This window comes from Neophocaena asiaeorientalis, unplaced genomic scaffold (genome assembly GCF_003031525.2).
Source record: "Neophocaena asiaeorientalis asiaeorientalis breed wild unplaced genomic scaffold, Neophocaena_asiaeorientalis_V1.1 scaffold532, whole genome shotgun sequence".
In the NCBI taxonomy this organism is placed as follows: domain Eukaryota; kingdom Metazoa; phylum Chordata; class Mammalia; order Artiodactyla; family Phocoenidae; genus Neophocaena; species Neophocaena asiaeorientalis.
Genome location: NW_020171693.1, coordinates 1 through 64,444, shown reverse-complemented (window position 1 = coordinate 64,444; position 64,444 = coordinate 1). Strand labels below are relative to the sequence as shown.

Sequence of the window (64,444 nt, the reverse complement as noted above, 5' to 3'; positions counted from 1 at the left end):
GGGTTTAGATTCTAAATCAAATAGGTTTCTGTTTTTCATTAGAAAAAACGAACACAGGATTTCACTTGTAAATTTGTTAACTCTTTTTTTTCTGTCTAGCAACAAGCAGTGACTATTGTTGGGTTGGGGGACATAGTAGAGATGGCCATTCAGAAAATCACACATTTTAGGAACTCTAGCATTCATGTAGCTCAGAACTGTAAGAAGAGACCAGAGGAAGATCAACATGCTTTAAAGTATATTATAAATCAGTATTGAAATAGAGCTTAACATATAATTCATCTGGAAAGAAGCTCAGAACATGATTGCCAGTTATTTAATATTCTGGTCAAAGACAATGGAAGCACTATTAAAGTATGGCATTTTGACTGCCATTGGAAAGGTCAGGTTTCAAACAGCAGTGCACTAGTTGTGCTCACAATGACTAAAGAATGATGAATAATTAAGTGAAGAGGAAATGGGAGACCTGCATTCTAATCTTGTTTTGGCCACTGATGGGAATCATGTGGACTTTAATCCCATCACACAGTCATTTACCACCTTGGTTTTCTCACCTGTAAAATGAGGGAGTGACTATAGTTCTTTAATAATCCTTGATGATCTTTAGCGCTATGATTCTAGAAACATCTTGATTTAATACAGTTTGAGGATTTATGTCTAAACTCTAGCAAGCAGAAAAATGTTCTTTTATTTCTAAAATGGACTTGACGTTGCGTTAACAGAGCAAATGAAATCTCTTGAGGATTGTTCAAAGAATCACCAACTTAAAATTCATCTCCATTGGTTTTTATTGTCTGTTTAACTCTTACTAGATCTATAATAGTTTTATTTATTTTCCTTTGCACCTGGACTGGCAGCCTGTGTGGTTGGAGAAACACATCACCACTTATTTTAGATACTTTGTTATCAGAGCCAACTCTGTAATCTTTGCTCTGCCTGTGAATTATTTATTTAATTTGATGTGTTTTTTCCTGGATTCATAGAATTTCCTTTTGTCATGATGCTTCTTTCCATTTATGGGACTGTAAATACAGCTGACTAAACCTCTCTAGTGGCCGAATACATATCAGGTCTTTTGTGTGAAGGATGCTAGCTAATCTTCCCGTTCTTAGGCGGACTACATTTTTATTCATTTGCTTTTATTCTACTCACCCCTGACAGTAGTATCTGTGGAATAAATAAAATAATGATACCTACTACTTATTTAACTCGGATCAGAAAACTTGACCTTTTCCTAATTTTTTACATTTGCTAGCTTTGTGGCAATATGCACCCCTATTTTTCTCTGAATCTCAGTTCACCCTCTACATGGGAATAATTATGCCTACCATACAACGCGGTGATCATAAAAGAAATTCTACCCGTCTACTACCATATTGGGGAAAAATATTTGGATTGACTTTTACCAGACTTGGAGGCACATGTTTGCAGTGGCCTGTTTGAAAATACTGACTACATGGGGTACAGTGGGATACTCTGAAGGCACCTTACAGAGGTAGATAATATCTCTCCCAGGGCATCAATGCTAAAAGTGAGAAGCATTTTGATTTCTCATCAAGGAAGAAATGTTCTATGATGTTAATGGTTCTTAACTTTTGGTGATTCACTGAAATCTCCTGGGGAGCTTTTGATAATCTTAAAGCCCAGCCTGTAATTTATACCAATTAAATATGAATTTCTGGGGGTTGGACTGAGGCATTGGTATATTTTAAGGTTTGCAGAATGAAATGGTTAATTTTTAAGTGTCAACTCAACTATATCCTGAGATACACAGATATTTTGCTAAACATTATTTCTGGGTGGGTCTGTGAGGATGTTCCCAGATGAGAGTAGCATTTGAATTGGTAATGACCCGGAGCGGGTGTGGGGCGGAGGAGGGATTTGGGGGCGGCCAGGGCCGTAGGGGTTGGGCCGCGTGCCCGGTTACCTGGCGAACAAAGTCGGTTCACTTTTGCATAAATAAATAAATAATCGCCTATCAATGTGTTTCCTCTGAGGCTCTGATTGAATCGGGCCCCCTCTTCGCCAGGGGGTGGGGTGCTGAGTGATAGCTGTCAGCCCCCTGCGCCGGTAGCCGGGGGTGAATTGCAGAATCCCTCTGCTTTCTGGCTAAGGGCGCATTCCCCTGCTGGGTCCTGGTCCCCAGGCAGAGCCAGTGGGGCAGAGGGCTGGCTCTGAGTCTAGGAAATAACCTTGTTTCCTGTTCTACAGGAAAAGGGACAGCAACCCAGAGTTTGGGGGCTGGGGATGAAGACTGATGGGAGCTGGAGGGGTTCCCCAGCAGCCTGACCCCCCAGCCTCCTGCCAGGCGAAGGGGCCAGCTGAGGGAGGAAGGATGTGGGCCTTGCTGGCCTGAGGCGGGAGCTGAGGCCGTCAGTCCCTAAGATGGGCAGCGGGCACTGAGAGGGAGGAGGGAGAGAGAGAGAAGCGGGGGTGGGAATTCTCTACCGCAGACCCTGGGGGCCAGGGCCAGATGTGGAGGGGTGGGGAGTCCCCCCTCCCTCCTAGCTTGGGGGCCCTGGGGCTGGGCTGGGAGGGGCTGAGCCTGGTGCCCTCCGTTCCGCACCAGTGCCTGACTGGCAGGGCCAGCTGAATTTGGGCCCGGGTGTCACCCTGGGAGGTAGGGCCAGGCTGCACCAGCCTGGCCCCTGAGCACAAGGAGGGACCCTTGGGGGGCCTGTGCCTGTCTGGCTGGGCAGGCGTTTCCCGCCGGACCAGCTGGTGTCAGGAGGGACTTGGCCCCAGTTCCCTGGGCAGAGCTCAGGGTGTGAGGACAAGCTTTGCCTCCGGGTCAGGGTGGCCACATTTCGTCCGCTGCTGCTGCCGCCGGTGGGGCGGGGGCATGCGCTCGGGCCTGGGCAGAGTCCTGCCAGGAGCATTTGGGGTGTTTCTATTGTTGGCTTGTTCCTGTTCCGTGTGGCCCGGTGTGTGTAGCTGTGTGAGCTGGGGCTGTAGGTGACAGATTACCAGTTGGTCGTCCCCCCCACACACACACAGCCCCCACCCCTGCCGCCTGGAGGGGCAGGCTGGGTTGTGGTGGTGAGCTGCAGGGGGACCCCCTAGGTGGCATGTGCCTGCAGCTTGCCATCTCCCTCCTTTGAGCAGATGTATATTTTTATAGTAATGGAAAATCAAACTGGATAGTAAGTTGAATTCATTTTCTTTTGCTGCTGTGTCAATAGTTGGGATAACCCCTAGAGACTAGTGAACTTCTTGCCCCAGAGCTCCTACCCTCCAGAGGTTGCAAAGATCAGTGAGGGCATGAGCTTTGGGGGACCAGTTCAAACCAGTGACTCTTGTCCCTCTTGGTCTGGCATTGGGGCAGGTGCCCAGGTGGGCGGGCATTGCCCCCTCCCCAGGCATTCCCCCCACACCACACCCCACCCCACCCCAGGTGTAGTCTGTCCTCTCAGCCACCTCCTTGGTCAGTGCCTAAGCTGTGCCCAAGCCCTCAGGGACCTTCTCCTGGTGGGCTGTCTCCCCCTGCCTGGGCTCTCGGCCCACGTGTTGTTATTTATTTTCTGTAGTAAAATCCATTTTTAATGCCGTTACTTTTGAAATAATATAGAGAGAAACAAATGTGATGTGTTTAAGTTGCCCTCTGTGAGTTTTTAATGTGATGTATAGCTGAGGTAGTGATGGAAGGAGCTGTTCGGCTTGGAGGAATTTGGTGTCATAAAGAAAAAGAGCTTGCTGTTTATTATGGTTGCTGGGCTGGGGGGTCTGGAACAGGGTCGTGGGGGCAGGGAGCCCCAGCACCCCCAGGTGCTGTGGATGGACAGGGTTGCTTCTCAGTTGGAAGGTGTATGGGTTCCAGGATTGTTTTGCATTGCTCCCCAGCCCTTGATGGGGCCTTTGGTGAGGGGGCTTGGGAGCTGGAGGGCTTTGTCCCCTCCCATTCCACCTGGTTAGATTGGGCAGGGAGGCTTATGGAACGCCCTGCTGAGCTAAGTGGAGGTGTACTGTAGGGAGGATGGATTTGGATTCTAAAGGAGATTAAGAGACAGAGACGGGATCTTTACCTGCTTGGTGTGGCTGTGCTGGAGGCTTGCGGGGCAAACTGTCCCTGGCAGAAGACCTTTTTTTTAGGGGGGGGGTGCTGATCTGGACCGGCAGAGCCCCAGAGGGACACTGCTTGTTCTCAATCAGCCTGGAGCGCTGGCTCGAGCCACTACCTCCTCTTGCCTCTGTTCCCCATTGGACAGGGGCTTCCTCCAGGCAAACCTGATCCGCCTCACTTCCCCTCTTCTCTGCTCTGCCCCACCCCAAGTCAACTTCTTTGTTTTTTTTTGGTTTGTGGAATACAGAGCTCTGTGCCTCAGGCCAGCCACCCAAGACCACAGGGTGCCATGCCTTCATACCAGATGCCCAGGCACTTCTGGTGTGATTAGTGAGGTCAAGCAGACTCACCATTATGGGATGGAGCCCAGCTCTGCCTCTGGGTCTCTTGGGACAGAGCCTGGGAGGGGGAAGCCAGGATGGGGTGGAGCTGGGAACTGAAGGGGAGGAGCAACGGTAACATTGTTGCTAATGTCAGCAGATGGGCCCCCCAGGGAGAGAGCTGGGGGAGGTGGGGAGGAAAGAGACCCAGAGAGCCCGACGTGAGGTGGAAAGAGGAAAAGATGGTGACAGAAGCCAGTGATGAGGGGGTGAGAGAGAAAACGGTCAAGGAGAAGAGCCAGGATCACAGCCCCTGGAGATGGCATCCAGGGGACCAAGAAGGCCTAGGCATGTGCCTTCTTGCCCAGGAAGGCCTAGGCATGTGCCTTCTTGCCCCAGAGCCCCACCCCACAGCCCAAAATGAGCGGGCACTGAGAGCCTCTCACCCAAGATCAATTGCTGCTAGGATAGTATCTGAAGGAGAGACAAGCAAACGTCTCTGGGAAAAGGGAGGAGGACAGGTGGGAGAGAGAGAGAAGGAAGCTCTCCCACAGGAGGAGAGAGAAAGGGGAGACAGGGGGATTCCAGGGGTCACTTGACTAATGTTCCTGCCCCAGGGCAGCGTCTCCCCACTCCCCAAATGTCTGGGAACAGAGCCGACCTCTTCTTTGGACCTGGGGGCGGAGCCTGAGGCAGGTACAGCACCCCACAGGTTGTGGGCGCTCTGTCAGGAGGCACCGGGCTTTTAAAAGCGGGGAACATTAGGACTGTTAGAGACACCAGGGGTGTCATCCGGTTGGATCCCCCCACCTTGTTTGACAGGAGGAAATCCAGTCTAGAGGGGCCCCCTCCCCTTGCTTGCCTGGGACCTAGGCTCTTTCAGTCCACCTCTCTGTAGTTAGAGAGCTGGAACAGCTGCAGGGGGCCTCCTGGGTGCGGAGGGGGCCAGAGCCTGGGGAGAGGAGCAGGCGGGCACCCTTGTGGCCAGAGCCCCCCCAGGGGAGGGGGAGGCGCCGCTGCTGGGAGAGAGGGAGGGAGGGGAGAGAGGAGGGGAAACAGTGAGTCAGGCTTCCAAGAGCTGAGGATGAGAGAGCCAGAGCTGGGAGGGAGAGGGCAGGGAGGGCTGCTCAGAAGCGAGGAGAGGGAGGGGGCCCAGCCAGGGGCAAGGAGAGCTCTAGAGGGAGGGAGCCAGCCCCTGGCCCTGGCCCAGCGGTAGGCCTGTGCAGGGCTGTGCAGCCAACATGGACTTTGCCCGTGGCAGGTCAGGAAGGAACCAGATTCTGCCCCTGCGGTGTCCTTTTCATTCCCGGCGTCCTTTTCATTCCCTATTCCTCATTTATGATCCCACCCCAGGGTCTCAGGAAGAATGACTGACTGTGTCATCCCATCCCTTCCTCAGTTTCCCCATCTATTGTGGGATTTGGACTGTGAGCTCTTCTTAGAGAGGGAGGAACAGAGCCTCCTGGGAAGTGTTGGGGGGTACCTCCTCCAGCTGCTGGCTTTGTGCCGGGGGCCCTGCTGGAGGCTGCCACCAGTCAGTGTAGGGTGCAGGCCTCCACGGTAGGGCTCCTCTTGAACCCTCCGAGTTGCTGGGCCAGGGAGTGGCGGTGACGAGTGCTGGGGTGCAGTGTGTGTGTGTGGTGCTGGGCTGGCAATGGTAGGTGGACTGCCTGGGGCCTCTCAGGATGGCCAGGGCATAGACAGGGCCACGAACTCCAGATGTCCAGAGCCAACCTCCATTTGGGGAGGGAGGAGACACCCTTGTGATCCACCCCCCTCCACCTTATCCCTGTGGGTCAGAGGCTCTGGGGCAGCTGGGAGGTAGGAATGGTCCCTGTGGGAGCTGGTGAGAACTGCCTATGGGGCCCCTCGTGTCCGGAGCTGGGACCAGCACTGGAGGGATCCCCAGGGACTGCTTGGGAGGGAGGAGGGAAGGAGCCCCCCTCCCACCCATCTGACAGGAAGCTATGGCTTCGTCCAAGGCCTTGCATCCCCCAGCCCTACCCTCCTGGATCCCCAGCGTCTCTTCCATTGGTGAGGGGATGAGGGAGGTGGGCACTGAAGCTTCCTCTCCTACAGGGCCTGGATTTGGGGGGAATGGTGAAGTGAAGGCAAAGTGAGGCCCCCTGCCTCCCCCGACATGCACGCACACAGACTCAGCTGCAGTGAGGCCCTGTTTTCTCCTCTCTCTGCTCTGGGGTCCTTGGCTTGGGAACCCAGGGGAGGGGCCACTTCTGCAGCTGGCTGGCCTCGAACTCCCAGCTCAGCCAGCTGCTACTGAAGCTTCCAGAAGCTGCAGCTCTGCACCCCCTCCCCGCCCCCTGAGCCAGGAGAGGCCTTTGCTGACCTGGGGGAGGGTGTCTTGGTGAGCGAGTGGGCACCCTTAGAAGGACTAGCACAGACAACCAGACAGATGGGTGGCGGAGCAGATGGACAGAGACACCCACGCACAGGCAGACGGAGAGAGACAGACAGATGGACCAGGACTGGGAGAGACGGACATACAGAGGTGCTGGCAGAGACAGGAGTCAGAAAAATGGAAGGGCCTGGGGAGAGAGTAACAGACAGAGAGACAGAGACTTGGAGACAGGGAGATCCAAGGGGGGAGACAAGGTGACTGAGATGGGAGAAGGAGAGATATGGGGGAGAGAGGGAGGGGCAGGAAGAGATAAAGAAAGGGGGAAACCCAGACCGAGAGAAAGCGGAGAGACTGAAGGCTACAAACCACAAACAAGGATTTGATGAGAATCTGGAAGGTGTTTTCTCCTGCTTCCTCCCCAAACCCCCAGGCCAGCCAAGTCTCCATTCCTTCCACCCCTGGCTCAGTTTCCAGCTGCTAAAGAGGTCAGGGAGAAAGAGAGAGAGGAAGACACACACACACACACACACACACACACACACACACACACACACACACACTCCCCCCAGATCCCAGAGACCCCTTTCCCCTGATCTCTTTGTAGGGGGAGGGAGTTGCGGAGGGTGCCTCTCCTAGCCCTGACCCCTACTCACAAATGTACATACCCCTTGTCTCAGAAAATATCCCAGAATACTTCCCACTCACTCCCCACTCACACTCACTGTGTGTCTCCTTGTGTAAGTGCAACCCCCCATACTCACGCCTGTCCACAGGGGCCTGGCCTCACACACACTCACAAATACACATTTTGTGGCATACATGTCTCTGCTCTCACACTCATCTTGAATCTCACAAACATAACCGGTGAGCCTGTCCCTATGCTTTCTTACCCATACAGGCAGTGACACACAGGCCTCATCGTGGCTTCTCAAAACATGTTGATACACACACATACACAGTCACACTCTCACACAACAGTGGCAGTCACCCCAGAGCAGAGAGAGGACTCTTTCTTTCTGGAGGGGAAGATCAGGGTTCCTAGGGAGCCATGGTGTGATGGTGGGGGGCTATGCCCCCCACTCTGACCTAGCTGGCAGGGCAGGGAGGCAGGAGACACTTTCAGCCGGTGGCAGCCTTCCTGCAGGGCCTGGCCTGGACACAGAGAAACTGGCTGGTGTAAAAGAGCTGAGAGCTGGTGAGAGTGTGTATGCACGTGTACAAACATGTGCACGTATGTACAGGTATAAGGGATGGTGAGTGTCTGTTACAATGTGTATGAGAGAGACTGAGTGCATATGAGGTGGGATATGGGTGTGACAGGGAGATCCACTCCCCAAGGTGTGTGGAGTGTGTGGGTGTGGGTGTGACAGCTACTTGTCGGGCATGTCTGTGTGGAGGCATGCATATGTGACAGGTGCATGTGGCTGTACCTGGCTTTGCAGTGTGCGGGTGTGTGTCAGGGGCGTACACATGTGAAGGACTGGGACTCTGGGGCTGAGGGGCATGTGTACCAGGGTGCAGTGTTCTGCAGATGTGAAGGTGTGGGGGATGTTTGCGTGTGAGTGTAGTGTAGGCAGGGTGCACGGATGAGGGGGTAGCTGCCTGTGTGAGGCTGTGAGCTCGTAACCTGGGTTGGAGGGCTGTTTTCCAAGGCAAGGATGCTGCTTGAACAGAGGCCACCGGCATGAGCACATGTGAAGGGGCTCCAAGGCACACAGTTGGGCGCTGACCCGCACAGACGTACAAGGACAGACATACCCGCCCCTGTCCTCCCTCTTCGTCTCTCGTGGCGTCAGTGGTTTTCAAAGGAGCCTCCACGAGGACTGTTTGCTGTGCAGTTCCCCCCACCCCCCACCCCCCAGCCCGTGCCTCTTCAAACGCAGGGATGCCCTCCAGGCAGCTTTGTGGAGGCTCCTGCCTCGGCCATCTGAAGGCAGATGGGTGGGCTGGGATCTGCTGCCGCCCCCCCAGGGAGCGAGGAGGCGGCACTGCTCCTTCTGCCTGGGCACAGGAAGAGAAAGATGGACTGCCTGTCTCGACACCCGGACGTGGGGTCTGGGGGTAGGCGGGCACCACCGGCAGAGGGGCTCTAGCGGGCAGCCCCCAGGTGGGCCCCTGAGCAAAGGCCAGGACTCTGCCCTTCACCTCCTCAGAGGGGCACCTGCCCTCACCCGGCAGCCCCATCACCTGTCTGGGCAGAGGGGCCCAACTCCAGCCCCTTGTACCTCCTAAATGCACAACCACTTCCCCACTCACAGCTCCAGCACGCCTACCCACCCAAACACATATTACAGCCCTAGTACTTAACCAAAACCCAGATGTTTATGACCCCCAATATACCCCCAGACACCCCAACACACACACAAGGCTTCTGCCACATCCTGAAACAGATCAACTCTTCCTCCAATCCCAGCACCTCCCCAGATACACCCAGGACCCTACTGTAGCCCTAATACCTTCCACACACACAGGTTCTCAGAGTCCCAGCACCTAACCAGACACCCACAGACTCTCCCGACGGCCCCAGCGTTTCCCTCCGCTGCAGCTCATCACGTCCCCAGACACACCGATACAGCCCCCTACACCTTTCCAAACTCTCCCCGCGACATACACGTACACACACCGCCTCAACACCCACGCAGAGGAGGACACCCCTGTAGCCCCACCATTTACCTCAAACACACAGACACGGTGCATCTTTGAACAGTAACGTCCCCTCAGCTTCTCGTACCTTCCAGGCCGTGCACGTGCATGCGCACCCCGCACACGCGCACACACACCCCAGATCCCAGCACCTCCGCACACAAGCCGTCCTCCGTGTTTTCCCCAGCAAGCTCCAGCTCCAGTACTTTCCTCAGCCATCCAAGGGCCCAGGGACAGCCCCCACCCCTCTCCAAACATGCTGCTTCTGCCCGCCTTAGGGCTGGGGAGACTGGGGGGGCCTCTGGGTATTGCTCACAGCCCCCCAATCCCATCTCTTTCCCAGGGGCCTCTCGTGCCTCTTCTCTTGCTGGGGGAAAGGCTCCTAGAAATGTGCCCCGACCCCCTAGACCTGAAAGAGGAAGCAACTGCAGTGCTGAGGGAGGGTCCCTGAGAAATCGCCTGTGTCCCAGGACCCAAGGCTGGGGAGGCAGGCTCCATTAAAGCCTTAAAAAATTCAGTGGATCGATCTCTTGCCTACTTCTTGTGCCCTGGGGAGCCACAGGCGCTGGCCTGGCCCAGCTGTCTGCCCACCCCAGGGTAGCAAGGATTAGTGAGGTTAGGGAGGGGGCGGTTAGAGCAGAGGTGGGGACATCCAGGTTTTGGCAGCAGAGGATGTGGGCAGGCACGCCAGGACCCACCAGGTGTGTTTGCACGTATGTGCCGGTCCTCCTTGGCACAGCTGGCAGGCCCGACCCCAGCTTGAGCCTTGCCCTGTGGGGCTGGACGGGCACCAGGGGCCGGAGGGGATGGGCCAGGGCCTGGGCCTCAGAGGGTTCCGAGGGACACGCCGAGGATGGGTCTACCTTTGCCCGTGGCTCCGGGGACCTGGGGCCCCGGCCAGCTCACTAGTGGTGGTGGCGGCCGCGGGCACACTGTGGTAGAAGCTGGAGCATTCACTGTGGGGAGAAAGGGAGAGAGGCCGGGCTACAGGAATTTTAGATTGCTGCAGGCAGGAGGGGCTCTGGAACCCTGTGGAGCGGGCAGTCATGCAGAAGTAATCCTATCGCCGCCTGCCTGGAGGAGAGGAGAGGAGAGGGGGCTGGGAGGGGAAGGATGGCGCAGCCGCCCCTTTCCCACCTCGGCCCCTGCGCCAGCCAGCTGTGGAGGGAGCCCGGGACCCCAGGGGGCTCCCCCAGGGAGGCACCACCCTTCCACCGCTGCCTGTGCCCCCTGGAGGGGCGGCACCGCAGCTCTTGCTCGGCTAGGAGCTCTGGGTTTTATAAATAATGCAGCTTGGAGGTGGGGGCCAGCTCAGCTTTGGGTCACTCACTGTGGCATCGTCTCCAGCTGGCAGTCCTGTGGCAGAGCCCCTCTGCCTTCCAGCCTGCTCCTCCTCTTTTGCTATGTGAGTTTGGGCCAGAGGCCCAGCCTGTGTGAGCTGGGCCAGGGCAAAGGAGTGTAGAAGAACCCAGAACCCCCGCCCCCACCAGCCTTCACAGGTTAACTGGCCACTGGCTCAGCAAATCCAGGCTGGGAAGGGATGACCCGCTGTACAGGGGCCTCCCCAGTTCCAGCCCCTCCATTTTGCAGATGGAGTAACCAAGTCCAGAGAGGGCAGGGATGGCCAAGGCCAGACACCTGATGAGCACCTCCTTCCTGTCCCATTCTGCTGTCAGTCAAGGCTCTTCTCAGCCTCAGCTCAGCTAAGAGCAGGGCCTGGGGGTCGGGGGGGATGTTTGGGAAAGTGGTTGCGGCTGAGACGTTGCCATGGCGATGCTGCAGGATGCAGAGCTGAAGTGGGGGCCTTCAGGGTCTCTGGGGCCCCCAGCTCCACACCCCTGTGGTCTTCTCCTCCCCATCTCCTGTCCCCCACCCAGAGGCCTGTCAGGCAGCTCCGGTGACAGGCTGGGTGGGTGACAGGTGGTGCAGGTGATGGGCTGGGTGGGTGACGAGCTGGGTGGGTGACAGGTGGTGCGAGTGACGGGCTGGGTGGGTGACGGGCTGGGTGGGTGACAGGTGGTGCGGGTGCGAGGCAGGCAGGTGACAAGCTGGGTGGTGACGGGCCCTGCTGATGACAGGCAGGGGGTGTGGTTGGCGGGGATGCTGTCTCCTGGCTGGTGGCCTGTCGCAGCCCCCCACCCTCACGCGTGTGCACATGCACAGACTCTGGGCTCAGAGCTTGGGGCTAAGATACTAATGAGGCTTATTACGTGTGGGGGGGCAGGTGCCCAGGCTCACTAATGAGAGGCCTTTAACGAAGAGGGGAGACAGCTGGGGGGCTTTGAGGAATTTGGCTGGCCCTCCTGGTCTGGAGGATGAGCCAGGTCGGGACCCCACCTACCCTTCCCCCCGGCCACTTGGCTTTGTGTTACTACTACCCACAGTCATGATAGTTACCATTGTCCAGGCGTTTGCTACAGTGGCCGAGCCCTTTACATGCATTTTCTTATTTCAACTCAGCAGTCATAGGAGGGAGGCACTATTGCCCATTTTATGGATGAGGAATCTGAGGCTGAGAAGGCAAGGGACTTCACATAACGAGTTTCTGTTGCAGCTGACATTTTAATCTTAAGTCTTTCTGTCCCCAGAGCCCGTGCTCTTAATCATCACACCAGTAACACTCAGGTCTTGGCGCAGACCCCGACCTTCTCTCAGGGCCTCAGTTTCACTCTTCTGGAAAACGGGTGTGCGGTGGAGGAGTGAGCACCATACGCTCTTCAGCTCTGACTTGGGTGGCTTCAGGGGCTCCTCCAGTTAACTGCCAAAGCCTCACCCCATCTGGCCCAGATTCTAGGTGACACCCCTGGACTGGAGAGAGGGCAGGGCTTAGCACTGAGGGAGCGGAGCTGAAGCGGGGATGCCTGGGGTATCCAGACCACTTCCTGCATTGCGTGGTGGGGAGGCTGAGGCCTGGAGAGGAGCAGCAAGGGCCCAAGGCCGCACACCCTGTAAGCTGTAAGGCCCCGTGGGATCCCAGGTCTCCTGGCCTGTTGGAAGGGCGGGGCTGGGAGTGGTGCCAGAGCTGGGAGGTCACCTTCTCCTGGACCCCACCCACCAGCCTAGCTTCTGTCCTGGAGGTTGTGACCCCCTACATCCTGGGAGGGTGCAGGGTGCTGTTGGCCACCTCTTTAGGGCCATGCCCCTTCCCCGTCAGTCTGGGCCCGTAGTGTCAGTTGATCTCCTCCCTTGGGGACCCATTGGGGTGGAAACTCCCTGGCAACAGCTGATGGATGGGTTAAGGCCTTGACATTGGCCTGGGGCCACAGCATGACCCTGGAGGGACCAGGCTAGGGCTGGGGGGCTTGGAGGGGAATTTAAGGGAGAAGAATTAGGGTCATAAATCTTGGAGCATCTGGGTTCTCTTCTCCTCGACCTTAATCTCCTACCAAACCTGCTCTCCGGCTGCTCATCCAAGTCTGAGGGTTGAGGGGGGTCCACCTGCCCATTCCCCTCTCCCTCCAACTGAGGCCTCCCCCCCGAAATTGCACCCCCTATGGGGAAGAACAAGTTGCAGCCACTGCCGCTGGACAGAATTAAGAACTTGTGTGTCTAGACTACTGGATTTGGCCTCTGATTCATAACGGTAGGCAGGGCAGAGAGCTTCACTGCCTCAGTTTCCCCAGCCTTGGGTTTGAAATCCTCTCCTGGTGCCTGACTGCTCAGTCAGGAAGGAGTGCTAAGACCAAGAGGGATTTCACAGCTGTGGAACACATGGCCCTGTCCTCAGAAGCCCCATTCTGAGACAAGCAGCACAGTGCTGGCCTTGAGAGCCCTCAAACCCAGAGGTGAGGTCTTGAACTCAGGCTGGGTGTGCGCTGAGGCTCAGGTAGGGAGTGGGTGGTGCTGGGTGGCTGATCTGCTTTCTGAAGCAAAGGCCGAGGCTGGGGAGAGGCCAGAAGAAGGGTGGTGGTTTGCATGGGGGGCTGAGGAGCCGTCTGTGATTGGGGGTGGGAGCCTGGAAGGGTCTGGCTTTCCCATAGTCCCGGGCAGCTGTAGCCTGAAGTTCTGGGGCCCTCCTAGCTCCCCAGAGAACCCGCTGCTGCCCAGCCCTGGGGACCCAGGCGTACTGGCGGGTGAGGGTGGGTCTCCAGCAGGCGCCCTGCCAAGGCTCGCAGCCTGCTCACCAGGAATCTTGTTGCTGAGAGATGTAAGATCCAGGTCGGGCCTGCAGCTCATCCCTCTCTTCCGGGAGGAGGAGGGGCCCAAAGATTCCTTCCTGCACCCGCCCTCCCATCTGGGGCAGGGCCCTCCTCAGCAGTGGGTGGGGCTGGGGGGCCCAGGACAGGCCTCTAAGACTCCGTCACTTGTTCTGGAGCCTAGCCCAGCCAGCAGTGGGCACCGGGGCACTCTGGAGGCAGAATGAGCCTGGTGTGGCAGAGGAGAGGTGGGGGTAGGGTGCTGAGGCCACAGGGGGCCCTGCATAGGGGCCTAAGCCTGGCCCTGGCCCCCACTGGCTCCCCCAGGGCGGAGGGTGAAGAGTTGGTTCTCTCCCATTATGGGAGTGTGATTTTATTCCACGTGTCACGGAGTCTGAGATTAACTTGCTCACCAGTCTGTGACAAACCCCTCACACCCAACACACACATGCACACACAGAGGCACAGAGACACACGGAGATCCTTAGTCTCACAAACGCACCTTCCACAGACACACATAAGCATTTCCATACTACAACGCATGGCAGACTCTCACATGCAGATACACAAGCACACACTCGCACTTAAAGATACACCGAGATCTAGACCCACAGTCTCCAAAGCACAACGTTCTCCCACTCACACTAAGGTCACACAGACAGAGATACAAACAGGCGGTCCAGGGGGATGCTCGCAGCCCTACTTAGACATGCACAGATCAAGGACGCCCGGTGCCCCACAGGCACAGATACACGTAGACACACACAACCCCAGACACAGTCTTGTGGGCAAGCCTAGACCAACCGCCACACACACTGAGACAAAGGCCCAGAAACATACAGAGACAAAGACAGGCACAGACACACAGCCGGCAGCACGCACACAAGCACAGGCGTGCACACCCGGACACAGACAAAGACAAATAAATGCCCAGAGGTTTTGCTGTGGACAAAATGTGAGGCGCACACACACATCTGGGCCTCCTGCTCGACCTCTCTACCTGGGGACGTGGTGATCTGGCGCCCGTGGCTCCAGGGAGAACTCTGAGGAACCTTCTGCTCGGTCAGAGCCCCCCACCCTGGGCCCAGGGCCAGCCCCCACCTCTGGCTCCCGGCCCGTGGCCGAGGCCATGCAGCCACACCCTCAGCAGCGCCCTGACATCCTACCTCACCCTCCGCGTCATGCACACTCACGGTCACACCGTCTCCTCCTGCACGTGCTCACGACACCCTCCACGCCCACACACTTACGGTTTCTCCCTCACACCCCCCTCAGGTGTCCCCTCCTTGTTGTCTTTCTCAATCACTGTCCCCACCCCCTCGCCCCGCAGACATGCACAACCTCCGGCACAGCCTTTGTGGCCCACGCCCTCGCCTTCTCACACATACCCCCATGCACAAATAGAACGCACGGGCTCTCCGCCACAGACCCACAAGCCACGTACACGCGCTCCTTCACATACTTCCTCAGCACCACTCTCACAGACTCATTCACAAATGCAGCACACTCACACACGCACACTCCCCCGCATACATCCCCACCGCCTTCTCACATGCGCGTGTGCGTGCACACACACACACTTTCAGAGCCTCCCTCACACCATCACTTTCCTTCCTCTGTCTCTCACAAACACTCCCTCTGCCAAGAGCGTGGCTCTGCTGCAGAGCAGCCCCTGAAGTACTAGTCACTGGACTCCACCACGTCCTTGGCCTTACTGGCCTCAGTCTCTTCCCTTCCACCTCCAGCCCTGCATACTGTGGCCTTGTATTCTTTTGCCATTTCTCCGTTTAGTCAACAAGAATATATAGAGTATTCATTTATTCATTCAACAGATGTTGACTGAGCACTGATTATGGGTTAAGCATTGGGGATACTATGACGACACAGGTCCTTCCCTCGTAGAGCTCTCAATTTTGTGTCCAATTCGTTTGCTGCTTGTCTCATCTGACTAGAATGGAAGGTAACCCTTGATCTTGGATGTTGAGAGATGTGTAGGAGTTCACAGGAGGAAAAGTAGGGGAAGGGTGTTCTAGGCAGAGGGCAAAGCATGTGCAGAGCCTACAAGTAAATCAAGGTACAGTAGGCTGGAAACTGAGGTGATGCTCAGAGACTAGAGGAGAAGCACAAAGAGGGAAGAAGCCAGATGTCACAGAGTTTAGATGCCATGCTTAGGGGGTTAGATTTTGTCTAGTGGGCCACAAGGAGTCATGGGAAGTATTTAGTGACAGGACAGGGTGAGGAAATGGTGGTGGTCTGACCTAGAAGAGGTGAGTGGGAAGGAAAGGAGACTCTTTTAGGCACAAGAACCAGTGGGGTTCCAGTTCCAGAGCTGTGACCTGAGGAAAATCACACAACCTCTGTGACCTGGGTCCATCACATGAGGATGGGAGACAGTACCAGAGCCGGGCTTATGGTATATGCTCGATAAACAATGGCCATTATTGTCAGTTATCGGTAGGACATGGCAGGGCATCAGATGAGGAGGAGATTTTACTGAGCACCTACTGAGTGCTGGGTACTGCGCCAGGTGCTGGGGCCCAGATGGGAGGTGGTCTGCGGCTTCAGGAAGCTCACACACCGTAACCACAGCTCACGTGGACAACAGAGCGCGGGGTGTGAGGGTGGAGGCAAAGCACCTCGGAAGCTTAGAGGAGCATGAGGGCTCTGGGTGGCTCACGAAGGAGCTGGCATTGAGCCGAACCCTAAAGAGGCTGGTTGAACTTGGGCAGTTCAGGCAGAGGTGGGAGAAGGAGCTTCTGGGAGAAGGAGCCCTAGGAACGACAGCCTGAGGGCAAGGGGTCTAATCCGGCTGTTGTGTGGGACACAGGAAGGGGGTGTCGTGGGATGGGATTATGGAGGCGAGACCTTGGTGGCCAGGCTAAGGGGGGGGTCAGCACGGGGTGAGCTGCACTCTAGAAATCCCATGTTTTGGTGGTAACATGGAATGTGTCCATTAGAGACTCTGCTCCAGGCTCCGCCAGTAAGCCGTTGCCCTCTTTGACCTCAGTTTCCCCATCTGTGTGATGAGTTCAGTCTTGTTTAGGAGGGAGTTCCAGTATCATGTCCTGGGGCTGGCCTAGCCTACTTTGTTGGGCATCTTCTGGCCTGGGATTCTGGGTCTCAGCAGTGCTTCCTTCCTGAGCACCCTCAGCCAAAGAAAGGAGCAAAATGAGGGGTTCCCCAGAGGCAGGTTTTGGGCGCTGCAAATGAGGGGCCAGGAGCTCCACACGGAAGGGAGGGGTCTTTGCCTGGATCTGACTCCAAGCCCCAGAGGGAAACCAGAAGAGAATGTCAAGGTCCCTCTTCCCTCTCGCCCTGACCCGTGTGGTGGCAGATGTGGGCCATGTGCCCAGTCCCTGGTCCAGGGGGTATCAGGACTATTCTGCCCACTGACAGAGGAGCAGGGCTTGGGTTCAAGAATGTGGCCCAGGGCCTAGAGTCCCCTGGGGTTAAGGAGCCAGGAGGCCAATCTTAGGGTGGCAGAGCCAAGTAAACGCCCATGGGTAACAGGGTTCATTTATATTTGGTGTTGCCAGGAGTTGTGGTCTAAGGCAAGTCCTGGTGACACCCAAAAACATTAAGAAAAAAATGCTGATTTTATAAAGACTGCTTTCTTCCATAGTTGACAAACTTATGATGGTACCGATGGTTGGATACTACTCTTAGAGATGAAAAAGGTCTTAAGGATCTTCCATATTCCATTCACCAATCTGTGTTCTTGTTCAAAGCAAAATTAATTCCTTTCAAAATTAACGTATTAGCTTAATAATAATTTTTAATCTATCTGTGAGAATGGGAATTTGGGGTAGGAAAAAGTGACAGAAGATGGGACAAAAAGAGAATTCACAGAAAGACAAAACAGAATTTTTTAAATGGTGGGTACGAACTTCTGTTTCCAACTCTATCAGTTTACCTTAGGAAAACATACTAGAAAGGCCAGATAAATCATAAGCAACATTTGACTGTGAGCGTTAGAAAGCTACTGAGGTAGCCATGACCTAGAAAAGTAAACTAGAGAAAGAAACTCACTGAAGTGAGAACAATAGTCTGCACATGCGTTTCCAGCCCAGTCATTTAGAAACTACTGATGAAGAGCAAAAGTCTGAGAAACCGAATGTGGCTCCTAAGAGGTAGAAAAGCCAGTAGATCTTCGGACAATGTCATAGGACTAAGGAAACCAGAGTTGGAATTGAGAAATAACAAGGCAGCTAGAATTCTAAGGACCAAAATCACAGAGAGAGTAAAGATTCAGAGAACGGAGCTGGATTCAGCAACAGTGTTCCCTTGCAGTATTTTCCATGTGTAAAAGGTAGACAAGATGCTAAGAAGTCAAACAAAAGCTAACTGAAGTTAAGCAAAGACTTAGTTGGCTCATAATGGTGAAGAGACACAATTGGGGTTCAGAACCTATGAAAGATTTGTGGCCCAATGCAAAACTAATGATATGAATTAGGACATTGGAAGTCTCTACATGTGTGTGTGTGTGTCTGTGTGTGTGTCTGTGTGTGTCTGTGTGTGTTAGGAAGGTTGATGCAACATCTACATTGAACCTTATAAAGAAGGAAAATGAGTATGAAGTTGGTCCAGTGACTGAGGTGATCTTCCCCTCTGCTCCCTACCTAAGAATAGGAAATTCTCTCCTCAAGAAAATACAGTTGACCCTGGAACAATGTAGGGGTTAGAGACGCTGACTCCCTGTGCAGTCAAAACTCCACATATAACTTTATGGTCGGCCCTTCTTATCTGTGGTTCTGAATCTGAGGATTCAACCAACCACAGATCGTGTAGTACTGTATTACTTATTGAAAACAATCCATGTATAAATGGATCTGTGCAGTTCAAACCCAGGTTGTCCAAAGGACAACTGTAATGTCATTCAGATTCTCTACAGCTTGTCATATCCCAAGTCTGGTATTCACTGAAGAACCACCAAGACTACCAAGAAAAGGAGAATTAGAATAAAAAACAAAACAGAATCAGAATCATAGGTGACCTAAACATTAAAGTTCATATATATTTTGGTAAATATTATCAAGTTCAAGAAAATAGATGACAAGGTGAAGAATTTAACTTGACAACTAGAAACTATAAACTGATTGAAGTTGAACTGATAGAATTAAAAATTATACGAAATTTAAAACTCGGTAGTGGATTGGACACAGGTAAAGAGAGGTAAGTGAACTGGAAGACAGAGTAGTAACAATATTAAGACTAAAGCAAGGGGAACAAAAAGAATAAAAAGTACACAAAAGCGCATTTGAGACATATGGGCCACAGTAAACGTTTTTATCATATGTGTAAACTGGAGTCCAAAGAAAACAGGAGAGATTGGGATGAAAACAATATTTCAGAAATATTAACAGCTGAGAGTTCTCTAAAACTAAAAGGAATATATGGAGCCATAAATCAATAAGCACTAAAAAAATGTAACAAGAACAAATACAAAGAAAACCACACCTAAGATCACCACAGTACAATTCATGAATACCAAAGAAAAGTATGACATCTTAAAAGCAGCCCGACTAAAAAGAGATTACTTTCAAAGGAACAATAGGGTTAAGATTACAGCTTACCTCTCAGCGAAACTGAATGGATACTAGAAAATAATGGAATAACATTTTTAAGTGCTAAAGAAAAGAACTGCCCAATGGGAATTCTAGAGGCAGAGAAAATGTTGTTTGGAAGGAAAGATGAAATAAGGAAATTTGCAGACAAACAAAATTTAAAAAATATGTTCTCATCAGAACTGACTGAATTAAATTATAAAGGGAGACCTGCAGGCAGAAGGAAGATTATCACAGATGAAAATAAGGACTTTATAATTATGTATAACAGAAAGGATAAATAAGTGGATAAACCTAAATAAAATCTAACAACACAAAAGGGTAATAATAAAATATATCAAAAATTAGAATGCATTAAAACAAATGGAAGAGGAAAATATAGTAAAAGAAATTTAAGATCTCAGCATTGATTGAGAAGCAGTAAAAGAGCTAATATGTCATGGTACTGCTACTTATGTAAAAATAACAAGCTAATACAGGGAAAATGGAATTTGAAGAAATCTCAAAGGAAGAAAGAAGAGCAAAAGGAACATAACAAGGTGGGACAAATAGTAAACAAGGAGTAAACGATCTGTAAGAAAATACATTAACTGTAAATACTCAAATTAAAGGACAAGGATTATTGAAACAAACAAAAAACCTAATTCTATGCCACCTACAAGAGACAAGAGTCAGATTGAAAATGAAAGGATTCAACAATTATGTCATAACAACAATAAGCAAAATTGAAGAAGATTTTTTTAATGTTAACATAGATTTGAAAGCAAAAAGCATCACTGGCGATAAGGCAGGATAATAAAACCCACTGTTACTTTACAAGGAATATATTATAAATCTAAACTTCAATGCAATATATGAAGGGAAATTCCAAAAATCTAAGTAGAAATAGAAAAATCTGAATTACCTAGATCAGTAACATAGAACCACAACAATAAATCAGATTATAGAAGATCTGAATACCATCATTAAAAACTTTGACTTAAATTTACATAAAACACTGTACCAACAATGATGGAATATATATATCACGCAGAAATTTTTAGGTGCACGTGGCACATTTATAAAATTGACTATATTCTGGTTATAAAACAAGACTCCGAATAAGCAAGAAATTTAAACCTATATAACCAATATTTTACCAAATAGTTGGATATTAAAAACATACTTCTGATCATTATGTAGGTCAAAGATAAAGTTGCAATGGGAATTAGAATTTTATTAATTGAATGATAATGAAAATATGCCATAACAAAACCTGTGGGTTGCAAATAAAGCTGTGGTCACAGAGAAGTTTATGTATTCAAATTATACTCTCTAAATGTAAAAGGGAAAGGAATAAAGCAACTAGAAGAGAACTTATCACCCTGAGGTAGGCAGCTCCTGAACTGTACCTGGTGGGGAAGGCAGGGCAGAACTTCAGGTGGCCAGCTGGGAGCACAGTGAACACCATGTCAGGAGCAGTCTCCAAGAAAGAGAATTTAATGTACAAAGGGATGACTAAAATATATTTAAGAGCTAGCACCCTGACCCTTCTTAAGGATGACTTACGTTGCTGGGGAAAAAATAAGAAGTGCTCGATGTAGAAGGTGAATAGCTTTATAATTCCTAGGAGAATCTTGGTACCAGGACCACACGATGAAGAACTTGGAGTCCCCGAGGCTAATCCAGCAGAGAGAAAAGGAGAAACAGAGATGCGAGAGAAAATAAAGGGAACACTTGGTGCAATTTGGTGCTGCTGCAGGCCCAAGTCCAGGTATGTGCTCTCTATCTCCACATCTTAAATAAAAGCCACCATGTTCCTCAGTCTTTCAGGTACTTAGAATTTCTCTTTAGAACCTGAAAATGGGGTCAGGTTTGCTCTCTGCATCGCTACAGTACAAAATAGAGGCAGGATGTTTGAAATAGTTCTCCATCTGGCAGAGGAGGCCTTGAAGCTGTGAGCCACTCGCTGCAAACCAGCAGGACATGAAGGATTCTTGAGAAGATCTGAAGCTACTGGGAGGCCTTTGAGGAGTTAAATCCCATAGTAAATACTGTACCTTCAATGGCCCCTTCTCCCTCTCTGTCCAGTCTTCCTCCACTCCCGTGGGGGCCCAAAGGGGTTAAATGAGCACTCTTTGACTTCTACTTGGTGGTCCCAGAACTTGACTTGGGCTTGGAGACTTCCATGAAAAGTCTGCCTTCCATCTCCTGGCTTGGGTTTCTTGGGCTCTCTGCTCCAGGCTAATCCCTTCAACCTGCTTTTTCCATTTCTGCCAATAATCTCCCTCTCCAGACCTTCCTAATGCTCTTCTGGGGCAGGGGGGAGACTTACTGAGTTATCACCCTGAGGTAGGCAGCTCCTGAACTGTACCTGGTGGGGAAGGCAGGGCAGAACTTCAGGAGGCCAGCTGAGAGCACGGTGAACACCATGTCAGGAGCAGTCTCCAAGAAAGAGAATTTAATGTACAAAGGGATGACTAAAATATATTTAAGAGCTAGCACCCTGACCCCTCTTAAGGATGACTTACGTTGCTGGGGAAAAAATAAGAAGTGCTCGATGTAGAAGGTGAATAGCTTTATAATTCCTAGGAGAATCTTGGTACCAGGACCACACGATGAAGAACTTGGAGTCCCCGAGGCTAATCCAGCAGAGAGAAAAGGAGAAACAGAGATGCGAGAGAAAATAAAGGGAACACTTGGTGCAATTTGGTGCTGCTGCAGGCCCAAGTCCAGGTATGTGCTCTCTATCTCCACATCTTAAGTAAAAGTCTTTCAGGTACTTAGAATTTCTCTTTAGAACCTGAAAATGGGGTCAGGTTTGCTCTCTGCATCGCTACAGTACAAAATAGAGGCAGGATGTTTGAAATAGTTCTCCATCTGGCAGAGGAGGCCTTGAAGCTGTGAGCCACTCACTGCAAACCAGCAGGACATGAAGGATTCTTGAGAAGATCTGAAGCTACTGGGAGGCCTTTGAGGAGTTAAATCCCATAGTAAATACTGTACCTTCAATGGCCCCTTCTCCCTCTCTGTCCAGTCTTCCTCCACTCCCGTGGGGGCCCAAAGGGGTTAAATGAGCACTCTTTGACTTCTACTTGGTGGTCCCAGAACTTGACTTGGGCTTGGAGACTTCCATGAAAAGTCTGCCTTCCATCTCCTGGTTTAGGTTTCTTGGGCTCTCTGCTCCAGGCTAATCCCTTCAACCTGCTTTTTCCATTTCTGCCAATAATCTCCCTCTCCAGACCTTCCTAATGCTCTTCTGGGGCAGGGGGGAGACTTACTGAGGGCAATGTTTATTTCTAGGCGGAGAGGTGACCACATGACTTCACACTGGTCGTCCCCTTGATTATTCAGTTTCTGTCTAGATTAGTCGTGGGTGTTTGTGCACCCCAGCCTCACCCCCAGGAGGCTTTAGAACACTGTCCTTATCTCAGCACTGAGCCTCTATCTAGCCTCCTTCTCTCTCTCTCCTTACCCATCTTTACCGACAGACTCGCAGGCTTTCTGGACCTCTGAGGAAGATAAGCACTTCACTAGAACCTCTGCTACAGAACCAAACATATTGAAATGAATCTTTAGGAAGATACTGAAACAACAGAAAAAGAATACATGACGATTGTTTCTCCTGAGGGTTCAGTTACCTAGGGGGCCTTTAGCAAACTTTGATAAATCTAACCTTTCCTTCCTTGGCAATAGTTGATCACACTGTGAGGAAAACAAGTTAGAGAATGGAAAAATAATATTTGGATTTCAACGAAATAATAAAGATGCAGGGGCTATCTTTGAGTTTTGCAAGGTGAGAAGAGAGTTTACATTTTGATTATTTGATGGCAGGAATCCCTTTTAAAACAGGGCCAGTCTGCATGATGCATTTAAAAATCAACCTTTTCAAATATAGCCATAACCCCCACAAGATTTCTTGATTTCTCTGGGGTCAGGTAAACCATCACATTTCACAGTGGTGCCCTGTATATGAAAGTGATAAACATAACCTGGAAGCACGGCAGTGGCTAAAACTATGGAGCTGGCAGCCATTCGCTGAAATGATTTTTTGCTTTTAATTCATTGCATAAAATGCTAATGTCCAAATTCAGGCAGGTAGATCTTACCAACCATCAAGAGCTTCAACCCTGCTAACAGCTAAGTATGCACTTTTAAACCCTACTTTGACTGCTCCAGAAACTTACTGGGTTTCGTTAATGCCTCTGTTACTATTTCCTTTGTGTCGTTTTCTTTTTCTTTAAAAACATAGCTGTGTGATCTTGGGGAAGTTATATTATTTCCTTGAGACTTGGTTGCCTTCTCTGTGAATATCTGGGTATAATTTTAGTATTGCTCAATAGAATTTTTGGTGATAATGAAAATATTCTACATCTGTACCATGCAATGCAGTATTCAATAGCTACATGGAGCTAATAAACATCTTTGGAATATGGCAAATGCCACTGAGGAACTGATTTTTTAATCTTATTTTTAAATTTGTTTAAATATAAATAATGCCATGTGGCTAGCATCTGTTGACAGTACAGATCTACATAATATTTTAAGGACACTCTCTACTCAAAAACTACCATTCATTAACTCAACCTAAATATTTTTGCCCTCTGACAAACAAAAAATAATTTATGCTTCCCTTGAAATTATCTGTCAAGACCTTTTTCAGTTTGGGGACATTATATTCTTAAAATTGACTTTGCTTTATGAAACTTTAATAATGCTGGAGTTTCCTGCCCTTGGTACCACCTTTGTGATGATGGGAAATATTGTGGATGATCAAGGACCATTTCAAGAGATCATGGAGAGAAACCTTCTTCTGGATTTAATTTCATTATGAGGATGTCAAAATGCTACATTACTTAAAATAAAACCCATACCGTTTTTATGCTAAGTTATATTCTACATGTAGCTGGAAAAATGTTAAAAAGATTTTTAAAGAACTGCGCATCTATCTTTGAAGCTGATTTGGCTGTTCAAGGCTCGCTAGCACTTTATCCATCTCAGTACTATTTCACTTAGTAAACAAGTGCAGTTGCCATAATTGCTGCTTATGTGTCTGTGTTCCCTTCTACGTTATATGTTTTTGAAGTTAGAAACTATATTTATATCACAGCGCCTATGTATAGCACAATACCCATTGCTAATTCAGATTGTGCTTTAAGATATGAGACAAAATGTAAGACTTTTATTATAGTCATAAACATCTAGCAAACCAACCAGAAAATAAAAGCTAATTTTCAGTTGGTTGGCCGAGAACAATAAAGCGAAGAATACCTAGTGCAAAACCATATCTCTACTAACTACTTGGATTTAGAGCACACACATGCTAAAAAATATCTTCTTATCAAAGATTTGAGGTGAAAAAATTATATCAGAAGTGAAAACTGACCAGCGTGGATCACACAAATTAAGTGTATACTATATATAAAGTAGATAGACTACAAGGTCCTACTGTATAGCACAGGCAACTATATATAATACCTTGTAATAACCTATAATGGAAAAGGATCTGAAAAAGAAATACATATATCGGAATCACTTGGCTGTACACCTGAAACACAACATTGTCATCAACTATACTTCAAGTAAAACAAAACAAAACAAAAAACTAAGTGTAAAGGGAGTCACTGGAGTCACTTGGAGGGTTTAGCAGCTCCACCAGAAAATACTGGGCATGGATTTAAAAGAGGCTGCGTGGGACTTGCTCTTGTCCAAGTTCTTTCTCAAGAAGTATCTGAAATAAGCCTAAATTCAGAGTTAATCAGACTGGCCTCCTTTCTCAGGTGAACTGGAATTCATTGCTCTTTCCCCTCAACTCCCTGATGTCAGTGGCACTTTCCGGAGATGAGGTGGACTTCTCTGCCTACTGCAGAAGCGCAGTTCCCCCCGGGCCCACTCCCTGTCTGATCCCACACTTGAGGCCAGATGCCAGCCTTCCCAGAACATTCGTGGTCTCCTTTCAGTTTCTGACGTGCTCAGATTGAGTCCCTGTAGACTCTTCCTCAGCTTGAAACCTGATCTTCCACCCCTTCCCTGACCTTGATGGTTACCTTCCTACTTTAGGCCTCAGGTGCTTTAGCTATAAAATGATATAGTTGCCCTTAATTCTAAAGTCTTCTTTCTAAAGCGCTACAATGTGGTGGCTCCTTGAAAATGTTTCTCTTTGCTGGTTTTAATTTTGTAGAGAATTAGAACCCCAGCTACTCTAAAAGACAGTAAGTTACATTGGATAAGGAAAGTGTGCTTTTGTAGTTAGATTAACAGGGATGGAAGACGACTTAGTATGTTTTAAGATACTCGTGATCCGTTCTCGTGAGAGTCGGGGGAAGAAGGGGAAGAGAGTTAATAAAATACCAAAGGATTGTGACAAATTAAGTTCACCAAGATGTAGCTGATTAGTTACTACTTGAATAAGCCACACAAATCCAATCCAAGTTTTCCTTTATTTTTCTAAGAAGGGATCCCAGTGAACTAACTCCCATGTTCAGTAACTGCACGTTCAGCGGCTTAGTCTTTAAAAACTGTTATGTTGCTGGAAGAAGAAATATTGCCCATCAGTCCTAATTGATGTTTAGCTATCACGCACATTTGAAATAAATTTATTACTTTTCCTGATCTCAGTGTAATACATTCCAAAGGGGGAAAGAGCACACGAAAATCTATGGAGTCTCCATCTTCTACACTGAAGTGTGCAATAAATTACATATTATTTGGCCGTGAAATTCACAAGCCATAGAAACCACGCCATTAGCAATGTGTACAGTGGTAAACAGCAGGTAGTGAGAATGATAGGAAACAAAACAGACTGTGTATGTTGGCACTGCTGCCAATAAAGCAATCATTAAATGCATTCAGATGCATCTACGCCAGGTAAGCTCTTTGAGGGCAATTGCTATGAATTCTACATACCTGTCAGGATATTATATATAGCCCACTTTCTATGGCCTTTATTCAAAGACGCTGAGAAAGGGTTACTCTAGGTAAGTCCAGACCTTTTCTCAATGTAGAATTTGGTCAACATGCATTCTGAACAGCAAAATTTCACAGTGCTTTCAATTTTCCTACAGTAATTGCCACCTCAACAAATGCAAGATTAAGTATAATGGATTATAAGAAGTTACAAAGGAAAGATGGAAGAAAAGAACGAAGGTAGAAAAAAGGTGGGTATGGAGTACTTCAATATTTATGTTAAGAGTAGAACTAAAACTAACCTGAGGTTACCCTGAGCTATTAGCATACGCTAAAGAAACTTAAATGAAAAAATTTTAAAAACCAGCAAGGGAAACTCAAAGATTCTTTGTTTTTTCACTTTACTGCATATACACGTCCATCTTAAACAATCTATATGCTTATATCCAATAAGAGAGCATTGTTTTGCAAGGCTATTTGGGTTCTATCAGCATGTAAAGGTCGGACAACTCAACTTTAGCAGAGTTAGCCTTCAGGTGAATAATTGCTTCTTTCAGGTTGCGAGCATTTGAATTTTCCAGAAATGTTTCCCAAAATATGAAAACTAAAAGAAGGGTCCTAGGACAGCATCTTTAGAAGTTTTATATAGTATCAAGGCTTTTGGAGGAAGAGAATCCTTGTCGATTATCAACACAATGATTCCAAGCAGGTCAGTTTTTGCTGAGAATATTATATAACAGAACCCACTTCACCTCCATTATACTGACAATGATCTTCCTTACTTCAACCTTGTGCTTCTTAGTAAAGTTGAAAATACTGAGCCAAGAACAGACGGTGACAATGCCAGAGACTCAGATGTACCTATAGGTGCCTTCAGACAACATCAGCCACCCAGGCTAAAGTCCTGGTTTAAAACATCCCAACATGAATGAATCTCAAAAACCATATGCTGAGCAAGTGAAGCCAGATCAAAAGGGCACCTACTGTATTATTCAACTTACATGAAATTGTAAACTCGGCAAAAGTCATCTCTAAAGATAAAAAAACAGATCCGTGGTTGCCTTGGGGTGGGAGATGGGGATACTTTTGCAAAAGCCTAGGAGGAAACTTTCTAGGGTTTTAGAATTGTTATCTATCTTTATGGGGGTGGTAGCTATACAAATGTATACATTAATTAAAAGTCACTGAACCGTTGACTAAAAACATCTGCATTTTATGGTATGTAAATGATACCTTAATAAGGTTGATTACAAAATGAACCAAAACCAAAACAAAGCAGAAGAAAAACCTCTCAAGACCTCAAAGGAAATACACTGTTTTCTTCCAGGGCACCAGATTGGAAATGAGGCATTGGTCTGTTCTACTGTCAGATTATCCCTAGGGTTATCTAGTCTATTTTAAAGCACTAGAGTCCCCTATCAGGAAAACTCACCCCATGTTTAATTACTTTGATTTCTTCTGTGCCTCTTCTCCCAACACAGTGCAGCCATTCACGGAAGAAAAACCACCTTTTCCCAACTTTGTATCACCACATATTCTTTACAAAGCTAGTATTTATAGAATAAAATTTGGCTACACTTTGTAAAAATCTAGCTTTTTGAGCCTTACAAATCTTAACAGTGAACCTATTGCCTCCACTGGAATTTGGAAAAAAATTATTTTGAAAAGGAATAGCTGAGACTTGACATTTTTGTGTGTGTGTGATTTTCTCTTCCCCTAAGAGAGAAGTGAGTAGGAATGAGAAACACATACATAAAGAAAAAAAAATTATCTTGCTGCCTTTGCATGGCTGTAATTTATAGGAGGCCCTTTTCAACAATAATCTATTATCAGAATCAATAAAACATAATCTCCATGAAGGCCAGGCCAGGATATTTGTCTCTTTTTCAGCAGATTGCAATACAAACCACATTCATGGATATGCTTCTTGATGATCTTTGTAATACTGTAACAGTTGCCCATTTCCTCATGCCTCTTCACCTTAACTTCAACCTGGTTTTTCACCAATGACCTCACATTTCCTTCTCTATCACTTGGTTGTGGGCCTCTTTTCCAACTCCAACCCCAACTCGCATTTCACTCTGGCACCAAAGGAAGACTCACACCTTCCTGCTTTTTAGTGATACCTCAAGGTCATTACCGTATTGTGATCACCCTGGAGAATAGCCAGACAATTGTTATTTCAGAGCCATCTGACAGTTTGTAGCTCTAAAAATTAACTAAGGACCGCATTTGTCAAAAATATCCTAGTTTAAGATTTTGGTAATACAGCAACAGTAATTCCGAAGTCATTTATGACAATCAGTGTGGGAAGCACCCTCCTTCAGGAAGATCCTTTGCCATACAATACACTTTCCCTGTCAGGCAATAAGGAAGCACGGCCGTGGAAAGTAACCTTTTGTGGAAAGAAATACTTGGCTTCGAGAAGGCTTGAAGTTCATACATTTTTCTTGAATTAGATTCCCCATTAATTACTTTATCCACAAAGAGGTAATCATCAGAGTTATGTAAGCAATTAAGGAGATGCTACTCCACATTCTTTCAGCTTGTTGACCTTTCTCACTTTATTTCATGTGGCTATCTGAAACATCAGTGATTTACACGCCTTTTTTTTTTTTTTTTAAACAGATTTCTGTGTGTGTGTGTCCCCATGATGAAAACATCATTAAAGTAAAATATCATGAATAGACTCTTAAGAAGCAGAGTCTACTTAAAGTCCTGGAAAATATGAAAGCACTAATATTCATGGACAACTCTACACTCTGAAAGTTACTCCAAATGTTGTTGATCTCTCTTTCGTCTAGGAGTTTTTCAAATTTTCTACCATGATCATTTGTTAGTTTTATAATTACATAATAAAGGCATTACATCATACAATCTTTTGTTATCCATTGCAGTTTTAAAACTATTCCTTTCCTTGTCCTCAGCAGATATGTCATAGATTATTAGTACACAAGCAAAGACTTTCAACGTAACAGTACTTTATAGTGAGAAGAACTATACTGAGCTATCTCTATCCTAAGACAATGCACTAGGAAAGCACTAGGAATTCTTAAGCACTAGGAATACAGAGACGATCAAGGGGCAAGTTCCTTGCCTTCGAGTATACATGATCATTATAGCAAATGCTTAAATAGCACTTAGTATGTAACTCACCACAGCAGTCTTATTATCCTCCTTTTTAATAGGTGAGCAGAGGAAGCCACAGGGAAGTCATAGGGTAAAGCCAGAATTTGAACCTAGGTAGACTAGTACACTCTCCACGGCTTTAACTACTACATTAAAAATATATATATATAAAAGTTATATATATAACTCCAAGTATTCCAAAGTTACAAATCACTTATCTACCAAAACTCAAAAAGGAGCACACAAACTTGCATAGAAAATAAACATGTAGAAGTTCATAAAGAAACCACAATATAACCTACTCCACATAATATACTGACTGCAGTGTCCTGGGCCACTCCCATCCTTACCTTAGGTAGCTGGAAATTACAACAAAATAATACTCTTCACCTTTGGAAGCCACACCATCTCTCATACCAACCAACCAATTACTTCCTTAGAATAGGAAATTAACGTATATATATATATATTATGATATTCAGTTTAATTTCCTATTTCCTATATATATATAGCATTACTGATGTAGAATCTTTGTTTAAAGACAATAACTTCAATAGCAGAGGGAACGTTACCATTGCAGGCTTCCGATAACCTCTATATTTCTCAGATTTCATGCTAAATCATAAAATGCCATATTTGTGTCTGAAGCTATTTTTTCAATAGTCCATTTTCTTAAATGGACTAGCATAGCCATAAATACTGAGGAATATTTTGGCTCCCAAATCCTAAAGCCATTCTGATTATGCCTGGGTGATCATGGGGACATCACCGGAACTACCAGAGGACTAGCTGAAATACCAGTGTTCTGGCCAGCTTACAAATTAGAAATTATACAGAATCCAATTTTATATCTTTGTTAAGTAATTCCTATGAGGCTTTTGGGATGTCAGTGTAAAGTCCTTTCATGTGTAATCTTTATCCATTAGATAGGGAACAATGCCAATCCCCGTCATAAATACTTTCACAGCCTGACACTGAAAATCCACTATAGGGCACAGGACACGCAAATAGGATGTGGATCACACACATCCACTCATTCAGACAATCCACAAATATTCATTTTTAAGTCTACTATATGCCAATAATGTACCGGCCTCTCAGATGCTAAACCATGCTAAATGCTGAAAGAGACATACTCAGTTTGGGCCCTCCTGGAACTTAGTACCTACAGAAGTGCCTTCGTTGTAAATGGTCAGCTCTCAGCCAATGCTATTATCATCAGCAGGTGACCAAATGATACAGCTTGCTTTCTAAACAAGCTCCACACTCCTTGCTTTGAACATTTTTGCTTTCCTTCAAGGCACATAATCCAGTGGTCAGTTTCTCCCAGGTAGTGAGGTTTGGGGAAAATTACCCAGTGAACAATTCCTTGTGGCCTCACTCTTTCCTCACACTCTCCTCTGTGCTCTTGAGCTAAAGAGACCTGGATTAAAGTCACTTGCTCTAACCTTATTATTTTAAAATACGGCTGGTCCTGCTTTGAAGATTTCCACTGGACCAACACAGCAGCAAAGCAGCACTGAATCAGAAGCAGGTAAATTTCAAAATGACAGCTCTAAACATATCCAGTCTCCTTTTGTTTTCCTCCTATCCCTTTGCTCTGAATACCTCTGCCCTGAGGCCTTGCCTTTACCCTTCTCTGATTACTGCTCCAAAAGGGTTTCCAAGAGCCGGGAGTATTTATAGTTTCATTTGCTCCCAAGTCCCTGGTGGAAAAGGATGCTTGCTTCCTGATTCTTACTAATTCCAAACTCACATCATTAACACAAAAATCATCATTTAAAAAACAAATTTCCTCAGCGTCATATTTCTTCTGGGCCAACACTAAAAGAATATTTTCAAAGAAACAATATCCTCTCTCCTTTGCTCTTTTGAGTTTCACATTCTTACCTCCAGTCTCATTTTCAACCCTTATTACGGGATGCATCACAAACACAGAAGAAAGTTCTTTGTGCTTTCCTGTACCAGCTAATTATTCTAATTTGTTCTGTCTCTACCGAACAGAATGCGAAATCAACACAAAGCCTGATTATGCGACCTCTTCCAAGGGAATGGTCTGAGAGTTGTCTGTTTACTCATGAAGCTCTGTGTGTATTAAGGGTTGACTGAAGCAATCATCAGGAATTTTCATCCTTTAAATTAGTCTTTTCTACCAGATGCACATCTTTCATTTCGGATAATATAACTTTTAAGTTCAGGATACAACTGGACAAAAGAAAAGAAAAAAAGGTAACCAACACAACATTTGCAGTAATAACACAGTAACAGCTATCATCCTTCCCTGAGGAATTCAGCCTACTTTATGGACACAGTTTAGTACAAACTCATAAGAAAGCTAACAAAGCCCGAAACCACTTCACAACAGTGAAGAGAGTAGAGGTCAGAAATTATTACTGCCAGACCCAGCAGACAATGGCACCTACCGGAAAGAGCACAGGACAGGAAACCCTGGAAGCCTGTGTTCCAGTTTCGGTTATTCCTGTAAGCATTAGTATGATCTGCGTGAACTCAGCCTGCCCTGTTTTTTCCGTTTATAAAAACCTACATCATCCTCTCAGTAGAATGAAATGCCACATCTGAAAAGCTGCAGATCTCTTTAGGAAAGAAAAAAGCTCATGCTTTCCAACCAAAATGGAATAATTCAGTCAATGGAGACTTAATAAAAATCTGCCATAAAGCAATTGTTTACTTGAAATCTATCTTTTGTGGTATATTTATTGGGGTAAGGAGTGTAAGCAAATCATAATTAGAGTTACCAATTATTCCAGAAATCAAGGTCATTGAGTTCAGATTCCAACTTTGACCCTGACCCAGGCTTACAGAGATATAAGATGTCCCAATACCTCATATCCACCATACATGGGAGAAACAAGGTATGCAGACAGATCCTCTTATAAATATCCCATATGTAGTGGATTTTTTGTTTGTTTTTTTTTTTTGTAGTGGTTTTAATACAGGGTCTCAGATTCGTTGCCATTCTTCGCATCCAGATGTGGGCATTTTCCCTTGAATTTAGGCAGGCTTTCCATGGCTTCAACCAATAGAGCAGGGGTCAGTAAATTATGGCTGGTGGGCCAAGTCTAGGCCTCTACCAGCTTTTATAAATGAAGCTTTATTGGAACACAGCCATGTTCTTTAGTATATGTATTGTTTGTGTCTGTTTTCACATCACAGCAGCAGAGCTAAGTAGTTGCAAAAGAGACTGTATGGCTTGTAAAGCCTAAAATATCGACTGTCTGACACTTTATGGAAAAAGGTCTCCAACGCCTGCAATAGTATATAATGAAAGTGATGCTATGTAACATCTAAGACTAGGTCATAAAAGGTCATGCAGCTTTTGCATGATTCTCATGGAATGCTTCAACCCTGGACACTCATTCTCTTGGGATACTCTATCTTGAATCCTAACTACCACGTTATGAGAAGTCCAAGCCACATGGGCAGCCATCTATAGACACTCCAGTCAACAGTCCTTGTTGGGCCCAGTCTTCAAGGGCCAGACATGTGAATTAAAATTATCTAGATGATTCCAGCCCCAGCCATCTGAATCCTCATGAGCTGAGGTTTCAGACATCAGTCATGGAGTAGAGACAAGCCATCTCCTCTGTGTACTGTTTGAATTGCTGACCCACAAAATCTGGGCATATATTAAAATTTTTGTTTATTTCACCACTAAGTTTGGACTTCTTTATTATGTAGCAATGTAGCACTGTGTCTGTACACAGGAGATCTACATTTCACAGAGCACAGATTTTTAGATGTGAATGTTGACTGCTCAATTTCTAAGAAGAATGTACACACACACATAGGTACAAAATGTTTATGTATATGTAAATATTAGACCTATATAAACTAATCTATATTATCCATAAAATGAGGGGGCCTTGATAATGGCTAACATTATTTTTCGGTACTTATTGTGTTCCAAGGACTGATAAATTCTTGCATTGTATGAATTTTCTCTTTCACCCTCATAGCAACTCCCTGAGAGAAGTAATGGTATCTCTATTTTATAGATGAGAAAACTGAGGCAAAAACAGATAACATGCTCGAGTACTCAACAAGTAAATTCTGAGTCAAGATTTGAACCCAGGTTCTCAAGTTTTAGATCCCTTACTCATACTCACCAAGCTCTATACTGAGGAAGGGGATGAAAGCTGACGCCATTACCTCATGCTCAAGAAGTTAGACAGAAACTTAGCAGGTATGGTTGAAAGAAGACAGGACTTGGAGTCGTAAGTCCAGAGCCTGAGTTATGAGATGAATTCTCCTCTCATCTAGATATAGGTTTGTTTTTAGAAAATGAAGAAGATCACTGCATATTTTAATTGTTAATTTCTGTACTTAATGATTACCAATGAATGGAATTTTACCAGGGAGCTATTTTGCAATGACATAAATTATTGATTCAAACTCAAACCTTTATTATAAATTATTGATTCAAAATCAAATCTTTATTAAGTCTCCCTTGCATCAGAAGTCTTTCCCACTCTTCATTTCTTTGAAACGCTTTCCTGTCTACTCTTGGCCAAAGCTTGAAGCCTAATTTAACATTTGGAAATAAAATAATGAAATAGTCATAACACAGCAATTCCAATGCCTACTGAAACGGAAGCTCTAAATAATTTTTCAGATAATTTAGGAAATTAAAAATATTTACATCATAGATGCAAAGACAGAAGTTACTTGTGTAATAAATGGTGAGACAAAAAGTTTCTGGTCAAGTAGATTTGTTTAAATATGATCACTAATCTGAGTTCTACCCCTGTTCTAAAGCCCAGTGACAGGTTGCATACAGCTTCTAAAGGGATAGTTCAAATTTATGGGGTCAAATTCATGCCATAAAATGTGGTATTAGTAGTAGTACTAGAAGACAGAGTGACTGTCTTCTTTGGGACATAGATGAACACCCCAAGATAGACAATATCAAGGACAAATTATGTAGAATAAGATAGTATCTCAGTCCTTGGAACATGTCATCCAGGATAGAACAAGAAGTAGATTTATTATCAAGTACATGAAGCCAGAGACAGTAAGCAATGAGTGGTAGTTGGTTACACTAGACAGGTTTTAGAAGTAGAGGCACGGATGTAGAAAACAAACTTAGGGTTACCAGGGGATTGTGGCTGGGAGGCTAAATTGGGAGATTGGGACTGAAATATACACACTACTATACATAAAATAGGTAACTAATAAGAACCTGCTCTTCTTATTAGCACAGGGAACTCCATTCAGTACTCTGTAATGGGCTATTTGGAAAAGACTCTAAAAAAAAAATAAAAGTGGGGCTTCCCTGGTGGCACAGTGGTTGAGAGTCTGCCTGCTGATGCAGGGGACACGGGTTCGTGCCCCGGTCCGCGAAGATCCCACATGCCCCGGAGCGGCTGGGCCCGTGAGCCATGGCCGCTGAGCCTGCGCGTCTGGAGCCTGTGCTCCACAACGGGACAGGCCACAACAGTGAGAGGCCCGCATACTGAAAAAAGAAAAAAAAAAAGTGGATATATGTATATGTATAACTGATTCACTTTGCTGTACACCTGAAACTAACACAACACTGTAAATCAACTATACTCCAATAAAAATTTACCAAAAAAATAGGTTTTAAGAACCATAGTCAGGGAGCAGTGTGGATTGGAAAGACCTGGCAAGAAATATTTCTGCATCCTCAGACAGTGCTCCCCAAGCTGGCTATTGCTAGGGTGAGCATTTAAGAGATCTTTGACCTAAGGAGGACATGAGATTAACAATCTATCCCAATTCCCCAAGCTGGCTATTGCAAGGGTGAGCATTTAAGAGATCTTTGACCTAAGGAGGACATGAGATTAACGATCTATCCCGATGTGCATGAATTATTCTCCTCGGTGCTATCAGAAATCAGATGGCATCCTAGAGCAGGGGTCAGCAGATCTTTTTTGTAAAGGGTCAGATAGTAAATATTTTGGATTTTCTGTACCATACGTCTCCATTGCAACTGCCCATCTGCTGCTGTAGCACAGAAACAGCCATGCACAATACGTTAATGAATGGATGCGGCTGTGTTCAATCAAAACATTACGTACAAAACCAGGAGTCAAGCGAGATCTGATCAGTGGGCCAGAGTGTGCGGACCCCATTTCTGGGTCAGTGTTCACAGCTGAATGAGTCATGAGGCCTTAAGTTCCAGTGCTCATTGTACTACTTTCTACCTGGGGGAACTTGGGTTCATCCTTTTATTTATATGGGCCACTGTATTAGTCAAGGTTCTCCAGAAAAAGAGAACCAACAGCATGTGTATACAATGTGCCCATATATACTGATAGATATAGATCTAGATATCAATATTGATACCTAGATCTATATCCATGTCTATATAAAGAAAGAGAGAGAGAGATTTTAAACAATTAGTTCACACAATAATAGAGGCTTGGTAAATTCAAAATCTGCAGGTTAGGCTGTCTAGAGACTCTCGGAAGAGTTGCAGTTCAATTTCTGTAAGTCTTCTGGCAGAATTCCTTTTTGCGACAGGGAGGTCAGTCTTTGTTTTATTAAGAGCTTCACCTGATTGGATGAGGCCCATGCATATTATGGAGGATAATCTGCTTTACTCAAAGTCCACCACAAATCTAATTATGAATTTCATCCAAAAACACCATCACAGGGACTACCCTGGTGGCACAGTGGTTAAGAATCCGCCTGCCAATGCAAGGGACACGTGTTTGAGCCCTGGTCTGGGAAGATCTCACATGCCGTGGAGCAACTAAGCCCATGCACCACAGCTACTGAGCCCGTGCACCTAGCGCCCATGCTCTGCAACAAGAGAAGCCACCGCAATGAGAAGCCCGCACACCACAACAAAGAGTAGCCCTCGCTTGCTGCAAATAGAGAAAGCCCACGTGCAGCAACGAAGACCCAATGCAGCCAAAAATATAAATAAATAAAACATAAAAAAATTTTAAAAACACAAAAACACCATCACAGAAATATCCACAATAATATTTGACCAAATAACTGGGCATGGTGGCCCAGACAAATTGACATGGAAAATTCACCACCTAAGCCATAGTTTTGTCACCTTTTACTGAGAAATATGACTTATCTGAACTATTTTGATACCTAGAAGATACTTTCTAGAGGTAACACCCTCAGTATTTTACATGGTAGGCAGTAAAGGGAATGAGCCCATTTGCCCAGTCAGATGACACCTTAAAGGATCAAATTCTGTCTTCTCTCTCCAACCCACAAGGATGAATGCCAAAAATACATCACTTATATCTGCTTTAGCTAACATAGGATAGGTCTGGAACAGACCTATGCTCCCAGTAAGTCTCATGAAATGCTGTTTCATTAAGGAGAGACTTTACTTGCTAAGATTAGAAGCGAAAGAGGGTGGTGGATGAAAAACTGCCCAAGGATATAAGCTCATGCAAGGAAGCAGGAGAGAGAATGGGTATCCGAAGATGTGCGCTCTGAGCCAACACTAATTCCACAGCATCAGGTTATAATTCAGGGAGCCCAGCCACTGGGATTTTTTTCCCCTTCTTCTTTTCCCCCAAAGAGGGACAAGCATACTGACAAAGGAAGAGCATTAGTCACCACAGATAAATTCCTTTTTAGAGCTGATCTCACAAATGATTTGGCTCAGTGTAGACTATGATTTGGCTCCCCAAACCATGAGCTAGAGCATTTCATTCCAGGTCCCTCCTCAAATATCCATGATAGGTAAAACTTTGGCATCAGTAGTTTTTGAAATCTCCCCAGGTGATTATAATATGCAACCAGGGCTGAGGATCTGGAGATGTAGAGAGAATTTAAATTGAACTTTAGTTAAACAGTAAAACAAGCTCTGACTCTACTGGCTGGAGCTAGACAAGGGATATGGATTTAGTGGGATGAGAAGATAACGGACACCAGGGAGTAAATCAAATGCTTTACACCTGTGCTTAGCTAATTGTTACTCAGATAATTCATACAATCTTACAGCACCTGAACCCTGAAATTCCTTAGTTCTGTTTAAAAAAAAGTAACTCTTCAAGTAACTGAACTCTGAGAATCATGCAAATCATAAAGAAAAAGAAGAAATCTTATTTTTTGAATTAGTTTATTTCATATATACTCTTTCACTTTCATGATATTAACTAGTTATCTTTCTTTCCATTTTATGTTTGAGGAAAGTAAGGCTTTAAAAATCACAGTAATTTGCTCAAGGTCACTTGTTAAGGGTGTGGTAGGCAGCATAATGGCTCCTAAAAATGCCCTCACCCTAATCCCTAGAACCTAATAATATGTTACCTTACATGGTAAAGAGGACTTTGCAGATATGACTGAAGTTATAGGCCTTGAGATAGAAAGATTATCCTGGATTACCTCATGGAACAAATCTAATTGCATGAGTCCTTAAAAGCAGAAAACCATTCCCAACTGTAGAAAGAGAAAGAGAGAGATGTCCTAATAGAAGCAGAATCAGAGAGTTGCAACATTTTGGGTTTTGTAGGTGGAGAAAGGGGACTCTGAGTCAAGGACTACAAGTGACCGCTGGAAGTGGATAAAGTCCAGGGAACAGAAACACCCCTAAGAGCCTCCAGAAAAGAATGTAGCTCTGCCAACACTTTTGTTTCTTTTTTAACCATCTTTATTGGAGTATAATTGCTTTACAATGGTGTGTTAGTTTCTGCTTCATAACAGAGTGAATCAGCTATACATATACATATATCCCCATATCTCCTCCCTCTTGCATCTCCCTCCCACCCTCCCTTCCCTATCCCACACATCTAGGTGGACACAAAGCACAGAGCTGATCTCCCTGTGCTTTGTGGCTGCTTCCCACTAGCTAGCTATTTTACATTTGGTAGTGTATATATGTCCATGCCACTCTCTCACTTCATCCCAGATTTCCCACACATCTAGGTGGACACAAAGCACAGAGCTGATCTCCCTGTGCTTTGTGGCTGCTTCCCACTAGCTAGCTATTTTACATTTGGTAGTGTATATATGTCCATGCCACTCTCTCACTTCATCCCAGATTACCCTTCCCCCTCCCTGTGTCCTCAAGTCCACTCTCTATGGCTGCGTCTTTATTCCTGCCGTGCCCCTAGGTTCTTCATAACCATTTTTTCTTTTTTTTTTAGATTCCACATATATGTGTTAGCATATAGTATTTGTTTTTCTCTTTCTGACTTACTTCACTCTGTATGACAGACTCTAGGTCCATCCACCTCACTACAAATAACTCAATTCCATTTCTTTTTATGGCTGAGTAATATTCCATTGCATATATGTGCCACATCTTTATCCATTCATCTGTCGATCCTGGAACACTTTTACTTTACTCAATTGAGACCAATGTCAGACTTGTAAGGTAATAAATTTACGTTGTTTTGAGTCACTAAATTTGGGATAATTTGTATGAAAGCAATTAAAAAAAAATACAGAGGTCCTACAAGAGCCAGGCTATATATTTATACTTAAGTATTTCTGAAATGAATTTAACCTTGTGATTGACAGCAGCAGCAGCAGCAGCAGCTTCCAAGGGATCCCACCACACACCTGAGGCAAAAGGAGCCTAATACAAAGCAGTGACAGCAGCAGGTCACTGCCCCACACTTGGGGTAGAGGGGGACTTGATCTACTGTAGCAGCAGCATAGCCTGAATGGGAACCCATCCTCCTGTGGCACTAGTCCCATCAACATTAGTCTAATCTGCTAGCATCTGCTGTGCCAACAGGCCCAACATATACAAACCCTCCAACTCAGTAGCATTAAGTGAGCCAGGCTCAGTGTTTCCTGAAACTCATATCCAGTTGCACTGGAAATCCAAGATATCACCTACTTGAAAACATAAACAATAACAGAAGACTGGGAACTTCAGAAAGAAAAGGGGAACAATGGAATGGGTGAAAACAAATGGGGTAAATATAAGAGACTATCATTAGCCTCATGAGTTTCTTAAATTCTATATGATGGTCAAAGCAAAAATGATGACACCGTCTGATGGGGTTCTCAATGTAGAGAAAGGAAATACTACAGAAAATCATACTTTAAAACTGGGGAATATTAAGAGACCTAAATGGAAGTAAAATTTTGAAACTACACTTGAAGTAATAAAACACTGATTCCAGTAGGCTATGATAAGTTACATATGTATACTGTAATGCCAAAAGCAACCACTAAGAAAACTATACAAACAGTATACACAAATGATTATAAATGAATTAAATTAAAATGGACTTATTAAAAAATGTTTAAGTAACCCACAAGAAGGCAAAATAAGAGAAACACAGGATTGAGAAACTAAGGTAAAAGACAAAACAAAAAATAACATGGTAGACCAAATCTTTGACATGGCAATAATTACATTAACGGTAAATGATCTAAATAACCAAGTCAAAGACAGAGATTGGAAGAGTAGATTAAAAACTCGCAAGCATGATCCAACTATATACTGTCTATAAGAAGCTTACTTTAAACATCATGGTATAGGTAGTTCAAAGTAAAAGGATGAAAATGATATATCATGTAAACACTAATCAGAAAAATCAGGAATGGCTATATTAATATCAGATAAAGTAGACTTCAGAACAAAGGAAATTATTAGGGGCAAAGAGGGTCATTACATAAAGATAACAGGAATAATCCACCTAGATGACCTAGTGATAGTAAATGTGTGTGCACCAAACAACAGAACTTCAAAACACATGAAGCAAACACTGAAAAAGGTAAAAGGAGAAAGTTTTAAATCCACAATTATTATTTGAGACTTCAACACAGCAATTTATACAACTACCAGAGAGAAAAATCGGCAAGGATATGGAAGAACTGAAAACATCATCAATCAACAGGATATAACTGACATTTAAAGAACACACTCAGTAAGAGCAGAATACATATTCAAGTGTCCATGGAACATTCACTCATATACCATATACTGGGTGATAAAAAAACATTAGCAGATTTAAAAGAATTAAAATCATAGAGAGTATGTTCTCTAGCCATAATGGAATCAGACTAGAAATCAATAAGAGAAAGACAACAGGAAAATCTTCAATCACATGAAAATTAAACATCACAATTCCAAATAACTCATGGGTAAAAAAGACAGCATCAAGGAAACATTTTTAAATGCATAGAATAAAAGAAAATGGAGATATAACAGATCAAAGTTTGCGGAATGAAGTGAAAGCAATGCTGAAAGGGAAGTTTATAGCACTAAATTGGGAAAGAAAATATTTCAAAGCAATAATCTAATTTTCTATATTAAAATAGTAAAAAAGGAAGAGGAAAAAACACTAAACAAGCAGAAAGAAGGAAATAATAAAGATGAAACAGAAATCCATGAAACTGAAAACAGGAAAATAGAGGGGAAAATCAATGAAACAAAAGGCTGGTTCTTTGAAATAAACAATCTAATCAATAAAGATCTAGCAAGACTGATAAAGATAAGAAGAGAGACGGCACAAATCACAGATATCAGAAATGCAACCAGGGATACCATGACATATCCTGCAGGTTAATGAGGGACAAGTTACTATGAACAAGTCTACACTATAAATTCAAAAATGTAGATGAAATGGACCAATGCTTCTACACCCAAAACTACCAAAACTCAGCCAAGATGAAATAGATAATCTCAATTTTCCTGTAGCCATTAGAAACACTGGTTTTTCATTTAAAAACTCCCAAAAGAAATATTCAGGCTTAGATGTTTCACTTTTACCCAAGACTTAAAGAATTAACACCAATTTTACATGATTTGATAAGAAACAGAAGTAGAGGGAACAGTTTCTAATTAATTTTATGAAGCCAGTATTACCTTGATACCAAAACCAGACAGGGATAGTATAAAAGGAAGAAACCTACAGACCAATATTTTTTATGAAATTGGCTGAAAAACCCTCAGCCAAATATTAGCAAATTAAATCCAGAAATATATGAAAAGAATAATATACCATGACCAAGTGGTATTTATTCCAGTTATGCAAAGTTGGTTCAATATTTGAAAATTAAACAGTGTAATCCACCATATCCAATAGATTAAGGGGGAAAAGTCATGTGATCCTATCCATTAATGCAGAGAAAGCATTTGACAAAATCCAATCCCATTCATGATTTTAAAAAAAGAAGAAAACAACTCCAAGCAAACTAGGAATAGAAAAGGAACATACTGAAACTCATAAAGATGACCTACAAACAACCTATACTGACATTATATTTAACTGTGAAAGACTGGATGCTTTCTCTGTAAGATCAGAAACAAGGCACCAATATCTGCTCTCACCACTTTTATTAAATATATCACTGGAGGTTCTAGTAAGAAAATAAAGCAAAAATAAATAAATACATAAATTTAAAAGTTAAATTTTTAAAAAGTTTAAAAGATAAAAGGACTATTCCTACTACGTTGCATAGGAAGGAACATATCCTACTGAATGTTGAATAGTAATATCTATTATACTGAATAAGGAAAAGTAAAACTGTACCTGAAGATGAGATGATAATCTAAATGGAGAAAATACCAAGGAATCCACAAAAAGCTTGAGAAATAATATTAGTTTGTAAATGATTTAGAGTACAAGATCACCACAATTTTATCAAATTATATATTAATAACAAATGTGTAGAAGCTTAAATAAAAATATGTGATGCCATTTACAACTGACCTAAATAAATACTTAAATATAAGCCCAATAAGACATTTATAGGACCTCTATACTGAAAATTACAAAATGATGATGAAGAAAAAATTTTAAGTCCCAAACAAATAGGGAGACATACCTTGTTCATGGATTAGAAAACACAACATGATAAAGATGTCAATTCTCCCCAAGTTAAGAGGCTTAACACAATTACTCTTAAAATGCCCTCAAGGTTTTTGTGGATATAGACAAGCTTATTCTAAGATTTATATGGTAAGAAGAGGCTGAAGAATAGCTAAAACAACTTGTAAAGGAAGATGAAAATGGGAGGAATTAATCTACCCAATTTCAAGATTTTGCAGTAATGATGGAGGGTAGATACATAGATCAATGGAATGGAATAGAGAACCCAGAAATAGACTGACATAAATACATATAACTTGTTTTTGACAGCAGTGCAAAAGCTATCAAGGAAGAATAGACTTTTCAAAAAATGGTACTGAAACAGTTGGACATCCCTCGACAAAAACAAACAAACAAAAAATGAACCTTGGGCTTCCCTGGTGGCGCAGTGGTTGGGAGTCCGCCTGCCGATGCAGGGGACGCGGGTTCGTGCCCCGGTCCGGGAGGATCCCACATGCCGTGGAGCGGCTGGGCCCGTGAGCCATGGCCGCTGAGCCTGCGCGTCCGGAGCCTGTGCTCCGCGGCGGGAGAGGCCGCAACAGTGAGAGGCCCACGTACCACAAAAAAAAAAAATGAACCTTAACCTCCACACCTTACACAAAAATTAAATCAAAGTGGATCATAATCTTAAATGTAAAAGCAGGACATTTTTAGAAAAAAAATAGGAGAAAATGTTTGGCATCTAGAACTAGGGGAATAATTCTTAGACTTGACACCAAAAGTATGATCAATAAAGGCAAAAACTGATAAATTGGATCTCATCAAAGTGAGTTAAAAATGCTTCATAGAAGATCCTTTTAAGTGGATGAAAATTCAAATTGCACAGTAGGAAAACATATTTGAAAATCCCATATGAGACAAATGACTTGTATCTATAATATACAAAGAACTCTCCAAACAACTTAAAAAAATCCAACTAGAAAATAGGCAGAAGACAGGAACAGACATTTCATGGAAGAGAATATACACATGGCAAAGGAGCACATGAAAAGATGCTCAACATCATTAGCCATTAGGGAAATGCAAATTAAGACCATAATGAGATGTCAGAGAGTAACTAAAATTAAAGTATAGTGACAACATCAAATGCTGGCGAGTACGTAGAAAAATTATATCACATCACTGGTGGGAAAATAAAATGGTTTAGCCACTCTGATCAACAGCTTGACAGTCTCTTTTAATCCTAAAAGTAGATTCACCCTACAACGCAGTAATTGTACTCTTGAGCATTTATCCAAAAGAAACAAAAACTTAATTAAGTTCCCACAGAAACTTACACATAAATGTTCATAGCAGTTTTATTTATAATAGCCAAAAACTGGCAACTACCCAAATGTCTTTCAGTGGATGAATGTTGAAGCAAAGTGTGATAAAATCTTATGATAGAATACTACCGAGCAACAAAAAGGAACAAATTATTAATATATGCAAAAATTGAAATGAACTTCAAGGGAATGATGCCGAGGGAAAAATTTTGAAAAGCCGATCTCCGAAGATTAAGTAATTCATGATTATGTTTACATATTATTCTTAAAATAACAAAACTGTGGAGATGGAGAACAGATTAGAAGTTGCCAAGGGTTAGAGATGGGGGTAGAAGGTACAGCGGGGGAACTCTGTGAGGTTTTTGTGGTTCCAGTACAAATAATACAGCAATCTTGGTTTTAATCCCTAAAGATTTCTAAAAGCAATTCCTAATAAGAGGTGTCCAGATATTTAGCAATGGCAGATTAGAGGTATAGCTCCCCAACATAACAACTTCAAAAGAGAACATACTAATTCAATGCATATGTTAATTTCAAAAAGGCCAGTCACAATACTTAAATGGTATATATCTTAACGATATTATTCTAAGTATCCAGCTATACCAGATGGACTAGCAAGATTTTCTGTACATTCAACCTTATTTAAGACAGTAAATCTTATAATAAGACAGTTAGAAAATGAAAAAAAACCAAACCTCAACTACAGTTGGATATTCTCATAGGAAGATGAGGTGAAAATACGCAGCAGCGGTTCAAAAGCTTAAGCAGTGGCACCTAAATTTCGCTGCGCATTAGAATCATCTGAAGCACTTTTTAAAACCCTCACACTGACGGCTGGTCATCGTAGACCAATAAAATCATTTTAAATCTCCTCAGACGATGCCAATGTCTAGCCAGAACTGAGAACCAGCAGACTGAGCAGAAGGGGATGTTTCTACAAAGATCTCTTAACAATAAGTCCTTTCACCCAATCAGATTTACCTCCCCGCAAAGGGCTAAAGAACGCTAGATGCTGTCCATACTTGCTTAGCTTTAATTAGCACTTGTGACTTGCCCAAAACCTAGATCATGTTTCCCCTAAATTTCATGTTATTCCCTACGTTTTTCAAACCCAGGGCTAAGGGGTTTGCCAGGATGAGATTTTAAGTGCTCACACAGGGGAAGTCCCTGGCAAACCAGGACAGCGGTCACTCTACCTTGAAATGTAAAGCATCCTAAATAACCCTGCCACTGCTCCCAGATCCTAGTCTGTGCCAACCAGTGGAGAAAAGGCATTCTCCATCACTACCACGGCAAATGCTGCTGTACTTGCCTTGGCTGGTCCCTATCTTTTCCAGGCACCACTCCCCTTCACCTGCTGGTGGACGCTTTGGCCAGCTGACAATGCAGATATTTTCAAACTTTAAGGTGAATAAAAATCATCTGGAGGGCCTGTTATAACAGAGATCACTGAGCCCCACCAGAGTTGCTGATTCCATAGGGCTGGGACAGGGCCCTAAAACTTGAATATGTGACACATTCTCAGGGGACGCTGGTAAAACTGGTCAGGTTGTTACCGAATGCAGGTTCGTGTGTCTGAAGCACAGTGAGGCCAAACAAAACTAAAGGTTGGAGTCTGGAGCAGAGAAAGGTTTATTGCAGGATCGAGCAAGGAGAGGGGTGGCCCGTGTTCCAAAACACCCTGAAATCTCCAGAGGATTTCAGCAAAGCATTTTTAAAGGCCAGGTGAGGGAGGGACGTCCCAGGGAATGTGATCAGCTCGTGCACAATCCTCTGATTGGTTGATGTGGAGGCCACGGGGCAGGTAACATTATCCATCCTTAGGTGCCAGAAGGTCTGGGGGCTACGTGCTCGTGATCATCAAGGAGTTAATTTCTTCCACTGGGTGGTGGTTTTTAGCATCTGAAAATTCAAGAGATATGCCTGAGATACTGTTATCTGAGTACTTCAGAGAGGAACTACAGCAGAGGATATGGGGGATGGGTCTGTCCTAGGAAGGCCCCATAGGGTACTGCTTGGTTACAAGGTGACTATACTTTGAGAACCACTGCTCTAGTGGCTTGAAATGTTCAGAAAGTAATGGAAGAATCCCTTCCCAGGTCTAGATTCTAGTATCGCCAGCTATTTTGGTGGGGGGAAGGGTAAGTTTTGTCCTTGCTTGGACTTCTTGTTCATTTATATCAAAGCCTATTTGAGGCAGTGCGCTCGGCAGTCCTGCAGTTCTGTCTTTTGCTTCAACAGTGTTTGGAATGAACAGACCCAGGGACGCTCCTTGCTCCAGCCCCCGACCACCCTCCAACCTTTCTTCCTGTCGCAACCTTTGGAATCAGCCACTCAGCTATCCTCAGCCTCCAGGACAGGCCAACACCGTCTTTTGAGCTTAGATCCTTATCACTGATCAACCACGAGTTCCCAGGTTCGTCAGAATTATTCCATCGAGGTGGAGGCCGCCGTCCACCGCCTGTTCGACATGAATCTGGGGACACTTACCTCTCTCTGAGCTTCTATTTCGACAGCAACAATGGGACTCTGGACAGTGTGGGCCACTTTTTTCACCAACTGTCTGAGGAGAAGTGTGAGGGCGCCCAGCGTCTCTTGAAAATGCAAAACCAGCGCTGTGGCCGCGCCCTCTTGCAGGATGCGCGGAAGCCTTCTGAAGACGAGTGGGGTAAAACCCAGGACGCTGTGGAAGCCGCCATTCTTAGGGAGAAGAGCCTGCACCAGGCACTATCAGATCTGCGCGCCCTGGGTTCCGCCCGCGCAGACTCCCACCTCTGTGACTTCCTGGAGAGCCGCTTCCTGGAGGAGCAGGTGAAACTCATCAAGAAGATGGGCGACCACCTGACCAACCTCCGCAGGCTGGCTGGTCCGCAGGCTGTGCTGGGCGAGTATCTCTTTGAAAGGCTCACCCTCGAGCACAAACAGGAGTCTCTGAAGTCCAGCGGCCTCTGAGGAGCCCCTCTGGCATCAGAGCTTCTGCCTGAAGCCCTGCTCTGCAGCTACTAGGCAGTTTTGTAACCGCCCTGGAGCCCTTTCCCAAGCCTTGGACCAAATGGAAACAATAACGCTTTTTGCAGAAGGAAAAAAAAAGCCTATTTGAAACACAGAATAAAGAGGAAAAAAAGAAACATATATATATATGTATATATATGTATTCATTTCTTTTTTTTTTCCTTTTTTAAAACATTTATTTTACTGAAGTATAGTTGATATACAATGTTGTGTTAGTTTATACAACAAAGTGATTCAGTTATACATATATATAATTTTTCATATTCTTTTCCATTATGGTTAATTACAGGACATTGAATATAGTTCCCTGTACTATACAGTAGGACCTTGTTGTTTATCCATCGTATATATAATAGGTTACCTCTGCTAATCCCAAACTCCTAATCCATCACTCCCCCACCTCCCCCTTCCCCTCGGGAACCACAAGTTTGTGTGCTATGTCTGTGAGTCTGTTTTCTGTTTCATGGATAAGTTCATTTGTATCATATTTTAGATTCCACATATAAGTGATATCATATGGTATTTGTCTTTCTCCTTCTCACTTACTTCATTTAGTATAATAGTCTCTAGGTCCAGCCGTGTTGCTGCAAATGGCATTATTTCATTCTTTTTTATAGCTGAGTAGTATTCCATTTTATATATATCACATCTTCTTTATCCATTCATCTGTCAGTGGACATTTAGGTTGTTTTCATGTCTTGGCTATTATAAATAGTGCTGCTGTGAACATAGGGGTGCATGTATGTTTTCGAATTATAGTTTTGTCCAGATATATGCCCAGGAGTAAGATTGCTGGATCATATGGTAGCTCTATTTTTAGCTTTTTGAGGAACTGCCAGAGTGTTTTCCATAGTGGTTGCACCAATTTACATCCCCACCAACAGTGTAGAAGTAAGTCAGAGAGAGACAAATACCGTATGCTAACACATATGTATGGAATTTAAGGAAAAAAATGTCATGAAGAATCTAGGGGTAAAACAGGAATAAAGACACAGACTTACTAGAGAATGGACTTGAGGATATGGGGAGGGGGAAGGGTAAACTGTGACAAAGCGTGAGAGAGGCATGGACATATATTCATGTTCTTTTAACATATGAATTGCCCCACTTTATCTGTGTGAAATAAGTTTGTTCCTGTTATTGAGCTGCTTCTCAGGCTTTGCTGCTCATTTGAATTACCTAAAGAGCTTTTAAGAAAAACATTGGTGTCTGGGTCCCAGCCCCAGAGATTTTGATTCAGTAGGTCTAGGGAGGAGCCTGGGCACAGGGAGGTCGCAGAGTTCCCCAGGTGATTCTAATGTGCAACAACTTTGGGAACCACCTCTTGGCTTCAATCCAGCTAGTGATCAGATATTAAATCTAAGACACACGGGCTAGTGCGTGAGCTCTAGGAAGATTCGTGCCAGGGAAAATGATCGATAGTTTTGTTACTTCTCTGAAATGGATTGAAATTTCCAATTAGCATGAACAGGGGAGGGTGAATGGGTGAATGCAATAAGGTGTATCATTTACGTATTGCCCTATGTGTATGGCTAGAAGCTTTTGCAACTGAGGTCTGCCCCACTTTTCATGCTAATGGTAATGCTTGTCCTCCTAATGCAGCTGTAAACTTTATAAGCCCATAGGTAGACAGCATCACAAAATATTTACCCCTCCCCACTGGCCCACTCTCAAGCTTCTCTCCCCTTCCCCAATACACAAATGTACATCAATGCTCTTGAGACCAATATCAACATATTGACCTTCAATTCTTCTACTTTGCAGCTTCCCTCTTATCAGGAGATGTCAGCATTTAGTGCAAGGACAAATGCTTGCCTCTTGGTGAGTAATGTAGGCAATGCCTCCAAGAGACAAATAGCCCTTAGGGAGGGGGAAAAAGTCTTTCAAAAAGGTTGATGCCCAGAGGAGGCATTTTCAGTCATCTCAGCTTAGAGGTCAAACATCCAAAATTAAAAAGGTTAAAAAAAAAAAAGAAGAAAGCAAGGAAGAAAAGAAGGAAACAATTTTATTATCTCATAGTAATAAGGCAGTTTTCCTCAAAAAAAAAAAGACTTAAGCCTTAAGTTCTCTTTCCTAATCAAAATGTGCTTTTCCGTCTTTAGACTATTCCTCTTATATCCTGTATTATTCATGACGTTTAATTCTTGAAATAGCACATGGCTGAAAACAGAAGCCAACCTCTTGTCCACTATGAATTAAATCTTCTTTTCCTAGGACCTGTCTACAATGTACAATTTGAGGTTTGCCAACATAATTATTTTCTCTGAAATAAGTTACAGGATTTTGCCTTTTCAATATATAGTTATACAATGTATTGTTAACACAACATAGTTAATATAGTCAATATAGTAAATACAACGATAACACACATGATGCGATGCCACTTTGGTGATTTTCTTCATCCATGTAATTCTGAAATTTGACAGTATAGTTTTCATATTCTAATGAGCTGAGTATTACCTTTGCAAGGATAGAAAAATAAAATAAATTCATAATATTCTTGTGTGGTTTGCCCCTGGGGTGGATTACCATAATGGGGGGATATTTGAGCCTTTCCCCAAGTCATTAAAAAACCTCCAGCGAGCAGCCCCTTGTCCTCTCCAGGGAGTGGGGGGAAAGGATCTTTAATCATAATAATCCTGGGGGGAGAAATCTCAGAAATAAGACATCTGCTTCTGTGCCTTGTTGTTTTGCAGAATAGCAGTGATTGCTTTAGCAGCTTCTATTGCCATGTGTGTACAATAAGTAAAGGAACATAAAATTGAATGAACGCATAAAAGAAGGATAAACCCACCCAGCTTAACAAATCCACTCTCTCACCTGCTGTGCCCTGAAACATGAAAGAAAGAATCACGGGATCATAAGGATTAATAAAATAACAGTCTCTGTTAACAATATTGACAGGAGGTATAAGGATAATTTGTCTGATGTGGGACCAACAACAGCTTAACTGCTTAATTCTTTTTTTTATTTTAAGGGCAACTCATTCATTTATTGTTTAAAGATTGCAAGACAACTTCTGAAATTTCTGTAGCACAATTTAAATGTTTTACTTTTTTGATAAATCAGAGTATAATAGAAAAAACAGTTAGTTTCCAGTAATATCTATATCTCTATTCAGAACTGAGTCTTCCACAGACATGTAACCTGGAAACAAAAGCCTGTTACAATAAGCAAAGCTTCAACAGAGCTGCTACTTTTCGGACCAGGGGAAGGTTCATCCCTATAGGAGAAGGATGTGCTATGTAAAATGGCTGCAAGGTCACAGCCTTGAGGGTGCTGGAAGTCTATTATCCTATCCCACATTAAGTAGTTTGGTGAACTTCAAACGTCCGTTCATCTGCAACCAAGCTGGCAAACTTTAACTGATATTTCAAGCAGGTAAAAAATAAAAGAAATCCTTACACTGATGTTCCTTGATTCACACTGTTAAGTGGTTCATTAACATGTAATTCTGGCTAAGAATTACATCTGAGACTCCTTGCTCAGATTTTGGTCAACAGTACAAATCTTTCAGAAATTCAAGTTCTTATTAATCAATAATTTGTCAGCTAGGATACATTCAGGCATCAGCTGCAACTACAGAACAGGTGCACTGCCTCAGCGCTTTGGAAAGACATAATCTAGAACACTACTAGCAGACAAAATATCTGTTACTAGATAGCACAGGTGCAGTACAGCAAGACAAAAACATATATTCATGTGTGCCGCGGACCAGCCAGAGAAAGAGGATTTCACCGCCCTGGGTCAGAAGGGAAGGGGTAAGGAACTGAAGTAGCACCGACGAATGGGGTCAGAAGGACCCAGACAACTGATGGTTGCAAGGCAAACCTTATTATGCTACAGTTGCAGATTATTTAGACTAGAAAAAGGAAGGCTGCCAGATGGTGGTTTACATTATCTACAGACTGTCTCGGCTCAAGGTTAACTTCCCTGGGAGGAAACCCATAAACCCAGAAGCATCAAAAATAACCTGCATGTGCAGGGGGGAAACAGCTTTGCTTGTCTCATTTTACATTCTTTCTGATCTCTGGGCCCTGGTGATTTATCTCCCATGGAATGGAACAAGGAGGGGAACAAGTAGGGACAGTCCCTTCGAGCAGCGGCGGCATGCCTGGCATGTCCTTACCTGCTCTCAAGGCTGACTGCTTCCCACAGGTCTCCCTTTTTTATTTTTTAACTTTTGCTGCAAAATAATTCCATGAAGTTTAGTGCCGAGAGTAGTATACTGTTGCATGAGGATACGAAACAGACATGAGAAGATTAATATCAATAATAGTCAAATTATGGCCAGGGTAATAAATCCTGACAACCTTCCGGTAATCCAAGACTGAGGATTTAACCACTTTAAATGGTCCAGTAAAGTTTGAATTACATCTTCTGGGGAAATATCGTCAAGATGTGCATTTTGTATATCCTGAATTTCAGCATTTAATTTCTTAAGATCAAGACTAATATTATTATCTGACCAAACACTCAGCAGATGCATTTTTACTTTTTCCCATTCCCAAATACAGTCATTGTACTTTTAAGGAGTAACACACATCCATGTATACTTTGCGTGACAAGCTAAACGCATCCTCAATTTTAATGCTGCCATCTGATCTCCAGTCCCCAAAATTGCGTTTTTAAGTTCACCTAACTTGTTATTAATCTGTAAATCTATGTGACTTTGTAAAGATAAAGCAAGACTGGTATGTTGAGATAACTGATTAACAAAGTGAGCATGATTAATACTCTGTGAAAGAGCAAGACCGGCAGTAGCCGCGGTAGCAGACAGAGCAGCCGAGGCGAGTAAACTTACTATTAGCCACCCAAGAAAGCGTCTCCTTCTCTGCAAGGCTTTAGAGAGTTCCACCCATGCCTGTACTCCACTATCTTCATACCAAGGTTCTCTCAGATGTACAGGCACCATAACATACATGGGTTGCTTTAGTATAAGCACAGATTGCGTTCCTGCAGAAGGGAACATACAACTGCTAAAAATACAATTAACACAGCTAATATTATATCCTCCTTTGGAAGAATTACCAATGTTAATAGAACCAAACAAAAGTATATATGGAGGAGCAACACAAGTTATAACAGGTGTATTGGAATAAGTTAGAGCTAGTTTCCATATATCCCCGTTCTTTTGAAATGTGATAAACCTATCTATGATGGGAATAGAAGAGATAAGAATTGACACCTTGGTATAATCTATAGTACACCATATTTGGTTATTATTCCAAGATGCATTGCAACGTTCAAAAGTGGATCCAGGAAAGTTAACGGTCATAAAAGGAGGAAATTGATTTTTTGATTTTCTGTTAAGAATAGTAACCTTATGTCCAGCTACAAATATCCCTTGTCCTTCAAGTAAACGCTTCATACAGAAATAATTTCCTGAATCTTCACCTGTAACCTTGGCTATAGTAATAGCGGAATCCCTAAGTGGTGAGGCGTATGAGATTCGACCTCTAATATTAATAGGTTGCCCATTTTATACCAAATGATGGTATCCTTAAGATCCTCTCGTCGGCTGGTAGCCGGGCATGTAAGAGTAATGTTGGTTCCTGTAAAACGAAGGATGCCTGGAGAGCCTGACAAACTAATTGATTGATCCGTTCCCTCATAAACATCTGTATGCTCATAACTAATAGCCTTTACACAACCAGTTTCCAGATTCAATGGGCTAAGACAGACAGGATAGGTACTAAACCAGTTAGTACAATTTACAGACATACTGATTTGTTTTATATTCCCAATAAGAGGCCCATAAACAGTTATCATTGTAAAATACAGGAAACTCTGCTTCAGACCAAGATATGGGTTGTAATAGTGGAGGATCAGGTACATAGGCCCAGTAAGTTGCTGCATTAACAGAGGGAACACATGAAATGGTTGCCAACATAGCCAAAAATAAAGTTACAGGTGTAACAGGATTATTCTGTTGTTTCACTAACTCTTGAGCTCGTGAAACCAGTTGTTTAATTTGTCCCCAAGTTGGAACATCACTCCTTTGAGTCGTCCTGGCAAGTGCTCTCCTCTTCTTTTTCTTCTTCTGAATCAACACTGTCAAATTTTCGGGAGAGATGCAGAGCTTCTTCATCTTCTGAACTAGTTGTGAGCTGTGGCGAGCCATCTATCTGCTTGACTAAGCGCTCAGGAAACCAGCAAGGTCCAGGCGCTGATCTGGGAAAGATACACACGTGACCACGTCCCCAAATCAACACAGGATCAGGACCACGCCAAGTGCTGGTTAACGGATCTTTCCAGAGGACCTCCGGAGATTGAGAGGCCAATCTTGGCTCAGCCACCAACCTTCCCCCTGCAGAGCAGCCAAATTTGTCAACAGTGAGAACATTTAAAATAAACAGAGCATGATTTATAAGGTTATGTGGCGTTGTTCTAGACAATTCCCCCCTTTTTATTTTTTCAATAGTTAGCTTTAAAGATCTATTTGCACGTTCTATAATACCTTGTCCTTGAGGGTTATATGGAATGCCTGTAATATGGGTAATTTTGTAATGAATTACAAAATGTTGCAAAAGCAGCGGGCCCATTATCTGTTTTAATAGTTCTGGGAAGGTTCATGAAAGCATAACAGTATAATAAATGAGTGATAACATGTTTAGTAGCTTCTCCGGTCTGTGCTGTAGCACAGAGGAAACCAGAATAAGTATCGATAGTGACATGAACAAACTGTAATTTCCCAAAAGACGGGATATGAGTAACATCCATTTGCCATAAATGTCTAGGTAATAATCCACGAGGATTAACAACATAATGTGGAACAGGAAGGTGAGGTAAGCATTGTGGGCATTGCTTAACAATTTGTCGGGCGGCTTCACGAGTAAGGGAAAATTGTGTGTGTAATGTAGCCGCCGACTGACGGTGTAAAGCGTGCAACGGCTGTGCTGCTTGTGAAGCAGTTTGATCATAACTTACCATAATATGAGGGTGTCCAGGACATGGACCATGAGTATCAACAGTATGAAGATAATGAATGCAGTACATTAGCCATCCTTGACAGCATGATGAACGGAAAGGAGGAGTACGGTAAATTGGGACATGTCCTGCTTTAGGGACAAGAGATTGAGGAGGAAGAGTAACTTCAACTCTATTCTTGGGAGGCAAATGTACAGGGTAAAGATCACGTTTAGATCGAGTTAAAACATCTGCAGTTGCATTAAGTTTAGTCAATGGACCAGGCAAGTTAGAATGAGCACGGATATACAGACCTGCAACAGGACCATCGTGGGAACGAATAAGCTGTTGAAGCAAACGAAAAGAGGATGAGAATTCAGGGTCATTAGTATGTCCTATGGTCGCAGTCTCCAGAAGAAATCATAAGCTAATAAGATATTTACTCTCAGAAAACAAATTAAAAGATATAGAAGGCAAATGTTTAAAAGCCATAATGACAGCATACAGTTCAACACGTTGAGCTGAAGTCAAGGAAGTCTCTTTAATGAGGTTTGTTCCGTCGTCAATGATTACAGTAGCCACTCCTGAAGAAGAACCGTCCGTAAAAACCAAAGGTACATGAGGAACAGGCTGTTGCCTAATTATAGAAGGAAAGATATGAGTTAAGTTTGCTGAATTGGATCAGTTTATCAGCAGGGTAATGGCATTCCAAGGTACCTGAAAATCCTGCAAGAGCAAGACCCCATTCATTACTATGTTGAAAAAGCCAATTTTGTTGACTAAGTGAATAAGGGATAATAATTTGAGAAGGTTCTATACTTATAGGTTGTAAGCATCTAGTTCTACCTTGCATTATTAAATTACTAATAAGTTCATAATAAGGGTTAATAACTTTAGAGGGTGTAGTTTTCATATGAATCTATTCAATAATTCCAACAGTTTGCCATAAGACGGCAGTAGGCACATGAGGAGTTGGACAAATTATTAAGAAAATTGGAAGGTGAGTATGAGTTCTAGTTAATTGTGTAGAACTGATAGATCTATTGACTATTTGTAAAGCCTGAAATCCTTCTGGAGTCACAGAGCGTGAAGAAGGATCTGAGTCACCTTTAAGAATATCAAACAAAGGCTGTAATTGAGCAGTAGTAAGTTTTAAGGAAGGCCTTAGCCAATTAATATCTCCAAGTAATTTTTGAAAAGCATTTAATGTTTTTAAATTATCAACTCGAATTTGCAGTTTTTGAGGCCTAATAGTAGTGTTATCAATATATTTTCCCAAATATAAAAATGGAGATTGTCTTTGAATTTTTTTTGAGGCAATGACCAAGCCAAATGATTGTAAGGACTGTTGTAAAAATTGAAAAGCAGTCTCTAATAAAGAAATATTATCAGTGGCTAAAAGTATATCATCCATATAATGTATGAGATATAACGATGGAAACCTTTTTCTCACAGGAGTCAAGGCCTGAGCCACATATTTTTGGCATAATGTAGGACTATTTGCCATGCCCTGAGGCAATACTTTCCATTGAAATCTCCTCATGGCTTCCTTAAAATTTAAGGAAGGCAAGCTAAAAGCAAAATGTTTTCTATCTTCAGGAAACAAAGGAATAGTGAAAAAACAATCTTTTAAATCTATAACTAAAAGATGATAATTGTGTGGTATGGCTGTTGGAGAGGGTAGGCCTGGTTGAAGAGCTCCCATTATTAGCATAGTTTTATGAACAGCTCTTAGATCCTGTAATAACCTATATTTTCCAGATTTTTTCTTGATAATAAAAATAGGAGTATTCCAAGGACTACTGGAAATTTCTAAATGCCCTAATTGTTCCAGTACTAATTGTTCTGCAGCTTCTAATTTCTCCTTTGTGAGGGGCCATTGGTCCACCCATACAGGGTCATCAGTCAGCCAAGTAATTGGATCAGCAGTGAGTGGAGGAGAATCCAAGGCCCCTAAGAAAAACCCAAACCTTGTCTATCATTTTTTATTTTCACATCAATAGGATAGACAGTTCCTTGTTGATTTGTTCCCAGCCCTTTTGTGGGAAGAAATCCTTGATCCAACATCATATTAGAGACTTGAGAGTTTGGACTATAAAGTAATACTCCCATTTCTTTTAATATATCTCGGCCCCAGAGGTTTAAAGGCAGCCCAGGCAAAACATAAGGCTGGAAGTATCCTGAATGGCCCTCACTATCTTGCCATAATAAAAACTGACTACTTTGCATAGGAGAAGAACTTTGTCCTATTCCGTGAAGTTCTGTAATAGTAGGACTAATGGGCCAACGTTTAGGCCAGTGTATCTGCGTCATAACAGAGACATCAGCTCCAGTGTCTAACAAACCTGAAAAAACCTTTCCATTAATGGTTCATTTCATTTCTGGACGTTCTTTCCCTCTCTTCTGAATCCAGTAGGCAGCATTAGACGATCCAAAAGCCTTTGTTTCTCTCTTTTGATGTTGTCAAATTTGTCCATGAGGTGCAAAGGGCAAAAGTAGCAATTGTGCAGTTTTATCACCAGGAGAAATAGTTATTATATTTTTAATAGCTTGTGCCATGACTTTTATTTCTCCTTCGTAGTCAGAATCTGTGACTCCTGACATAATAGTTAAACCTTTCATGGTGACACTACTTCTTCCCAATAATAGTCCCATCAAACCCTTGGGTAAAGGTCCACAGATGCCCGTAGAGAGGGCCTGAGGACCCACTTCAGGAGTTAATACATATCGGGCGGAGGTACTGAGCTCCAGTCCTGCGCTTCCTGGTGTTGCTCTGGAGAGCGAGGATATTGTATGTTTTTGTTTTTGGTTAATGTCTGATTGATAATTTGAGGAGGATACACAGACATTGCCCTTATTATTTGTTGGGGCCGGGGAAGGCCCCGGGAGGAGTTCCCCGACAGTGGTGGCCCATCCTTGTGGCCACTGAGCAACAATCTTGTGCCCAGTGTTTTCCTCTATTGCATTTAGGGCATAAACCAGGGATTTTCTGACCATCTGGAGGTTTCTGAGTAGGGAAGGAAGGACTAGGGTTAGAATTAAAAGATCTACATTCTCTAGCAAAATGACCTGCCTTTCCGCATTTAAAACAAGTCTTTGTTTTCTTTTGATTGTTTTTAAACCCCACTTTAGTTAATGCTGCAGCCACAGCAGCACCCTGTATATAAGTAGGCCCAATGTCTGAACAAAGGCGAACATAGTCCTCCAATGTTCCCCGTTTTCTCCAAGGTCGAATCGCAGCCTGACGTGCATTATTAGCATTCTCAAAAGCAAGTTGCTTAACTACAGTTGTACCAGTGAGTCCGTCCACAATGAGTCTCCCCACCGCCTGTGACAACCTATCTACAAAATCAGCATATGGTTCGTCAGGTCCCTGTCTAATTGTTGAAAGATCCTCAGTTTTGTGTGTAGAAGGTCATTTCCTCCAGGCTTGTAATGCCAAATGATTTATTTGAGATAAGCAACAAAGGGATAAGTTAATTGATCTTGTAAAGAAAGATATTGTCCTTCCCCAATCAGCATATGAGAATCAACTGGAATATTATGGGCAGCATTCTTTTCTGCTTGTTCAGCAGCCCGTTCATAAAAATCAAACTTCCATATTAAATAATCTCCACCATTTAAACAAGCTCGTGCAATAGACTTCCGATCGGCGGGGGGAAGAGCTTCTCCTGCAATAGCTTCTCCTGTCAAGCATAGCAGTAGGAAAAGGAGCAGTGGGCCCATACTGAGCACAGGCAGATTTTCAATCTTTCAAAACTTTAAAAGGGAGAGCCTGATGCTCCCTAGTAGCTTGTTGAGGATTATTAGGATCAGGTCTTTCTATGACGGGACAACAGAAAATAGGATCTTCTCCTCGTTTTATTGCTCCTTGTACAGCGCGCTGCAAGGGACTGAGCATTTTTACAGATGTAGATTTTTGAGGAAGACAGTCCTTATTAACCTGCAGCTTTTTCACTGACTTATCTATCATAGCCATTAGAAAATCATCCTCAGGATATTTCTCTCTTTTATGTTTACAAGCCTTATCTGTTAAGTCAAAATGTTCCTCTTCATCTAAAATATTTACATTAATTAGCTCTTTCGGTTTAGGAAGTGGCGACACAGTAGCTGATAATACAGTCTCTCCTTCTGTCAGAGGCTTATGTTTTTCTGACTTGACATTCAAATCAACACTATCATGAGAAGAATCTAAACATATTTTTATCAGAGTCCACAAACTATATGTAACAACAGGAGTATGAGTAGGCCCTCGAGACTCATAATAATTTTTTAAATCTTCTCCAACTTTCTGCCAGATTTCTATGTCAACAGAGCCGCCATCAGGAAACCAGGGAGATACACCATGGATATGCTGTAAAAATTCAGTCAACCGTGAGGTAGAAACTTTATTACCCCGAGCTTTAAGCATCGAAAGTAAAACCTGAGCAAATAATTCACACTCCTTTGAGCCCTTTTGCCCCATCTTATTTTACTTCTGACTATTGCCTTATGCTTCTATTAGTTTCACTTTTACTGGTGGCCACACATATTTTGCTTAAGGGTTCTCTTACCTGCACTTTCTTTTTCTTTTAATTGCCTTCACGCTTCAGGTCCCTGTTCCAGTGCCACTTGCCGCGGACCAGCCGGAGAAAGAGGATCTCACCGCCCTGGGTCAGAAGGGAAGGGGTAAGGAACTGAAGTAGCACCGACGAATGGGGTCAGAAGGACCAAGACAACTGATGGTTGCAAGGCAAATTTTATTATGCTACAGTTGCTGATTATCTAGACTAGACAAAGGAAGGCTTCCAGATGGTGGTTTACATTATCTACAGACTGTCTCGGCTCAAGGTTAACTTCCCTGGGAGGAAACCCATAAACCCAGAAGCATCAAAAATAACCTGCATGTGCAGGGGGGAGACAGCTTTGCTTGTCTCATTTTACATTCTTTCTGATCTCTGGGCCCTGGTGATTTATCTCCCATGGAATGGAACAAGGAGGGGAACAAGTAGGGACAGTCCCTTCGAGCAGCGGCCGCATGCCTGGCATGTCCTTACCTGCTCTCAAGGCTGACTGCTTCCCACACATATGTTGCCTTGTTTAAGCCTCAAGCCCTCGATCCTTTGTTGAAATACAATAATTTCATTCCTATGCTTTTCAATACCCAAAACTCAACCTCCAGGAGGGCTAAAGTCTAATTTGTACTCCAAACCGAGTAGCAGTGCAGTTCGCTACTACTGAGGCTGAATCCATAAAGACTTCAAGACCACGCCCAGAAGACAAGTTATTATAAATAATACCCTGGAAGGTCTGAAACATAATTATCATATACATAGCTGGTCCTTCAGAGCTTTTTACCTATAACATGTTTTTTTAATGAAAGTTATTTAATGTACTGGAGATAACTGTGACTTACTGATCAAATATTTGAATACTTACACTTACCTGGGATTTCATTTCTGCTGAAAGAAAAAGGAAGAACAGGACTCACTAAAAAAAAAAAAAAACTTTATAAATGAAAGTAAATATCTTATCACACACTATCACTTTTGGAAGCAGCATAGAGGGGCAGTCAACGGTATAACACTGGTGAAATAGGTCAAAACTCTGGGCCAAAATCCATTATCATTATCATCAGTGACAGCACCACAACTGTGCCCTTCAGAATTAATAATCACTCCTAAGAATCTTCATTTGGCACCAGATGATGCGTTTAAGAGAAACACTCTGGGAGGTTTTGAATCAGACTTGGTTTTTTGTTAGCCAAGTTACAGGAGAATTTTTAAAGTGGGGGGAAGGGAAGAAGGAAACGGACCAGGAAAAGAATTTAAGCCATCATCTATAAACCAACAAAGCACTGATAGTTCCAAACACTATGTCAGACACTAAAATGACTGATATAGGCTCCAGTGGTTTATAAAACCTATAAAAAGACTACACCAGCAAAGTCCCCATTTATCTGTAGAGTTCAGAAACTAAAACAAGGAATATTTTAGCTTAAAACCTTATCTCAAGAGAATCATATACACTTCACATGAATAAAAATACCTGAAACCAAACATTTTTAAAAGCTCCAATACCCAAAATATAAAGAAAAATATTAATTCAGAAGACTCAATCAATCCATGATAATCACAAAACGGCTGGGCAATCTCTATCTCCCTTCCACACTAACCATCCATCCCATGGAAGACCAAGGGAGATCAGACCTTCCAGACTTACCTTCCAAACCTTCCAGACACCTGGCTGCTGCAAAATTCTACAGAGACTCCTTGTGGAACAGCAGTTTCCCATCTCTTGTGTCTCTCCCTATCGTGATCATGATCATGCAGGAAGCAAGTCTGGCTGTGCTATTTCTTATCATTGTCTGTCACCCATCTGCAACATGGTATTGTACAGATAAGGAGAAAGTAGTTGCCTTTCCCCCAGAAGGTTGAGGCTCAGGTACAGGGGTAATTCTCCTGTGCACACAGTCATTATTTAGGCCGACTCAGTGACTTCAACAGGCTTAATCATGTGATCAGGTTTGTTGCCAGCTGCGTAATGCTCCCACATCTGTAGATAGAGCCGCTCTAGGTCCATTGTGTATTGTTTGGTGTTGAACAGAGGGCTAGATGTTCTCTGCTTCCAGACTTTGCCACGAATTTTCTTCAGGTATTCTAGATCAGTTCCCAGTTTCACAGCTATGTCTTCATATTCTTGTCTGTTTTTAGCAATAAGCTCAAGACAGCCTAAACAAGTGAGCTGGGAAGCTGCAACTCGGGAAGCAAGAGTCTCTCCTGGCATAGTCACCATGGGTGTCCCTGACCAAAGGACATCCATCCCTGTGGTGTGTCCATTACAGAGTGGAGTGTCCAAGCAGACATCAGCCAGCTGGCCTCTCCGAACATGTTCCTCTTTAGGAGCAACAGGTGAAAAAATGATACGGTTCTGGGGAAGGCCCATATTTTGTGCGTACTGTTGAATATTAGGTTCTCCTACTGCTGGAAAACGCAACAGCCACAGTACACTATTGGGAACACGCTTCAGAATATTTGCCCACATCTGCAAAGTAGATGGGTCAATTTTATATAACTGATTGAAGTTACAGTACACGATGGCATCTTCCGGTAACCCGTACTGAGAACGTGTGGTTACAATAATGGTACGGGGAACCTCCTCTCCAGTGGCAGCCTTAATGTTGATCTGGGTAGTTGCCAGTCCATTGCTAAGACTGAATCCATTAATTGTTATCTGAATTTGTCCTCTGTTAATCATTTCAATAACTGCCTCTGCAATAGTATTCATAGGAATGACAGGCATATTAAGAGCTGTATTACTGCTGTCTGCACTGTCTCCTCCATCAGGACATTTCATCTTGACAATCTGCACATCTGGGAGACTATCAAGAAATGCTTTGAGGTCGATGCCATTCAGCACAATCCGATTGTCATAAATGTGCCCATTGGACTTAAAATCGATGACTGCTTTCTTCTTCAGGTGAGGGAACATATTGGCATGATCACCAATAAAGAAAGTATGGGGCATATAAGCCAGTTTCTCAGAATACTGCTCAGCAACTTCAGCAGGTGAAGTTTCCTGATCAGTGATGATATAATCCATGAAAAGCACGCCACTGGTCCCAGGGTAGCCCAGCCACATTGCCTGAATAGGAGCTGGCCTGAGAGCAAAGAGTTCATTTCGAGCACCCCTGGTATAACCATTCAGATTTACAAGGATGTGTATACCATCTTGATGGATGCGATCAGCTGCTTTCCCATTGCATGGAATCTGAGAAAGATCAGTGAAATGATGGGCTTCTGCCATCACCTTCGCTCGGAAGTTTGTGCCGTCATCTGGGCTCAGGGCATAGCAGAAGACCTCAAATTTATCAGGATTGTGCGTGCCTGGAATAGACTGCATAAGATGAGAAGTAGGATGATTCCCAAAGTCAGAACTCACGTACCCTACACGCAGTCGACCATCACTGAGCTTCAAGTCTTTTGGATGTTCGTACGGTGGTTTATGAAGGACACTGATCTCGTCCAAGCAGAGGTTCCCATGGCTCTCAGCAATAGCCTTCCTGAAGCCGTGAGAAAGAGGACAGAGCATACTATGATGAGGCTGCACAGAAGGCAACCTATTCTTCTCCAGCTGGTCAGCCACAATGCTGACCAACTTCTTCATTCGCTCATCATAGTCTGTCCAATCACAGACAATCTGCAGGCAATGAGCCAAATCACAATAAGCGTCAGGAGAGTCAGGTTCAAGCTTCAGAGCAGTGCGATAAGAAGCAATTGCTTCTGGAATATTCCCTGAATACTTGTGAATGGAAGCCAGATTGCTGTGGGCATCCGCAAGCGCAGGGTTAATCTGAATGGCACGAGTATAACACTGCAAGGCTCCCTGAACATCCTGCATCTCCTTTAGAGTGCTTCCCATGTTACAGTAGGCGTCAGCAAAGGTAGGACTGATTCGAACAGCCTCCTTATAATGCATCAGAGCTTCCTGCAGTTTTCCCTGCTGCTGCAATACACGTGCTAAATTTGAATGGGCAACAGCAAACTCTGGGAAGACTTCTAATGCTTTACGATACAAGCGAACTGCCTCTTCAATGTTTCCCTGGTCTCCTTTGATATTGGCTAGGTTATTCAGAGAGTCTGCATGGGTGGGGCACAGCCGCAGAGCTGTGTTATAACAATCTTCTGCTTCGGCAACACGGCCCTTCTCTTCCAGAGCGTTGGCTAGGTTGCTGTAAGCATCAGGGAAATGTGGTTGCAATTCAATAGCTCGCCTGTAGGTGTCTATTGCCAGATCCATCAGGCCTTGCTCATAGTATACACCAGCCAGGTTGGCACGTACCACTGCATGATTTGGGCTCAAGCTTAGGGCACAAAGGTAAGCTGCCACAGCTCTGTCAAAAATCCGTGCCTCTTTCAAGACATTTCCTAAATTGATATAAGCATCCAGAAAATTGGGGTCAAGGGTGACAGCCTTTTCAAAGTGATGAATTGCAAGCCAAATCTCCCCTTGTGCATTGAAAACACAGCCAAGATTACTCCAAGCTACTGCAAAGTTCGGTTGCGTCTCCACTGCTTTCAAATAACATGCCTTGGCTCCTTCCAAGCGACCCAGGGCTTTGAGCAGGTTCCCCAGGTCACTGCGAACACAGTACAAATCAGGATTGCACTGAAGAGCAGAGACGTAAGCTTGTACTGCCCCTTCCATGTCGCCTGCTGCTACCAAAGCGGCTGCCAGGTTAATATGACCATCGATGAAATCTGGTTTGAGATGCAATGCATGCCGGTAATGCTCCATTGCTTCCTGCAACTGCCCTCTTTCCTTGTACACATTCCCCAAATTCGAATAGGCTTCTGCCAGAAGAGGGTTCTGTTTAATTGCCAGAGTACTAAAGTGGGCAGATCTGTCCAGCCTTCGACACTGGAAGTGTAGAGATGAAAGTAGAAAAAGTACTCCAGTATTGTCTGGCTCTTGTCTCCACAGCTGCATGCAGTGTCTCTCAGCTGCCTCAAAATCTCCTGCCTGATATTCTCGATGTGCCAACTCAGCTAACCCTTGGAAGGAAAGCATACGTTTCGTTGGTTCTGTGCTGTCGGCCACGTTGCCCACAGAAGACGCCATCTGGAGCTTCTGGAGAGAGCGAGAAAAGGGGGTAATTGAGTCCCGCTGCCGCCACTACTGGCAAGAATGTTTCTAGAGGTAGCAAATACGAGGGCAGCAGCCGTACCACTGCTTTGGCAGGCTTAAGCGGCGGCAACAGTTACAGGCACCGAACCTTAGGAACTCTGGTTGGCCATCTACCTCTCACGCTCTTGAAATCTTAATTCTTAACCCTGCCCTCTTCCACCATTTTTCTCCTAATCAGGGAATAAAAATTACCTATACACTTGCCTTAGAAGAAATCAAAAGTCAGTAGTCCAAACACTTTTTAAATTTTTGTTTTCTGTCCAGTTGGAAAGGAAATACATGATTGACTTTACTTCATCATTCATATAGTCAATGTGGAAAACATTAGGGCCGTGAATTTCAATACAGTAAGATCAGAAAATTTTAAATTGGCCTTCCCAAACCACTAATAAGTAACCAATGTTGTATATAATGCTAAAATCTTAGAGACTGAGTTTGATATTTTAAAAGTTCTGAAAGGATTAGCTAATTTCTCCTCATCATATTTCTCATGCCTCAAACCTGAGTATTACTTTTTAAAAAATAAATCTATTTATCTTTATTTATTTTTATTTTGGCCGCGTTGGGTCTTCAATGCTGCGTGCAGACTTTCTCTAGTTGCGGCGAGCGGGGGCTACTCTTTGTTGCGGTGCCCGGGCTTCTCATCACAGCAGCTTCTATTGTTGTTCCACAACTCTATGGGTTCCTTTTTAGGTCCTATGAAGAACCCTAGAAATTAGTTCATGGAATTATAAGTTTTTGCAAAATTGTCAAAAGTGAGATATTTTAACTTCCATCAGGTAAGACCAGCGTCTCTTTCTTTGCCAATTTTCCTTCTATCATATTCTGCTATGTTGGATCATATTGGAATGGCCACAGGCTTTTTTGAAATCTGGCTAAGGAGATTTTCTTTTTTCTGTGGTACGCGGGCCTCTCACTGTTGTGGCCTCTCCCGTTGTGGAGCACAGGCTCTGGACGCACAGGCTCAGCGGCCATGGCTCACGGGCCTAGCCGCTCCGCGGCATGTGGGATCTTCCCAGACCGGGACACGAACCCGTGTCCCCTGCGTCGGCAGGTGGACTCTCAACCACTGCGCCAGCAGGGAAGCCCTAAGGAGATGTTTTAAGTCAGGCTATTATGTGATTTTCAGACACCGCTGTATGTAATTGACTATATACTATCCCATTACAGGAATAACTTCCAGTACTCATACTGACTACTCTAGTGACTTAACCTAGCACAAGACACAGAAGCATAAGGACAAAAACCACCTTACAATATAGCCATGTCTTGCACTTCACAGCTCTCAAAGCATGTGCGTTTGAAGAAGAAAAAAAGAACTGAAAAGTACAAAACCAGAAGCTATTCTGTGGAAAATTATTTCAATCATCAGGCATGTGAAAGATAAGTCAAAGATTCAGTTCTCATCAATGCTTAGTCAAAACGGAAATTTTCTTCTGTCAAGAATATACTCCAGGGGCTTCCCTGATGGCGCAGTGGTTAAGAAGCCACCTGTCAATGCAGGGGACAAGGGTTCGAGCCCTGGTTCGGGAAGATCCCACATGCGGAGCAAATAAACCTGTGGACCACAACTACTCCCAAAAGCCACAACTACTGAAGCCTGCGTTCCTAGAGCCTGTGCTCCACAACAAGAGAAGCCACTGCAATGAGAAGCCTTCGCACCACAACAAAGAGTAGTCCCCGCTCGCCACAACTACAGAAAGCC

The 64,444-nt window shown here is 44.1% G+C and overlaps 1 long non-coding RNA gene and 2 pseudogenes across 1 annotated transcript; 2 read left to right on the top strand and 1 right to left on the bottom strand.

Moving 5' to 3' along the window:
* The first annotated feature begins 21,504 nt into the window (after positions 1-21,504).
* LOC112394802 (uncharacterized) lies at positions 21,505-28,851 on the top strand. The gene is made up of 3 exons (XR_003002286.1): positions 21,505-21,797; positions 26,126-26,218; positions 28,596-28,851. It is a non-coding gene; the product is annotated as an uncharacterized LOC112394802 (long non-coding RNA).
* A 16,273-nt stretch (positions 28,852-45,124) lies between these two features.
* On the top strand, positions 45,125-46,104 carry LOC112398946 (ferritin light chain pseudogene; annotated as a pseudogene).
* A 7,277-nt stretch (positions 46,105-53,381) lies between these two features.
* Positions 53,382-62,775, bottom strand: LOC112406182 (UDP-N-acetylglucosamine--peptide N-acetylglucosaminyltransferase 110 kDa subunit pseudogene; annotated as a pseudogene).
* Between the last annotated feature and the right edge of the window lie 1,669 nt (positions 62,776-64,444).